Consider the following 72,089-nt stretch of genomic DNA (forward strand, 5'->3'; position numbering starts at 1 on the left):
TATGTGAAAGATTATTTTTATAATTTAAATTGCAATATATAACATAAAAATTGTATGAAATTTTCATTATGTTCCATTCCATGCCTCACAAACATGTTTTGGGAATGTAATTACTTATTCTATTATCTTGCTTTTACGATTACATATCCATTCAATTTCTTTGTTGTTCCATTCTTTGCAACCTCACATATCTCAAAAAAGTAATTCAGACTTCCATCATACAATAGAAAATGTTTTATAAACTCCTATAAGGGAAGAAGAAAGATAAGACTAAATGAGTGTATGGTGTTAATCTAATTATGATGTTCTTTCATCTGTATTTGCATGTTTCTAACTTGTTTGTAGTATTGTCTATAAAATATTGTTGTTATATTTGAAAGTTCATTTTATCATTTTCATCTTTTTATGTGTATATTTTAATCTTTCAGGTTTTTTAGAGTATTTGAAGGACCGTTTCTGCTTGGGAGTGGGGTAAAGTCAAGGGCCCTAAAACTGGAGGGTAGTTGTATTTAGAGCCACTTAAATATTGAAGCTTTTTGTTGGCATTATTTTCAATAATCATATGTACCTTAAAAGAGATATCATAAGTATAGTTTATTTTTTATAACATTTTTTTTTGTATTTTTGTTAAATGTTGTACAGATGATGTCTACAAGGTGTTGGTATTTTTTTGTTGGCAAGTTATTACGCTATCTAACACCCCAATAATCTATAATATTTGTATAAGATGGTGACAATTATTATTTTTTATTGCAGCCTCTCTTCATATTGATTATCTAATGTGGTCTGAGTTCTAGAATGTTGACACTGAGAGGATTCCACATTGTGGGGCGTTGGAATTCATTACAAAATGAGACATGATTTATATGTCTTATTGGGTATTTATGGAAATGCTTAATTCTTGCTCATGTAGATCGATAAGTATTTTACAATATGCTCTTTTAACCTTATATTAAGACATTTTCTGGAAAAAAATGCTTTTAGTATTGAACTTTGAAAGAAAAAAAAAGTTCATACATCATACTCTTAAAAAAATGACTTTTTTGGATTATTTTTAGTTGAAATGGAAAGTTACATTTTTTATATATTAAAGATCACTTATATGATTGTTTTCTGGAAAAAAAAATATTCATTAATAGCATTAAACTTTGCAAAAAATTTCATTAATAGCATCGTAGTTTCAAAAAAGGACTTTTTCGTATTCTTTTTGGCTAATCTATAAAAGATTTATTTTTATGCACATTAGAGTTCATAAATAGGATTTTTTTGAAAACATTTTATTAATGGAAAGTGTATTTTCATTTTCTTTTGCGTATAGATCATTTATGTAAAAAAAACATTTCAAATATGGACCATTTATGTACTTTTGTTCACAAGTGAACCAATTATGTAATATATAAATTTAAATGTTAATTAGTAGGTCATTAATATGACAACTTTCAAGGGAAAATTTGTTTTTAGTATCGAAATTTGCAAAAAAAAAAAAAGTTCATTAACGACATTGTACTTTAAAAAAAATATTATTTTGGATTATTTTTAGATGATATTGAAACATTTCAAATTTTCCTACATTGAAGCTCATTTGTAGGACAGTGTTCTGGAAGCGAATTTCATTAATAGCGTTGAACTTTGCAAAAAAATTCATTAATAGCATCGTACTTTTAAAAAATAACTTTTTTAGAATTCTTTAACTGTAGATAGATTCCTTGAATGCCTACCTTGATAAACATATGTGGAGAAATCTTTTTGGAAAATGATAAAATCCTGATATAACAACTCGAACAAGAAAAAGAAAAACTCAGTTTTGACTAACCTAATTTATTCAAAATCTTTATTCATTTTAGTAGCTTACACACCATTTAGATGCTCTCAAAATAGCATATGAAATAACTTATTTAATAATGCTAAAATGTTATTTGACATGTTTTGTACTTTCTAATGATCATTACCATGAAACCCTTGAAGGATTTTTTTACCAGAAAGAATGTGATCAATATACAAAACAATGTTGCATATTCAGAACCTAATGTTCTTAATATACTATAATAAGGTCTTCCTGTAATAGTTGATTGGCCCTACCTAACTATCTCGTGCAAGGTAAAGGATTTATGTTGTTCTAAATGTGTTAAAATGCTACACTTAGGTGTTACTCAACACATGGTTTGCGGACTATCCACATTGATTTCATGATTGAGACGAACACATCACATCGACCAAGATCAGACCATCAACCATATTAGTGACCCCTACTGAGATTAGCAATGTAATTTGAGTAATCATCCAAAAAAGGCAATGAACTTTGAATTGTAGTAAATCTAAAATCAATTCCTAAATTGTACATCAAACTTCTAATATTAAACCTTGAACATTTTCAATTAATGTTATCGAGTTGATATGCATTTGATTATTTAGGTATATCGTAAATCGTTTAGCTTCCCCTGTTGAATTATGGCGTGAATGTAAAGTTTTACGTTTAACCGTAAACATGAGGCTTTAGTTTGGTTGTCTAACGAATGATTTGGATGAGACAAAAGCATTTGATGAGTGGATTCTTAAAATTAGTGAAGGTAATATTGGTGGCCCTAATGATGGTGAAGGTGAAGTTGAATTTCCAGAAGACGTTGTTGTTCGCTCTATAGGTGACCATATTCATTTAATTGTATCCACCATTTATCCATCATTTTAAAACCATCTTAATGATCCATCATATTTTCAGGATAAAGCTATTTTGGTACCTACAAATGAAGAATTTGATGTTACCAATGACTACATTTTAGGATTGATGAAAGATGAAGGGAAAACATATATTAGTTCAAATTTTTTATCTGAGATAGAGTTACCAGATTTTTTTGAGGAATCAATCTACTCTTCAGTTGTGTTGAATGGTTTTAAGGCATCTAGAATTTCTAACCATAAACTTACACTAAAAATAGGTGTTCCAGTCATGCTACTTCGTAATATCGAGCAAACCAAAAGATTATGCAAGGGTACTAGATTACATATAGTTAGGATTGGAAGACACGTCATTGAAGCCTGAATCATATATGTTAGATTCTTTATATCCACGCATATGTGAGAATGTACTCTACAACTTTCATTTAGACTCCGTCGGCTAGTTTTGAATTTATTTTTAATTATATATTTTTAATACGCCAGGACACGAAAAGTCCGTTAAAAATCCATAACTTCTTCATCCGACGTCTGTTTTCGTCTGTCCTTTTACCGTTGGATCACTATTGTCGAGACCTTCGACTCTCGTTTAGATTGTGTTGTCCAAAAGTCGTTCGATCTCTATTTCGAGTTTTTAGCTGTCTACCGTTATATCCGAAACTTCGAAAAATCATAACTTCCTCATACGAAGTCAGATTTGGGCGTTCTTTTTATTTATGCTCACGGTTTAGGGATATCAACGACTTTCATTCAGATACTTAAGGCCAAATAGTATTTTATTGGGATTTCGCATTTTAGGCTTAACAACGCTTTACCGGTATTGTTACGGATCTTCGATTGGTCATAACTTCTTCGTTATAACTCAGATTTTATTGTTCTTTATATTTTTGGAAACCTTGATGCAATATCTAACACTTAGTATACTCAAACTGAGCTTTTTAAACATTTCATTTTTGACGCTATTTTATTAATTCACAAAGATATTACAATAGTTAACTTCCAGTCGTTACATTGACCTGAAATATCGAGTTGTTACATCACCCCCCCCCCCTCCCGGTTAGAGGGAATTTCATCCCGAAATTAATTACAAAGCAAAAGTTTATGAACTAGGGAAAAGATGCGGGTACTTTTGTTGCATCTAATCTTTTCGCTCCCAAGTGAATTCGGGTCCCCGCTTAGCATTCTAGCGAACCTTCACTATTGGTATGCGACTTTGCTTAGTTTGTTTGATTTCCATATCCATGATTTCGACGGGTTCTTCCACAAAGTTAAGATTTTCATTCAGCTCGATTTCCTCGAGTGGAATTACAAGAGTTTCCTCGGATAGACACCTCAAGTTAGACACGTGAAACACCAGATGTACTTTGTTAAGTTCGATTGGATGTTGAAGTCTATAAGCTACTGGACCAATCCTTGCAGTAATTTCGAAGGGTCCAATGTACCTTGGTTTTAGCTTTTCACGTTTCCCGAAGCATATCATGCCCTTCCAGGGTGAGACCTTCAGTAAAACGCGGTCACCAACCTGAAATTCCAAGGGTTTTTGTCTTTTTTCGGCATAGCTCTTTAGTCTATCTCGTGAGGCTTTCAGTTGCTCTCGAATTTGAACGATCTTTTCAGTCGTTTCCCTTATGTTTTCCGGTCAAGTGAGAGTACTATCAGGGACTAGACCTTTCGCCAACTGCGTGTCGCCCACCTCCGCCCAGCACAAAGGTGATATGCACTTGCGGTCGTAAAGGGCTTCGAATGGAGCAGTCTTGATGCTAGTGACTGTTGTTATAAGAGAACTCCACCAATGGCAAGTGGACGTCCCTTGCTTTACCGAAGTCGATTACACATGCTCGCAACATGTCTTCTAGGTTTTGGATCGTTTTCTCACTTTGCCTGTCAGTTTGTGGGTGATAGGCTGTACTCGTATCCAGCCTAGTACCTAAGGCTTTCTGTAGTGTTTACCAGAACCTTGAGGTGAATCTACTGTCTCAGTCCGAGATGATAGATATCGGCACTCCATAAAGTCGCAAGATCTCTCGGATGTAGGTTCTTGTTAGCTTCTCCATCTTATTAGTCTCTTTGATTGACAAGAAGTGGGCAAATTTGGTTAACCTGTCGATGATCACCCAAATGGTATCGTGACCGCTCGGTGTCTTGGGTAGTTTGGTTATGAAATCCATGGAAATCTGCTACCACTTCCACTCAGGTATTTCGGGCTGATGGAGTAACCTTGAGGGCTTCTGATGTTCTACCTTGACTTTGGCACAAGTCAAGCACTTGCCCACATAGGCAGCAATTTCTGCTTTCATGTTTGGCCACTAGTAGAGTTGCTTGAGATCCAGATACATCTTATCTGAACCTGGGTGCACGGAGTATGGGGTCTTGTGTGCTTCGGCCATAACCATTTCTCTGAACCCACCGAACGTCGGTGTCCAGATTCGGTTCAAGAGATAGTGAACTCCGATACTCTTGATCTCAAAATTCTAGTCCATTCCTCTAAGTGCTTCACCTGAAATTTTTTCGACTTTCAAGGCTTCCAATTGAGCTTCCTTGATTTGTGTTGACAGGTGTGAATGGATTGTCATGGTTAATGACTTCGCTCTTCGACCAGAGTACTGCTTACGACTAAGGGCATCTGCCACCACATTGGATTTTCCCAGATGATAACGAATCTCGTATTCGTAGTCATTGAGTAGCTCAACCCAACATATTTGCCTCATGTTGAGCTTCTTCTGATTGAATATGTGTTGAAGGCTCTTGTGGTCTGTGAAGATGCTGCACTTCATACCGTATAGGCAGTGTCTCCAGATCTTCAGAGCGAACACTACTGCTCCAAGTTCTAAGTCGTGAGTGGTGTAGTTGGCCTGATGTGTTTTCAATTGTCGTGAGGCGTACGCAATAACCTTTCCTTGATGCATTAGCACACAACCAACCCTTGATTGGAAGCATCACAATATACTATGAAGTCTTCTGTACCCTCTGGAAGGGACAAGATGGGTGCACTGCACAGGGCTTGCTTCAAGGTCTGAAATGCAGTATCTGTTTTTTCTCCCCATTTGTAGGCTACACCCTTCTGATTCAGGGAGGTAAGAGGTTTCACAATCTTGGAGAAGTTTTGTATGAACCTACGGTAATAGCCAGCGAGACCTAGGAATTGGCGATTCTCGGTTAGCGTTGTGGGCGCAGCCCAATTCTTGATAGCCTTGATCTTAGAAGGGTCCACGTGGATTCCCTCTTCGCTGACCACGTGCCCTAGGAACTCCACTTTCCTAATCCAGAATTCGCATTTTGAGAACTTTGCATAAAGTTTCTCAGCTCGTAATGTCTCGAAGACTTGTCTCAGGTGCTGACCATGTTCTTCTCTACTCTTTGAGTAAATGAGTATGTCATCTATGAACACACTCACAAATTTGTCCAGAAAGGAACGACATACTCGATTCATTAAGTCCATGAACATGACAGGGGTGTTGGTTAGTCCGAACGGCATCACTACAAATTCATAGTGATCGTATCTTGTTCGGAAAGTCGTCTTGGGAATATCACCTTATAGGACTTGTAGCTGGTGATATCCCAATCTCAGATCGATCTTGGAAAAATAGTTTGCTCCTTGGAGTTGGTCGAACATATAGTCTATTCGTGGCAGGGGATACCGGTTTTTGATGGTAAGTTTGTTGAGTTCTCAGTAGTTGATGCACATTCTAAACGATCCGTCTTTCTTTTTCACGAACAAAACTGGTGCTCCCCAAGGTGAGAAGCTTGGTCAGATGAATCTTTTGCTGAGAAGTTCGTTCAGTTGACAGGATAGGTCTTGCATCTCTGCTGGGGCTAATCGATACGACGCTTTGGCCACAGGGTGGCTCCAGGAATTAAGTCGATTCTGAATTCGACTAGCCTTGCAGGAGGTATTCCCGAAATATCCTCAGGAAAGACATCGGGAAAGTCACAGACGTCAGGCACGCTCTTGATGTCTTCTACTCCTCGTTTCACATCCACAATATGTGCCAAGAACGCGTGGCATTTCTTGCGCATATATTTTTGAGCCTTGATGCAAGAGACGATACAAAGAGGGGTGCTAGGTTTGTCGCCATAAATAACGAGGGCTTCGCCATTTGGCAGATTAAGGCAAACGGCCTTATCGTAACATAAAATGTCCGCATGATGAGAACTTAGCCAATCCATGCCTATGATGACGTCGAAACTTTTTATTGAGACTGGTATGAGGTTGATTGCTTAATGAGAGGGTACATTTTAAGTATATTTCCTTAGCGCTTTCTGTTTTCCTGTTAGCCATTTCTACTATAAACATTTCATTAATGATTGAGGGATTCGTTTGAGTAGGTTTTTAAAACTATGACTCACAAAACTCCTCTCCGCTCCATTATCTAATAACATATATGCATATGAGTTATCGAGGAGAAACATACCCGTAACAATAGTGGGGTCTGCAATGGCTTCCTCTTGGCCCATTACGAATACTCGGCCACTTCCACCAGTATTCCCATTGTTTGCTTTCGGGTAGTCCCTACGGAAGTGTCCCATTGCTCCACACTCATAACAAGTACGACCTACTCCCACAATTGCGGCTGGTGCTGCTGGTTGGGTTGGTTCCTTGCAGAAGTGGACTGTGTGTCCCTTCCGGTTGCACTTGGTGCAATGCATCTAATGGCAGGGTCCGTGGTGATGGAATTTGCACCTATTGCACTTCGGCAGATTGCCGACGTACAACTTTGTTGGTGCGGGGGTGGTAGGGATAGTAACAGCGTGAGTTGTCACTAACTGTTTCCTCTTGGGGTTCTCTTGCGGGGCTTGCCCCTTTCTCTTGTTCCAGGGTTTCCTTTGGTCCACTACCTCCAAATGTATCTTTCCACTTTCTTCGGCTCCGGGTTGACCATTCCCGGGCATAGGGCTGACAAATCACTGAACCTGGCCGTATAGGCGGCTAGGTCAGAACCAACCATTTTCAAGTTCCAAAGTTCCTGCTCCAGTTTTTTAATTTCTCCCCTCGGGCAGTATTCTTCTAACAATAGGACCTTTAAGTCCTCCCAGTTCATGGCGTTGGCGACTGGAAGATATATGGATTTTACATGTCCCTTCCACCATGTGAGGGCTCGGTCTGTGAAGGTACAAGCAGCAAACTTGACCTTGCTTATTTCTTGGCATGAACAGATTTCAAATACCGTCTCGGTCTTTTCAAACCATTTCATAAGTGCAATGACTCCCCCAGTGTCGTTGAACATTTTTGGCTTGGCGTTCGAGAATTCTCTGTGGGTGAATTCCCTAATATGACCATGACCAGTGCCATGGTTCTGATGATTGGTACTACTCCCCCCCCAACTCCGTTAGTGTTTATTTGGGTTAGCGCAACTGCTACTGCTACGGTGATGGCAGCCTGTACCATAGCGGGATCGTAAGTTAGGGGTGGTGGTGGCAGTGTTGGTGTCGCGATCCTGCGAGCTGACCTACGAGGACGCATCGTGTTGTCAAAGAAATAATGAAAGACAATAAGTCTCAAATGATTGAAATTCGTGTGTTAATGGGTTAGCTATTTTCAACATTTCATGAATTAGTTTCCACCTAAACAAGGTTTTCGTGTGTGATTCATAATAAGAGTTTATAGATAAACTTATGATTTTGAGTAGTATGCAAGGAATTAACATATAAAAGAAGTACTTCATTATATTAAACATATATCAGGTTACATTCTGGAGTCAAAATTTTTTTGACCTTTCTAAAGGTCTCCGATTAAAAAAGTTACAGAAAAGTAAGACTTTTAGCCGACATCCTATTCTATAACAAAATTTTGGGAGTCGGGCGGGGACTACTTGCGAGGCGGGTTGTGCTTGGAGCTTGACTCCGCGTCTAATTTCTTGGTTCCCATTAAGCACCTTTCAAAGGTGGCTTGTTACTCCCTCGTTTCTTTTACCTCGGCGAGAGTTGTATTCATTTGATACTGGAGTGCGTCGGTGTGGAGTTGGGCATTTTCCTGTAACTTGTTAAGGCGACGAATGTCGGCAGCACTACCTTGTACCTTTATGTTGACGTCACGAATCCTGTTCGCCAAGACTCCTGATTGGTAGGATTGGTTAGCTAGCTTGCCTACAATGATTGGGAGTGCTCGGTCAGCTGAACTTTCATTACTGACGTTATAGAAGTCTCGACACATGTCGTAGGGAGGACGCACTCCTTGTTGCTGACTCCAGTGGTGAATGTGGCTTCCCCAGACGGGAGTTGGTCCCTGAAAACCCAGTTTAACAGTAGTAGGTCGGACGGCTGGTGGGTTGATTACCTCTGGCTCTGAGTCTGTCCCATCCGAGCCTTCCTCTTCTTCCTCTTCCATGGGTTCCTCATCCTCTTCTGGGTCATCCTTTACCCACCCTCCGTTACCTTGATTTGGGTAGTAGGGGTCCCCTGGTAGATGGAATCCAACCATTGTGTACGCGCGAGAATAGAGATATGAGAATTGTCTAAAAATTAAAACATGTAAATCTAAACATGTAAGTTAAACTATTGTATTTACAAAATACTCCTATAGTATTTAGATGTTAGGTTTGATTCTAAAGTTTATAGGTTTGGTAAGTTTTAGACTTGTTGTCCACTATAGCTATCCCCTGGCATATGCTGGTCGGCTCTCGGACAAATATAGTTGACCAGGCTATATCTATCCCAGTCCCGATTACATATTCCAAGGCATACCTGTAGTGCACAACTCATCTATAATACTTCTATATTGTTTTCATTATGATACTGACCCTGTTATATAATGTATGCATGTATACTTTATAAAAGTTTCATTTTAAAAGTATAAATCTAACTTAGAGTGTTTTTGCCCAGTTGTGTTTATAATTGTATATCAAAAATGGTTTTGATATACTTAGTTCACTATAAACAATGCTCTGATACTAATCTGTCACACCCCCAAACCTGAACGGCGGAAACGTTCGGGGGCAGAGGACGTCATGTATAATATCATAACAATTGAATAGTAAAGAAAGTACACACCACCATAATATAAATATATTTTAAAAGTTTACATGATTGTATGAGTTACATGTTTGAATATCAAATACAATATGGTGATCCAAAATACATTACTAACGCCAGCGCGTTAGTCTTCAAAAGTAGTTGCTACCTGATTTAGCGTTTTCCTGAGAATACAAGTTATTTAAAAGAAAAAGTGCCAACAATAAAGTTGGTGAGTTCATAAGTAGTGTTTTGAGAAAATGTATGCCATTCGAAAGTTCACTTTTGTTTTCCAGAAAATCTGATATTTTCTTATGAGTGTATGAAATGGGTATGAATGATTTTTGTATAAATTATATGTATTTGAACCAGGAAAATCCTATATTTTCCTAAAAGTGAAATGCAGTCTCAAATGTCCAAGACCGTAACCTATAAGCAACTATGACATTCTCAAAAGATGATGTATAGTCTTATTGTAAAACAAAACTATAAAAAGATTGTGTTTGAATGTGAAAAGAACAGTATCTGTTACTTTTCCAGTGAAAACATAATACCATAATAATTGTCTATCCAGTGAGTTTTTATAACCGTACTATCATAATTTTCCTGTAGTGATGTTCTTCAGGCGTCGAAACGAGATGACACTTGTCCCCTCGAGGGCTGTAGCTAGCAGCCAGGGCGCGCGATCATTAGTCCTGTATAGATCTATACACACTTGTCACGTTCTCCGGACGGGAGATTCTGGTTATAAACAAGACTTCTAGCGGTACCTTAAAAGGTATGTTGAAGATAAATGACTCAAGAATTCTCAATTAAGTCATGTATTAGAATGAATATGTTTGTCTCCGAAATAATTACCCTTTTCAACAGTTTTGACAAGGCATAATAATGATTTGTATTATTATGATTTGTATGTTCTTGCATGTTTGCGAATGTTATAGTAAAAATGGTTACCCTTGATATGACGCAAACATATAAATAAAACTTCAAATATTCATAATTATGTTTCATCCCGAGAGGGTATAGTGGTGTAAGATGTTTGCATGTTAACAAAATCCATGTAGTAGTTAAAAAGACAACATGAAATGTATAACAAAAGATTTATGTTTTAGGCTTAACAACGCTTTACCAGTATTGTTACGGATCTTCGATTGGTCATAACTTCTTTGTTATAACTCGGATTTTATTGTTCTTTATATTTTTGGAAACCTTGATACGATATCTACCGCTTAGTATACTCAAACTGAGCTTTTTGAACATTTCATTTTTGACGCTATTTTTATTAATTCACAAAGATATTACAATAGCTGACTTCCGGTCGTTACATTGACCAGAAATATCAGGTTGTTACACTATCAAGATTCAACCGTCGTCGATCTATCAAGATTTAATGTCGGTAACCCAAATGCAATATGAAAAAAAATTGAATCTAAAACTAATTTTATATTGAGTTATTTCACCTATCTTCTTCATTCATAATCTTTTTTCCCGTTTAATAATCCAATCAAGTGTCGATTGCCTCATAAAAAAACATAGGAAGAGGTAGAGAGAGACAATGGTTTGGGTGTGGGTCAATATCAATTTGTTTCAGATTTGTGAGTTACCATCGATTTTGTTCCAAATTTTCGAACACATACACGTTGAATAAATCGATGTAGGGTTCCAGATTGATAGGTAAGAATTGACTTTGTTCCTTATTCTTGAATAAGAAATCATCCGAAGCCTTATTCTCGTATTATTACTGACATGAAGTATCTATTCAGAACACAGAAGACGAAAGGGGAGGGAGACCTATAACTGATTCAGAAGAATACATTAGGTAGGTGTCGACCGATTGTTGAAAAAAATGTGGAGACTGTTGACCGATTGTTTTGAGAGAGAGAGAGAGAGAGATGGGAGGATGGGACCCTTTAGTATTAAATAATTATATTTTTTTAAAATAAGACAAATCTTCATAAATGGTCCCTATGGTAGTGAAATGACATAAATACCCTTCACTTAACGCCCAAAAGCTAATGAAGTTAACGAAAATGACAATTTGTTAAAAGTTTTGAAACCACAAGGACCATCTGTGAGGTTTTTAAAGATTAAGGACTAAACTTCAGATTTTCAGAAACCACAGGGACCATTTTTGAAGTTTTGTCTTATTATTATCTTTACTGCATGTTTTTAAAGAATTGTGTATGTTCTATAAATTTATAATAAACAAAAGACAAAATTGCAAAAATGGTCCCTATGGTATGCATTTTTTTGGGGTTTTGATCCAAACCACAAGTTTTTTGGCTTCTTGGTCCTTTTGGACTGGTTTGTTTATGAAAATGGTCCTTATAGTTAACTCCCGTTAAAAAACAATCCGTTAACCCTTCATGTGCCTTCCACGTGAGGGTATTTCCGTCTTTTTTACTTTTGGGGACCATTTTTCATAAAAATATCAATGCCTCATTTACATTCCCAAGCACCCCTCAACTCCCCACCTCCCTCCTCATTCCTTTTGCTCCATTAAACCTGCAAAAGAAACCTCATACCCGCTGCAGACATCAGAGCCAAGTTTGGGGATTGAAGCTCATCGGAATACTTGTCGGAGCTTGGCTAAGAAAGCCACCTTCCTCCCTCAATATTGAACCTCTATCACCACCAGTTAAAATCGCACCTCTATTTCTACACCTCCACCACCGGTGCTTCTGTTTCTTCCGGTGACGGCGATGCCATGATGAAATTTCAATCTATTTCTTTAGGGGTTCTGTTACAAATGATTTTATAAAACAAATTCAAGATTTTGTTTTGAACTTCAGAGAATCAAACATGCTCAAACCTAGAATATAAATCGCCTAAAGAAATAGATTGTGGACATGAGGGTTGCAGGGTGTCTCTCTTTAAGTTATTATCATGACCACAAATTCATCTCCTGATGCAATCATAAACTTTATTCTGTAGTTGAAAAAATATAAATTGCCATTAAAGAGTAAAGACAATGGTTGTCGATCACGATTCTTTATAGATTCTGTGAACAAAAAAGATTATTGGAAATTGGTGTTGATTAATTTTTCTTTGAATGAAGGTATATGAACTTCATAGATTGTATCAAACTCAAAAGATGCTGATGAAGAACATGCAAAGAACAAGACATAATCATCAAGAAAACATATCATTCAATTATCAACAACATAAGAACAAGTTTGATTTGGAACATCCTGCAATAACAGCTAAAGAGTACCAAATTTTAATCGGAGGAGGAACATGACAAATAAGCCCGAATCATCAAATTTTGTGCCTAGTTTTTCATCGTCTTCAACAGGGTCTAGTCATACAAAGAGAATAGAAAGAATCTCAAGAGAGAATTCATGCTTTATGAATAGCAACAGAAGAAACAACAACAGTTCTTCAGATAGACCACTCAAACAATCTCCATGGATATATCAAGTTTTAAGCTTAAACATGACTTGATATAAAAGAATGAATTTAAGAAAAAGTTTGGTATATTTCAAGATTATGCAAAAATGGTCCCTAAACGTAAAAAGACGGAAATATCCTCACGTGGAAAGCACATGAGGGGGTTAACAGATTGTTTTTAACAGGAGTTAACTATAGGGACCATTTTCACAAACAAATCAGTCCAAAAGGACCACGGAGTCAAAAAACTTGTGGTTTAGACCAAAACCCAAAAAAAATACATACAACAGGGACCATTTTTGCAATTTTGTCTAAACAAAACCAATACTTATGGATCAATTAAAATATTAATATAAAAAACAATCTTCATATTTTTCAATTAATACATTTTTTAAGTTTACTTTATTTTCTTGATACATTTCATTATAACATTTAATTCATGATTACTTACATTCAATAATATAATTCGATGCCCTTTTTATATTTTTTTATAGTTATTAATTTTGTTTCTCTATATAAAAATTTTAATTATTTGTAAATATGTACATAATATCTTTTTTAGGTCAGTGCGTGTTACACTTACAGTACAGATCACGACTCTCTCGTCGCCTCTTTCGTTTAATCTCATCTCAGTTCCCCAAAGACATCGCCGCCGGCCTCCTGCTCCTATAGTTTATCCGACTTCCGACGCGACATCGACGACCTCCGGCTCCGAGTTCCAGAATCCAGACTTCCGGTACAAAAGCACAAAACCCTATCCCTATGATTCCACTTTTTACTGATTGTTTTTGTTCCTAAATGTTTGTGATTGTTCTTGTTCTTTTTCGTTAATCCTTATTTTTAAATCAACATAAAATGGTCACTGTATCTCTTCTTTATTTGTCGATTTTACTTCTGTGTTTAACAATAATATGTCTGCATTTTATTTGTCAATGTGACTGTAATTCATCGATCCTCTCCTCCGTCGTCGTACTTGGTTCCTTTCAAACAAGTAAAGTCCCAATTTTTGCTGCATACATATCAATGTATATGAATGTCAGTAGTATGAATTTCTATTTTCTTCCCCAAATCAGTTTCATTCAACATCATCATGCTTTCTTTGTGTTCTCGGTTATACTCCCCAAATCGAATTTGTTGATCATTTCTCCATCCAAATCATTGGCTTCCGCGATCCAATTAATAGCTCAATCAATGGCTAATTTTGACGAACAAGTATAATCAGCCTTCATGTTAGTTTGATTTGTATTCTGTATTAGTGTAATATCAATCCAACATTATCCATAGGGATGCAAGAAATAGCAACATATTTTCGTTTCTTTTTGTTTTAAATCCTTCTACTTTTATTTCTTTCTGTTATAGTAGTCTAACTCTAACCAAATATCTTCTGAATTTAGCAAAAATGGCTGGAAATTCAATCAAATCAGTTGTAAAATCCATTGGAACTGAATTCCAATACCCTTGGAGGGAAAAATTGACAAAATACAAAGATGAACTCTCAAAGGGTGTATGGGGATATTGGCAATTAGGGGCATGGAAGCCTTTAGGGATTAGTGCAAGGCGTAGGGCCCGCCTTAGGAAAGAAGTTTTGTTAGCTGGACAAGATTGGCCCTTTGACCCTGAAAGGAAAGAAATGAGGACAAAAAGAAAAGGGCATAAATGTGATAGAATTTCAGCTGAAAAAAGAGCAAATACAGAGGAATTAATGAAGAAAATGCCACAAATGCTTGCGGATTATAGAAAGAAGAAATGGGAGAAGAAGATGAATGAAGAGGATGCTGCTGCTAAGAAAGTTTAAGGTTTCAATTACTTTTTTACTGTTTCTTTTTTATCTTTTTTTCTAATTTGAAACTTAAATGTTCTGTTTTAGGGCAGATTGAAAATAAGCACATTGTTTAATGGTGAAAAGTTAGTTGTGTTTGATTTTTGACATCAAAGGAAGATGTAGAATTATTGTTTTGGTGTTTTGAGTTGTTATTGTATTGTGGGTGTTTTGTTCTATCACAATTAGGAAGTTTGCTTCTATATTGTCATGTATATGAGGAATGTATATGAGGAGGGCATTCTCGTCTTTTCCACTTGGGATGCGTTTGTTATACAGGACATGACTCATGACTGTATTATGGCTATTTTTTTGAGGGTGAGGGCATTCTTGTCTTTTGTACTTAGGATATATTTGTTATGTTGGACATGACTTTGGGACACAACACAGGTTTATATATATATATATATATATATATATATATATATATATATATATATATATATATATATATATATATCACTTTTTAATTGATTCTTATATTTTATTTAGTTTTTTACTTTTGTAGGTTATAGTTTTAGGATAGACAAAGTTAGCTTTAACTTCTTATGTCTTATTTACACATTTTAAGTATTATCATATACAATCATGTATTTGTTATAATTAATTATTAATTAACAATAAGTTTATATATTTTATTTACACATTTTAAGTATTATCATATACAATCATAATCATGTATTTGTTATAATTATTTATTACCATTAAGTCTATATCATTTATGCAAAAATGGAATCCCAACTTGAAGAGCTTTGTGGTGCCAACATGACTGAGTACGGATGAACATTTGGACCTTTGGACCGGACATGAACATGGATCTGGTCTGATCCAAGGTCCATCAATATCTGCCAAACCAGTCTGGTCCAAGAGTTGGTCTGATCCGGTTTGGTCAAAATGTTTATCCATACAACCGTAATAAATAAACTAACTTTCGGTTTTGCTTTAACGAGTTGTACCATCCAACAGGTAAAAGAACCAAAAAACCCCGACCTGGATAAGCATCAATAGTCATTCCAAAGTCCATCAATTTCTTTCAAACCGGTCTGGTTTGATCTAAATGTTCACCCCTACCGAGGAGATGGACGATCGATAGGAAAATCATATCGCAAGTGGAAGTCAAGTTACGTGGAATTTAGGAATTCAACATTTATAATGTTTTTTGGTTGTAAATACTTTATTTGTGTTTGTATTATGAACATATAGACTTATGATTGTAACATAAACAATTATTAGAGTTTTTAAGTTTTATGTAATTTTATCTAAAAGATGATATGATTTTTAAGGGTTTTTTTTTCTTGGAAAATTAAATTAGTGAATCCTACCTATTGGGTTGAAAAAACAATAAACATATAATCCTAATTTTAACCCATTTACAAAATAGTTTGTGTTGAGTCGAGAATTCTCAACATGTTTATTTATTTAAACAGATTGAATTAGGTAAAGATGTTTAGCCTGTTTAATTAAAACTGTTTAATTAAACAGGTTAATACAATTACGACCCACCCAATCTATTGTCATCCATACTTTTGGTCCAACCTTATTCAATTTCATGACTATAATGCCCAAAAGTGTCCTTACCGATCCAATTGGTTTTGTGTTTTTTCCCGAACCAATTCTAGTTCGGTTTTTGAATTTTTGGCCAAAACCGGTTTATTTGCCCACCTTTATATTGGGTGTTGGAATAAGAATAAAAACTTTTTTTTCGGATTATTTTAGTTATCTAAAACCCCACAACTTGTTTTGGTTCAACAGAAATTATAATCCCACAACATTCATGCTGATCAAATCCAAAACAAAAGGTGACAAGAAATTAAACTAACTGTTTTGACAAATAATCTTATGTTGGCACGTCACTTCACTATATAAGCTTTGTAATTCACGTGGTTTTGAGATACACACGTCTTTGCTTTTACATTTTACATTCGATGTAAAGAACATCGATTAATTGCATCAAGTACAATGATTATTATAAAAAATACCAAAAATAGTGATTAATAAAGTTATCCAAAGATAATAAACTCTTTTCTTTGTACGATATCACTATTATATTGAGAAGAGATAAACAGATATTGCTTTGTCTATAATGTCTACACAAGACTCGTTTTTTATAACGTGAAGAAAACAAAATGACTGTTACAAATTCCCATCATATTTCTTTCGCCTAACCTTAACGTTAATGGAAGTGTATTGTGACCCATGTATAAACTGATTGTTACAAATCCTTCATTTTTACATTTGTATCTCGTGTTATCTTCGATGATTATATATTTAACCACAAAATTCTTTTTTCGTGAAACAACTTTTTAACGGCTTTACAAAGCTAAATTATTTTTCAAGACTTATATTATAACATATGCACATAGAATTTCTATTTCAACCATGCTCCTTATTTAAATAAATACTTTTTTAAAAAACGTTTATTTATGAAAACAAATTTCCTAAAATAGAAATTAACAAAAAAACGTTTTGTTTTAATGCACATAGTCACATACGTTCTTATATATCTTATCCAAACACTTTTTTAATACCAATAAAATAAGACATAATGGTTAATACATAGTGGTTTTTACAGTTCAACCCATTATACGTCCACTTCAAATTCTCCAACCTTAGTGCTTCACTTTCTTTCCCATCATTCTCTATAAGTCTCTAACCACATATTTTTTCTATATATATGTATATATGTGTGTGTTTGTCACATATAAACAATTCTTAAGGCAAAAGCATGAAAAGTCTTTATGTTTTGTGTAGCTTCATCTTTTTAATATATTTGTTTAGAGAAATTAAGGCAGATGAAGAAGGAAATAATGATGTTTATATCGTATATATGGGTGCTGCTGCTACATCAAGGGACAACCATGATATACTTCTCACTTCACTTGTAAAAAGGTAATACAGTCAACACACACACATACTTTTATTCTTTTTCTTCGGGTTTTATTTAGGTTAAATGCAAGAAACAACAATATAGTTTTATTGATTTGTTTATTGTAACATCCTGCTTTTATTTCTTCCTATTACAACGTTGTACCCTTGAAAAACTATTTAATTATAGCAATGTCATACGACATGATAATGTTCTAATCATAAAATTTTTAAAATTTAATGCTATAAGAGTAGATTTTTAAAGTATAATGTTTAATAAGAAAATAATTAGGAGTACAGTGTTATAATACTAAGAAATGAAGTTAGGTAGCGGATAATATTCAAATAATACTAGAACTTCATTTTGAATTGATGCAAGAAAAAGTATCCTACTTTTGATTGTTTATGTACCATAGCATCCTAATTTAATTTTTTTTTTCTTATAACAATTTTTTTTTCTACTTAAAATTGTATTTTAAAAAATCTACCAAAATATAGTCCTGTATTCTCAAAGTTTTTTTTTCATGACATTATTATACTTTGAAGAATCTACCTAAATATAGTAGTGAAAATTGTTTTATATCACCGTTATAATTTGGATATTGTAATAGGAAAAAACGGAAATAGAATGCCAACTCAATTTCTTGAATTTAACCTACATACAATTATAAATATTACACTACAAATATAAAAATATACGTTTTTTAAATAAACAATTTAGGGTTGTGATCAACTAAATACACTTTTTGCGACTTTTGACCGGTTTCGTTTATAACTAAGTTTGTAAGTTTTACCCATTCGACCCTTTGTAGAACATATATAACATGAAAATCTATCCATATTTACATAAAATGGGTTGAAATTATCATCTAAAAGGTTCCATAAAAATGAAAATATTAAATAGTTAAAACAGATAAATCATACATTTGTGTTTGTTTGTTTGAGAAATTAATGAAACCTACCATTCATTTGGGCCAGTAAAAAAGATGCAGTCGTGGAAAAATACCAAAACAGCTTCTTGGGATTTGCGGCTCGTTTAACCGATAAAGAGGCAAAAGATATGGCAGAAAAACCAGGGGTAGTTTCGGTATTTCCAGATCCAGTCCTCCAACTTCACACAACACGTTCATGGGATTTCCTTAAATACCAAATGGGAGTCGAGACTGATTTTAAACCAGCCAAAAGTTCAAACGCACCTTCAGATCTCATCATAGGTGTTTTAGACACAGGTAGTTAGTGACACATATATTAAAGACAAAGTACCCTTATTATTATTATTATTATTATTATTATTATTATTATTAATTTATTTATTTACTATTATTATCATTTATAATAATAATAATAAATAAATAAATAAATCAGGTATTTGGCCGGAGGTAGAGAGTTTCAATGATGAAGGTTTTGGACCAATTCCATCAAAATGGAAAGGAACTTGCATGAACGGGAGGGACTTCACAAGTTCAAATTGTAATAGGTACCTTACAACATCCATCTTAACATTTTACAAATTTGCCCTCGTTAATTTTAAATGCTGTTTATTTTTGACTTAATGCAGAAAGAACGACCGAATAAAAATAACGAAAATGTAAAATGAAACTTTGTTTTGTTGTCTTAGCATTTTACTGATTTGCCCACATTTATTTTTCCCTTCCATTCCTCAAATGTGTTGTCATTCTTCTCAAATATCTTTTAAACATCATTTATATGGAGACAACAACAATTAATCGGTAAAATGAAAGGTGAAAAATAATACAATTTTTTAAAACTAATTATTTTTAGTGTGTATACATGGATACCACTACCATAACACAAACTTTAAGGACATGCACTATAATAATAATATTTTATTTTTCTACACTACTAAATTTTTTGGGCTAAATGCAAGAAATAACAAAAGAATTTAATATATATATATATATATATATATATATATATATATATATATATATATATATATATATATATATGCTTTTTTTTTCCTATTAAGGCATTACTACCTGCCTACACAAATAATCTACACAACTTTAGGAGTGAATTTGTTTTGTATTTGAATGTAATTTGGTAGAAACCAAGTAATCAACAACTTACTTTCATTTACATGTATTTATTATAACATCCTACTTTAATTTTTTTGTATTACATAATTATACTTCAAGTTTTTTTTATTCATATCAAGGCATTGAACTCTCCAAAACTTACCCAATTAAATAACATTGTATTTCCAATTTCTTTTTCTTATTAATCTACTTTAAAAATATATCCTAATTGCATATTGCTATAATTATGAAGAATTTTCAAAGTACAATGTTGTAATAACGATATCTTGAGTTGAAAATATGTTATCAGGAAAGTAATCGGAGCAAGGTATTACAGAACAATCGGCGATTACAGCACGCCAAGGGACATGAACGGACATGGGACCCACGTGGCCTCAACAGCCGCCGGAAACACCGTCTCCAACGCTTCTTACTACGGGCTCGCGATGGGCTCCGCCAAAGGCGGTTTTCCCGGCGCAAGGGTGGCGGCGTATCGTGTATGTGGGGCTCGAGGGTGCCTTGGATCGGTTATATTGAAGGCATTTGATGATGCGATTGAAGATGGTGTGGATGTGTTGTCATTATCGTTAGGTTCTTCGGCGGGATTTGGGCCGAATTTTCATAGAGATCCGATTGCGATTGGATCGTTTCATGCGGTGGAGAAGGGGATTATGGTGGTTTGTTCGGCGGGGAATGATGGGCCGAATCGGGAATCGGTGGTTAATATTGCGCCGTGGATACTTACGGTGGCGGCGACTTCGATTGATCGGGATTTTCAGGCGGATATTATTTTAGGTGATAAAACGGTGGTAAAGGTAATCCCTGACACCCCGCTCCCGAGTTCAACTTAAAGAGAGAAAAGAAAGGAAATGGGAGGAAATGATAGGAAAACAAGAGAGAATGATGCTCCCGAGTTTCATTAAAGGAAGGAAGTGGAGGGAAATGGAAGGAAAACTTTCCCTCCTACCTTTCTTCCCGATTTGGGAGGATTTGAAAAGAAAGAACAAAATGTTTAACTTTTCTTCCATTTCTTTCCAACTCGGGAGCACAAATGACAATTTCTTTTTCCTTTCTTTTCTCTTTTTTCTCTCCTTACTTTCTTTTCTCTTCTCTTCTTTTCTTTGCTATTGCGAGTATTTTTTCCCTGTAACAAATTAAAAAAAATATTTTTTAGTTTTAAAGATGTTGAAAAAAAAATTCTAAATCATTGTCGTAAAAGAAATGACTGAAAGGAATTTTTTTGATTGTTTGGTTTTTAATTTTAAATAGTTATTGCGACTGTTTTGTTGTAGCAAATTTTAAAAATAAATAATTAGAAAATTATTTTTTCCGGTTTTAAATGTGTTTTGATTTGTTTTTTAAATTATTGTGATAAAGGTAAAGGTTTTCCTGTAATTATTGTGATTGTTTTCCAAATTTTGGGTTTTTCATTTGAAAATTTATTTATGATTGTTTTTTCGTAATAAATTAAACTATAACAAATAGAAAATTATTTTCTGGTTTTAAAGATGTTTTTTTTAAAAAAAAAAAACATATAAATTATTGTGGTAAAGGTAATCCTGAAAGATTTTTTTTAATTTGTTAGTCACTTAGTTATTTTCATTTTTTTGAAAAAATTATAATGACTGGTTTCCTATAACAAATTTAAATAATAAATAATTAGAACATTATTTTTTTTGTTTTAAAGATGGTTTATAAGAAAATCTAAATTATTGTGTAAAGGTAATCACTAAAAAAATTGTTCTTGGTTTTTCTTTTAATAAAGTTCGTAAGTTATTGTGAGTTTTTTTTTTCTTCCCGTAACAGATTAAAAAAACAATTAGAGAATTATTTTCTGGTTTTAAATATGGTTTTGGAAAATTTTCTAAACTTTAATGGTTTGATGATAGATCATAAAAAATATTACTGTCAAGGGTTAAACCTGAACTATGAACTTAATTCGAAGGACTAATACATAATTTTCTCTTAAATTCAAGGGTGGAGGCATAAACTTCGCACAAATCGATAAATCTCCGGTGCACCGGTTACTTTATGGAAGATCGGCCAAAAGAAATTTTAGCATGTATGACGAAGTCGATGCGAGGTAATTCTATTAACAAAATTTTAAAGTGAATTTTCATCTTTTACACTTTAAGTTTGATTAATTCATTTATAACACCTGAGCTTTTCAGAAACTGTATACCACGTGCATTAGATGTGAACAAAGTAAAAGGAAACATTGTTCTTTGTGAGCATAGAGACGGAATATATACAGTGAAACAAAAACTACGTCGTATTAAACGACTTGGTGCACTTGGGATGATTCTTGTTAGTAATAATGCAAGAGGAGTGGCTACCTCTTCAGGATCATTTCCAATGGCTACGGTTGATCGAAATGCTGGGAGTAAAATTATATCGTATGCTAAAACCAAAAGGTAAATATTAAACCGAATTATTGCAACTATATTGTTTATCATGACTATTAATGTATGTTTGATACTATGAAATTGAATCTTAAAGGATGATAATAAATAACATTTTGAGATGAATAAAATAATGGAATTGATCATTATGTAAATTAGTAAAGAACCCGCGACTACGTCGTTATTGCGGTAATATGAGAAAAATTGACAAACTTTAAAAGATATGTGCTGAAAATGTAAATCGCCAAAAATAGAGGAGAAACTCGACAGCCCTTAAAATTAGATGCCAAAAGTGTACAACAACCAAAAGAAGGGACACTAGTGGAGAAAATCCAAAAATGTTGTGGCAATAGTGTGAAAGTTGCCAAAGTTGAGAAAATATGATGACAAAAGTCTAAATGATGTTTTTTGTGTTTTTTATGTTAAAAAGTAAAAGTTTTGATTGCAATGACGAAAAGTGTCGGTCACAAAAAATTTGTGGCAAAAACATCAAAATGTAAAAGTTTTTACTATAAGGAGGAAAAGTGTCTAACATCGTTAAAGATTTTTAGCAAAATCCTAAAAGCATAAAACTTAATCAATACATAAAAATATAAAAGTTTTCACTTCAAGAATAAAAAATGTAAATTCACCAAAAATTATATATATATTAAACCTAAAGGTCTAAAGCCACAAAAGTTACTATTCCTAAGATCCTTTGGATTTAAGATATATATGAAATTGCTCCTTCTTTTTTTGCCAAATGTCACATTCTTATTTAGTTTGCCACATGTAATTTTGTGGTTATTTTAAATTAATTTTTATTCTACATGTCATTTTATGATTTTTTTTTTTCATTTTATTCAATTGTAGATAGTATTTAAATATAATAATAAATAAATATCAATTTTATTAATGAACTTTCATTTTAATTTCAAAATTACTAAATTAAAAATTCATTAATTTTCTTTATTTATTTATCTAAATATATTTTTTTTATATATAAATATGAAAGTTCAATACATATCGATTGAAGGCAAACGGACAACAAGCTGCGCCGCTAAATTATTTGTTTAAATTTAAAAGAAAAAAAACACTTTAATTTTTATAATTCAATATTTTCTCACTTTTGTTATAAATTCAAATTTCTCAAATGTTTAAAATTTTGTATTTAGTTTTTCATTTAAATAAACTCATGTAATACATAAATATCATGCCTAGTTAAAATAACAAAATAGGAGCGGCTTCCTCCGTTTCATTTGTATACGATTGGTGGGTAGTAAAAACTACCATAATTGGATTAAAAAAACCAAACAAAATTAAAAGGGACTATATTATTGATTTTACTTTTTCTTACTAAAATTCATCACTGACTAATTTGAGGTGCCCTTCTAAAAAAAAAGACTAATTTGAGGGAATATGTGAAGGAAACCTATGGCAACTATTCTACCGAGTGTATCAATGACAGGATATAAACCAGCTCCAGTAGTCGCTTACTTCTCAGCTAGAGGTCCTTCATTTGCTACAAAAGCTATACTCAAGGCAAGGTCACTTTATCTTATGAAAATTTAGTGTTATTGTTATATATAAGAATAGTTATTATTATTATTAGGATTGATATAATAAACGGGTAACAAACTATTTGTAGTGTCTAATAACAATATTTTTCTAGAAAAAAAAAAATACTACAGCAGTTGAAGAAGTTAATTTGTGAACAAACATTGAAGATTTGAAGGTGCTTACCTTCTAATAAAACTATTTTTAAAAACAATAATGTTTTTTTAAAAAACTAATATTTCGTTACTTAGGCTATATTTGGCGCACCACAGCTAGCTGAAAAACTAACTTATTTTTTTGAGTATTTTTTAAGTTGTTATGTTTGACAAGCCAAAAAATAGCTTAATAAACTAGTTTTTTAAAAAGCTATTTAGACTAACTTTTTAGGAGATTTTTTAAAATATTCCAAAAATACTTATTAATTAATTATAAAAAACACATTCTTTTAAATGTCATTTCATGTCATTTCATATTTTTCTGCTAATTTTATCTAAAGTCAGCTAGCTTTTCAGCTAGTATGCCAAACATAGTCTTATTTATAACATTAACATCTACTTTATCAAATATTTCGTTACTTATTTATAACATTAACATATACTGCAGAAATTTAAAGGAAAATTGCATAAAAATCCTTATTTATTGACCTCATAATCGATTTAGTCATTATATTTATTTTTTATTCAATTAAATCTCAGATTATAACATTAACATATGTTTAATCAAATATTTTGTCACTTATTTATAACATTAACATATAATGCAAAAATTTAAAGGAAAATTGTATAAAAGTCCTTATTTATTGACCTCATAATCATAATCGATTTAGTCATTATATTTATTTTTTATTCAATTAAGTCTCAAAAATCGGGAGTTTTATTCAATTTGACTATTTTATCCGGTCAACAGGTCATCTACTTTAAAAAAATATACTTTTGGTCTAGATTTTAAATTTTACTATAAATTGGTCTAATAGTTACAATTTTGGTCCAAATTTCAATTTTTTTTTTCAAATTCATCCTAATTTTTGTTTTTAACATTTTTTTTTTCAAATGTGTTATTTTGTTGTATAAAATCATACTTATATAGAAAAAAACACATTTCCACATATAAAACGTTCTTTTTTCTATATAAAAACGTTTTCTTTAAAAACATTTTTGTATGCAAAATATGTATATAAAAACCATTTAAAAAAACACATTTTTGCATGAAAAACACCTATTTATAAAAATATTTTTTATTCTAAATACTTATTTATAAAACTGTAGTTATGTAAAATTAAGTAAAATATACTTATGTAGAACACGTTATTATACCCATATACGAAAACATGTTTTTATATAAATTTGTTTTCATATTAAACGTATTTGTATCTATTTATGTACATAAACACATTTTTATAAAAAAAATTATATAAATATGCTATTATAAAAAATATATATACGTACACCTACTTATAGAAACACGTTTTTATACAAACATATTTAATATATATATATATATATATATATATATATATATATATATATATATATATATATATATATATATATGCAAACACCTATTTCATAGTAAAATATTTATATAATTTATGTATACAAACATATTTTTACGCATAAAAATATACATACACATTTATTATGAAATAGGTGTTTGTATAAAAACATATTTCCATACATTTTTTTATTATAAAAACATGTTTTATAAAAACTTTTGTATAAATACATGTGTGTATACATTTTTTATATAATAAAAAGTGATTGTATAAAAACATGTTTGCATAAAAATGTGTTTGTATAAAGACATGTATGTATATAGACATGTTTGTATACATAAATATATAAAATACGTTTGCTATGAAATATGTATTTGTATACATTTTTTTTATAAAAATGAATTTGTATATATTTATGTATTTATATGCACACCAAAAAAGTTTTATTTACTTAATAAATACCTATTTTATAATTTTTTTTAAAGTATATATAGGTATAATAACATATTTTACATAAGTGTTTTTTTAAAAGGTTTTTAAATAGGTATTTTGCATACAAAAAAAAAAAAGGTTTTATATAGGTATTATGCATACCAAAATGTTAAAAAAACGTTTTTATATAGAAAAAGAACATTTTGAACGTGAAAATGTGTTTTTTAGATAAATATGACTTTATACAACAAAAAAACATATTTGAAACATAGTTTTGAAAAGAAAAAAGATTTAAACCATAAAATTTGGGATAAGTTTGTAAAAAAATGAAATTTGGGCAAAAAAATGTAAATTTTGGACCAAATTCATAATAAAATTTAAAATCTGGGCAAAAAGTGTAATTTTGAAAGTTGGATCAATTGTTCACCGGATAGAAGGTTCAAATTGAATACAATTTTCCGGTTTTAAGATTTAAATGAATAAAAAAGTTATAATGACTAAATCGATTATGAGGCCATAACATAAAGATTTTTATGCAGTTTTCCCTAAATTTATTACTCCCTCCATGTCAAATTTATAGTTCATCTTTCCTTTTTTGTTTGTCTCAAAATAATAGTCTACTTCTAAAAATAAATAACATCTTTACCAAAATACTCTCTCATTATTATTTAACTAACTAAGCATTTAACGGAACATTAATTGCAAAGTAAGGACAAAACTGTCATTTTATTGAATAAAGTTAGTAGTAATTAATGTTTCTTTGATCTGTGTGTTTTTCGTCAATAGACAATAATTTTGGGACGGAGGGAGTATAAAAAGTCCGATTTTTTTTTTTATTTTTTTTTAAGTTTATGAATTTGGCAAATGAGACCCCTGAATTATAGATTAGTTTTCATATTCCAACATTATGTTCAAATTTAGTATTTCAATCTTGATTGCATAATGCATGCTTCCTTAATATATTTACATACTAATTAAAAGAGTTTCATGATTGTATTACCTTGCAGCCTGATGTTGCAGCACCAGGTGTCGCGATTCTTGCTTCATGGCCTGTCAAAGATTCAGTAGCAACACTCAATGGAAAGAATCCTCCACAATTTTATATAATTTCAGGAACTTCAATGGCTTGCCCACATATTTCTGGCCTCACAGCAATGATCAAATCTCAAAATCCCAATTGGAGCCCATCTGCAATCAGATCAGCAATCATGACAACAGGTTAGTGTAAAGAATTTAATAACAATGGTTTACACATGGAAATATATTTCAATGTACATGATAAATGAAGAGATAATCACAAAAATGACCGGTATAAGATGTGTGGTTTAAAAAATTGACCATCTTTTTTAACATTACCACAAAATCGACACCAATTCACAATTGGCAAGTTGGGAATTGTGAAATTGTTTTCTGAATGGTTCTATTTTTTTAAAAATCATATTGTTGAATTATGTTTGCGAACTTGTTAAAATTGTGAAATATAAACAACTTCGTGAAAAACTAAATAAATTAAGGGGTCTTTTCCCCAATTAAGTCATGCATGGGTATTGTAGTTGAATAGTTAAAGTTTTATAATACGTGTTTAGGTCTATTTCTTTTCTAGACTGAATGAACTATGTGCACAACAAGGATAAGTGATTTTTTTATCGTTACATTTCAACGAAAAATGTTCACAATATTTATCATTTAGAAAATGATGTTTGATTACATTAAGATAAGCATGTGGCTTAGCCGAGTAAGTTATTTGTCTGGATTAAGTTGAAATTACAAGCTTAACCCATTAAGCTCGTTCAATAAAATGAAATAGCCCCTAAACATTCTTGTAGCTTTTTGCAGTAAAAAGTAATTTCACAACTTTTTGAAAAATCGAAAACTAACCAATTGGAAAATTATTGGTCATTAGATGGTTATTTTTTTGATTTTCCCATAAATGACACACTGCTATTTCTTACATCTAACCATGTTCCATACAATTCAAATAAACAATGTGAAGAAGTTAAAGTATATGAACATTTTCATAGAAACTTTTTTTTTCTAGCTTTTTGTGCCTTTTGTTAGGATAAAGTAATTTCGCAATTTAACAAGAAACTTGCGAAATTAGTGGTTATTTTGTGTTATGGGTAAAAAATATGACCATTTTTGTGATTATCCCATAAATGAATGCACATTGCCATTTCTCACATGTAACCCTTTTCAATTGCAGCAACTCAAACAAACAACATAAAGAAGCCAATAACAACAAACTTCGGTTCAATTGCTACACCATATGATTTCGGTGCAGGGGAAGTTGCATCAAGCCCATTACAACCAGGCCTTATTTACGAAACCGAAATAATTGATTATCTACATTTCTTATGCAACATCGGCTATTCTATCAGTAGAATTAAACGCATTTCCTCTACACTTCCTCCAAATTTTTCATGTCCCTCTGACTCAAATTATAACTCAGTGTCTAATATGAACTACCCATCAATAGCAATTGCTAATTTTAATGGGAAAGTAAGAAGAGTGACTAGAACGGTTACAAATGTTGACGGTGATGACACGAGTTATACTGTTACAGTGGAAGCCCCAAAAGGGTTAAAGATAAAAGTTTCACCAAGTACATTGGAATTTACAGAAAGGAATAAAAAACAAACTTATGAAGTGATATTTAAATCCAATGGTAAATTGGGTGAAGATAGTTTTGGGGCAATTACATGGTCAAATGGAAAGTATAGAGTGAGAAGTCCATTTGTTGTGAGCAAGTAAAAATAAAACACAATTCTGCAGAAGTTATAGTCTACATGTAGTAGTATAGATAACACAATGACCTAAGGGCTTTTCCTATAATAAATGTGAGTTCCTTGTATTGGTTATTGCAAATCATAATACACTTTATCTTGTTAAGGAAATGTCATACACCACTTTATTATTGAGATAACTTGTCTAGCCTTTTCGACTTTTATTCATTGTTAAGATAAGTTATAATGAAAGAAGAGTATTGAAGAAATATTTCAACTATTTTATTCATTGTTAAGATAATTTATAATGAAAGAATAATCGGTTCTTTGAAAACGGAACGTTTCACAAAAATAAACTTTGAAATGATGCCTAATCTATTTAACAATTGAAAATTTAAATAAGCTAAATGCCAATAAATAACGATATACTTTCATTTATTTATTTATTATAACATCTTAATATCATTTCTTTTTGTTACACCATTTTACTTTCAACTTTTCTTATTAATAACATTTTACTTTGAACACTAACCAACAATAAAGTCGGACTTTCAATTTTTTTGTTAGTAGGATAGCATACATTGAGAAAACTATTGAAATATAGCAGTAAAAACAATTGTACTTTCACTTTTCTTATTAATACATTGTACTTTGAAAAACCAACCAATTACAAAGTTGGACTTTCAAATTTTTTTCTTAGTAGGATATCATACATTGAAAAAACTACTCAAATATAGTAGTAAAAAACCTAATCACTTTGTGTTTGGATGATATTATTATAATAAGATAATTGTTTTAATGTACAATATAGGAGGAAATAGAAGTAGCGAAGTTTAGATGAATGAATGCACTAGAAAAAAGAGAAATGTTAATGTCAATTCTTAAAGGGTGATAAAACATAAACAACTTCCTTTAAGATATGATTTAACTAGCCATGGTAGTTACCACTTAGAAGTCTATTTATTAACTATGCAATATTATAATACCCACAAACGAATGCCACAATAGTTTTTTTTTTTTTTTTTTTTTTTTTTTTTTTTTTTTTTAAATTGACAAATTTAATGTACTCCTAAACCATTCCTAAATTTCACCTATGTCCACTGTGAGATTTGAACATTCGACCTCAATGAGGGAGAGAAAAAACTTTATGCCACTAGGTGTCCAAATAGATAGAAGATGGACATGATAAAACTTTCACTCCATTCTAGATGTCCAAATTCGAGAAGGGCGTCCACATCCACAAGGGTTTGCATCATCAAATATCTTCTTTGTAGATCTTGAGTTGGAATCAACGATTGAGATGAAGAAGAAGAAGAAGTAGCCATTACAAGAGATCGAACATAGACGTTGTTCATTTTTGTATTCTCCAAGCCCTAAATCAATATATAAAGGGAAATTCTAATATGTTTATTCCATGTCATTAAATATAATGTCATGTAATTTGCCAACTAATTGTATACCTAATGGATTAGGTTGCCTCTAATGAGAATTAAACAAAAACATAAGTTCGTTAGGTTTTTTAGACAAAATGTTAAATTCATTGGGTTTTTCTGAACAAACAAAACATGATTAGAGTTTTTTGAACGGTTTCCAAACTTCATTGATCTTACAAGTCATTGTATCGATATTTAATTACACATCATAAGCCAAGTCATTCGTGTAAATATTGTCATATGATTATGATAAAGAGGGATTACAAGAGTTCTCAAAGAAAAGCATAAAGACTAAAAAGAATAAAGCGGATATAAATACTAGCTAGACAGAAACCCTAATGGGCTAAAGACTAAAGGGCCCATAAACAAGCGGGCTAATAATATGTAGACTAACATCCCCCCTCAAACTCACAATGCCGCAACAATTAGCTTTGAGAGTTTGTCACATAAGAACCGAAATCGAGAAGCTGATAAAGCCTTTGTAAAAATATATGCAAGTTGCAATGTTGATGAAACAAATGGAAGCAAAATGGTCCCGAGCTGTAGGTGATGACGGGTAAAGTGACAATCAATCTCAATGTGCTTCGTCCACTCATGAAAAACAGAATTCTTTGCAATTTGTATCGCACTTTTGTTATCACAATGCAAGGGAGTAGATGAAGAAATGTAAACTCCCATATCTGCAAGCAGCCACCGTAACCAGATAATCTCACATGTAGTTACAGCCATAGCACGATATTCAGCCTCTGTAGAAGATCTAGAGACAACATCCTGTTTGTTACTCTTCCATGAAATGAGAGACTCTCCAAGAAATACACAAAATCTAGTGGTGGACTTACGATCATGACAATCACCATCCCAATCAACATCACTATAGGCACGTAACTCAAGAGAAGACGTCGAGGGAAACAAGAGAGTCTGAAACTGAGTGCCACGAAGATATCTCAGAATATGAAGAACAGCTCCCCAATGAACAGTGGTAGGAGCAGTAACAAACTGACTGACAACATGAACAACATGAGCAATATCTGGACGAGTAACTGTGAGATAAACCAAACTTCCCACAATAGTGCGATAAAGATTCGGATCGGACAAAGGAATACCATTAGTAGGAGAATATTGTGCATTGGTTTCAAGAGGAGTATCAACATTCCGATTGTCAGAGAGGCCCGCCCGTGTAAACAAGTCAGATATATATTTAGTCTGAGAAAGAAGGTACCCTTTCTTATACTGAGCAACCTCAATACCCAAGAAATAACGCAGCAAACCCAAATCCTTCATAGCAAATCGATGAGCGAGATCATGCTTCAAAGACTCAATACCACCATGGTCATCACCTGTAATAATCATGTCATCCACATATAAGGACAGAAGAATCCGTCCCGCACTTGAGCATCTAACAAATAGAGCAAAATCGTGATTACTCTGGACAAATCCAAGAGAGGTAATCACAGTAGAGAATTTCTCAAACCAAGCACGAGGGGCTTGCTTGAGCCCATACAAAGCTTTGCGAAGCCGACAAACCTCACCCGGCCGGTGTTGAATACCTGGGGGAGGAGTCATATAAACCTCTTCATGGAGGTCACCATTCAAAAAGGCATTCTTGACATCCATTTGAAAGATCTTCCACTGTCGGACGGATGCAACTGCAATCATTGTACGAACTGTCGTCATCTTTGCAACAGGGGCAAATGTCTCTTCGTAGTCAAAACCATACTGTTGGGAATACCCTTTTGCTACAAGTCTAGCCTTGTACCGCTCAACAGAACCATCATCTTTAGTCTTTATCTTGTACACCCAACAACAACCTATCGTATGTTTCCCAGGAGGAAGAGAAACCAAATCCCATGTATGAGTCTAATGGAGAGCAGTGAGTTCTTCAGCCATAGCATTCTGCCAAAGAGGATCTAAAACAACTTCTTTATATGATTCAGGTTCAGACAGATTATGAATGCTTGCTATAAATGAAGCAAACAGTCCTGAATATGTAGAGTAAGAAAAATCTGGTAGCTTGGTGGATTTGACGGGACGAGAAGATCTCCTGAGGGGTGGTGGTGGAGGTGGATCCTCAATTTCAATAATCGGAGGACCAGGCTCAGAAACAGGTGGAGACGAGGCACCCTCCGAAAAGGTGGGTGTGTCATGAGCTGAGGGATCATGTGACATAGATGAATCTCGAGCCTCTATATCTTCATCAAAAGGATCAATATGCAGAAGATCGGACTGTATTACATTGTGGGCTGTAGCAGGGATTCGAGAGCCCTTCATAGAGAACGAAACAAAAGACAAAGAAGGACATGGAACAATCCTTTGCCAGGCACAAAAAGCTGGAGTAGAACTCTATCCAACCACCGACGAGTCTCTATCTACCACCATCAGGGTTAGAGACCAAAAGGGCAAAAAAATACCAAAACATAAAGAAAGAATTGGCACAATCAAGCGGGGATCCCAAATGTGAGCAGAACCTTCAAAAGAAAGTCGCAGACATCGATACCCCGAATAGGCTGCCCTTAGCACCTTTCGATCACCAAATCAAGAAGGTACTAACTGAAGCTCTCTGCAGAAGAGACATCGACGTAGAGTAGATCACCAACACCAACGAGATCCCTAATTGACTTAAACATTCGCCAAATTACTTTTCGTATGGCCTCTTTCCAAGAGACCCCCTATAGGACAAGAGGGCCAATGCTAAAATTGAGCGACTCGCAATAGAGAAGGTATAGCCAAGAAAAGAAAGGTATTCACCTGCTGAAAATATTGAAACCATGGGAATCCCCGCTAAGGAATGCCCAGAATACCAGGTGCATATTCCTCCTCAAAGCATACACGCCATGACAATGATCAACAACCATCGCCCACCCAATAAACAAGGTATCGACACCATGGGGCCACCCCACGTCACCCCAGGAGGATCCAGTTTACCCCCAGTCACCCATGACCATTTCATTAGGCCGATACACGCTAAGCATCCATTAGGATCCAAAAAAGAATGGGTTAGAAAATCACTAACAATGTATCTGTTCCATTGCTAGGCCCTAAGGCCAAACGTCGAAGGAATACCCTGTAATCCAATATGTGGAGAAAAAAACAATATCACCACTTGGGATTGTGAATAGGCCGTCTCGAGTGGAAAACTTTGTTGCATCAAAAAAGCGAAGCAACATCCAAACATTAACATGATCAACGGGAAACACAAGCCTGTTAGACTCAGCTAGGCCACCTATAGGGAAAATGCAAAAAAATCACCACACTTGGTGTATACGAGTGGAAAGCTCCTAGGCAGGAGACTATGAGCTAGAAAATAATGGGTCCAGCCGTGCATGCCCCCAGGGCTAACTAAGAGCCACCAAGGAACATGCAAGTAGGACCACCAAAACACACCAATATGGAGTAGGCATCCCAAAAGTTTAGAATGGGGGATTCATCCCCTGGACTAGGAAAGCGTACAGTTCGCACCACCACCCCTAAAGAAAAGAAAAAGGCCTAGATAAGGCACATCTGAGGCAAGGGCAATGCGATCAAACTCCGAATGGATAATCATAACCCAACAAGTCAACCTAATAGTTAGGACTTGGCTTATGCCATGGTATAGTCACCAAACCAATGGCGAACATGAACCATACATGACTAAAGCAACCAAGCTTATGACGACAAATTGTCGACGAACTCTGCAAGACAAAGATCAGCCTCGCTCAAGCGCTCACGTGGTACGTCCCCGCTAAAGTGGATACGCTTTCAGAATAAGAGTCGCATCTCGGTCCACTCGGTGTCTGAAGAATAAAGGGGAGGGGAAAAGAGAAATATGCTACTATTGCTATTCCGCAAAGCATTTTGAAGCGACCGCGAGAAAAAAAATGAAATCGACATATTATTTGATTCGGTTGTCCTTTCATGAGAAACGCTCCAGCACCGCGATACTCAAAGTGTGCTGATGGCAAGCTCGCAAAGCGACTGTCGGTTTGTAAATTATTTACAGGGGACTCGCGAAGTGTGCACCACTGACTAGTGACCCAAAGTTTCACCTTAGTTATAGAAATCTAATTTGATATGCAATGTTGGATGCATGTCTCATCCCCCCTTGCCGGAGCATGCATATTTTCATCAATGGTGTTGCTATGGACAACGTTCGGCTATGAATTGGAGGCAAGAATTATAGAGCGAGTACATTGTATTTTCTTTACGAACATCGAAGCATGGGACAAAAACTGTGCAGAGTAACAATTTCAGAGATTGTATGGAGATGTCACAATTCTTAGCTACCTTGGTCTTGCATCTTATCGACACCATTGTAATATAGCCTCCCGTCTCTACATAACATTAATACCAGCCTTGCTCTTCATAACATCATTAACAACCCTGACCTGTATCACGTTGCCAATAACAACTATGCTGTATCACATCGACCAGATCATACTCTCGTGAAAAAGGAGTATTAGGCCAGCCAGTGCTGCATAGGTTCATGTTTACCTTATCACGCAATACCACGTCTCACGTGGTCGAGGTTCGATCGTTCTTTTTTATCTCTTAGACGCATTATTTCTTTGAATGTATACAACCCAATGCCATTGGCCGCTCACCAATGACATCGGACTAGGGGGACATGTTAACGTATGGTCCATTAGCATCGACAAGATGTCAATACTTGGTGCGCCTTCCTTGCTTGGTGCTCTCCTTACATCCTTGTATGGCGCCTGTACTTGGCACTCGCCTGGCACCCCAGTGCTCTTTTCCAGCTCCTTGCTAGCTGGGCCTGAGTTGGAATGGCCCAAGGCCTGACTCTCCCGTGACATAATAGTCCCATATAAATAGAATGCTTCCTCCTCCATGAGGAGGCAACTTCCAAAGACCTAAAACCCAAAATCTTCTAACAAGCTTCTAGTCACCTTCTCTAACCTAGAGCCTCCATGGCTAAACTTGCACCCTATACACCAAGATGGTTCTCTCTAGCTAGAGAGAACTGTCACATCTCTACCAACAGATATAACTTGATCATCAGAGCTTGCTCCTGGGGCACAGTCCCTTGGGAAACTCTAAAGAATTTGATGTGATTGCAACTTAGGTATCTCATCGGAAACTCGCTGACGACAACATCTCTAGATCTTCGATCCAGATCCAACACAGAAGACCTGGCAGCCTGAGAACATGTCATAACATATATATATATATATATATATATATATATATATATATATATATATATATATATATATATAGGGTTAGGTTCATGTGAGACGACCTAATTTTGTGAGACCGCGATTCACATTTTTTTTATTTTTTTTATTTTTTTTATTTTTTTTAGTTAATTCAAGTTCCGAAAATAATATTTAAAAAAAGAATTTTTGGATTTTTCCATTTATTTTGCATTTTAAAATTATTTTTTATAATATGTACAGTATAATATTCTATTACAATATTTCACATATTTTTCAAAAAAAAAACGAGATTTTTTTTTATTTTTTTAGTTAATTCAAGTTCCGAAAATAATATTTAAAAAAATAATTTTTAGATTTTTCCATTTATTTTGCATTTTAAAATTATTTTTAGATTTGGTCTCACGATCTCACAAAATTAGAATAGTCTCAAATGAACCTGAACACATATATATATATATATATATATATATATATATATATATGTGTGTGTGTGTGTGTGTGATCGATTGCCACTTCGTATATCAATATGTTGTTAGCAAAAGTATACACCTTCTTGTGATCTCAATACTAGATTAACCCACATATACCTTTACGGATGCACACTTTTTGAGTAATTTTCGTTTCTTGTCCCCAAAACTCAAATTAAACAATACACTCCTTGATTAAGGTAGTGTTTGTTTTTTGTCTGCATATCTGCGTGATCTCTTTTGTCTGCGCCGCGCAGACCATGCGTAGACATTAGCTTTCGCAGACTGTTTGTTTTTCTGAAGGCTGCAGACCTAAAAATGTCTGCGCGCCCTCTTTTTGGCGCAGATGTGGACCAGAGCCTTCTAACATCTTCAAACATCTTCTAGCCTAAAATTAAAAACATATATATCTTTATTTTTTTTATGTTTTTTTTTAATTTATATTTTTTCCAACTTTATTAATGATAAACAATTTGAAAAAAAAATTACAAAACTTAAAAAAAAACGTTCGACGATACAAACATGATATTTTTGACAAATTTATAAATAAATATTTATTACAATAATAGTCGTTGAAGTTGTTTATATAAATATTAAAAAAAATCATAATATATTCTTATATTTTTTTTGCCAAATTTTGTAAAACATAATTTAATACAGTATCGTCAATTTCTCGAGAAAATATTTATGATACGTTTTTAATGGATTTAATTGAAAAAATCGAAGTTTATTTCTATCAATTTATATATCAAATTCTTTGATCACTAATTATAATTATAACTTTGCAACAAAAGTTGTTGGTTTTTATCAAATATATACGTTAATTCATACTATTTTTATTTTTATTTTGTATACAATAATACATAAAAGTTGATCTAGATTCGTTAATTATTTATAACAAAGTCATAAAAATATTAAAAAAAATCACTTTAAAGTTTTAAAAAATCAGTTTATTTAGATTTCAGTTTATTTTAGTAGCCCGCAGATCTTACAAAAACAAACAGTCTTCTTTTTTCAGACTGCAGACGTTTGGTCCACCTCTTCTACTGCAGAGGTCTACATAAATTGTCCGCAGACTGCAGACATTTTGCCTCAGAAAAAACAAACAACACCTAAGTTTTTTTTCCCTTTTTTTGTCGGTGCGGGGAGAGGGGGCGGTGGTGTTAGAGTGGATTTTGATAATTCTGGATTTCTCAGGTTTCTATTATATATTCCCATAATTAGTAATTATTTATGTATTTCTCTATGTATCTACTATATTTTTTATATTATTTTTGTGCCTTTTGTAATTTACAATTTCTCAAGAGCAATAAAAAATCAGAAGCTTCAGCTTCCATCAACTTTCAATTAATAAGTTTTTTTAAATTGGATTCCAAAGATGAATCATTACATTATTCAATCTAAAATATAAAAATAGTTGAATTTTCAGCTCTCATGGTTGTTTCTTTCATATTATATTCTATAATCACATATCTGACACAACATGATGCTAGTAATTTTTTTCATGAATTAGTGTTTCCTAATGTTTATTATAGACGCTTTCATCATGTGTTGCCGTGACTACTAAAATAGGATGCATAAAATCAAAATTATACCCAAATTACCAATATAAACAAACCATTCATATAGCCACTCCCAAAAATTAAGTATGTTTGAAAATAGAGTACTATCTCAACAAACAAAAAATAGTAAAATCGTATGACCCAGTATTCCATGGTCAAATGATAACGTGGTAAGATGATCGTCAAAGGCTAAGTACATCATTAACATATATTTGGAGTAGGTTATCAACAATGATCTTGTATGCTTTTTCAGTGGGGTGAAAACTATCCCAGAAGAAATAATTAGATATGTTGGAGCATGTCCGACTAAGTGCATTACACATCCAACTAACCTCCACTTCTCCCGTGCCACAACAACCTCTGTCGACAATCTCAAACCCTAAAATAAGTCACATAAACAAACATACATATTTAGACTATGTTATTTATAAATAATATTGTTGTGAAATTAAAGTTAAAATAAGAACAAACTACATAAAAGAAGTCAACCACATCAGAAGGTAGATTACCATAGGATTGAGGATTCTTAATGATCTCAAGCATTGGGGTGTAAATATCTGCAAAGACAACTTTCACCGGAGGATTTCTAAATCTAAGAGAATAAAGCTCAGAAGATAGCTTTTTGTTGAAGAATTTAGCAGCTTTGTTGTAAATTGATGCACATGATCTATATTTCCCTCCACTTAATGTCCTGGAAGTTGGCATACACCCAATTGCAGGCAAACTAAAAACAACAACCCTTCGTGCTCCGAGTTTATGCAACTCCTTTAAACCAATAAGTATACAGAAAAAATATTACCATAAATCATAAATATACTGGTTCCATGGTTGCATGGTAAATACAAATAGTTTCCTTTCTTTGAAGTGTCCAAAATATACTTTTTTGTAATGTTATTAATAGTCTGTGTAGTTTCACCCTTAGTAAATAATAAGTATTTAAAAATAGAATGTGGATTACCTCGTGTTTTCATCTAGTTAGGTTGTATCCCCAATTTGATACCCATTACCTCTCCTTTCGTTAAAGATATGGGTTAAAATGTGGTTGGATAGCTTTTGATCCTTTGGTACCAATATATTAGCTGTATTTAGTGTGTTTAAGTAGTTTATTTTGATAAAATTAACATGGGAAGAAAAGATTTTTTATTTTATTTTTACTCAATATTCGAAATACAAAAGGCTATATATATAGCAAACATCAGATAAGATGGAAACTCTTAAACAATAGGAAGATAACAACTAATCAAAGAAGCAACTAGAAGATAAATTCCAATACTCACCCCAAGTTGGAACGTGTAGGTTCTTAACGCGCAACTTGCCAAGAAGGAATTGTAGCCGTTAAGTTCCAAACCCTTTGGTGAGAAGATCTGCAATCTGCATCTCAGAATAAATGTGACGGGGTTGTATCTCATGAGAGTCTACCCGTTCTCAAACAATATAACAGTCCATTTCTACATGTTTTGTTCGTCCATGAAAAATCAGAATAGTGACAATATGGAGTTCAACTTGATTATCACAAAATAATAAACTTGGACCAGTCACATTCACATCTAACTATTTTTAGAAGCCAACGTTCCCATAGAACTCCACTAACAGTAGAGACGATGGATCTATACTTCGCCTCCGCTGAAGACCGAGATATAGCTGAGATGATTGGTTCTTCGTTTTCCAAGATATTGGAGCATTTCCCAGCAATAGCAAGTAACCGTTTCTAGATTTCCTGGTGAAAAGGCATCCTAACCAATCCGAATCATAATAAGCTATAAGAACGCATCCACCTTCTCAAGGAAAAATGATCCCTTGCCCCAAAGTATTTATTAGATAACACAAAACACTATATGCAACATTTAGATGAGATTATCTGGGTCAACAAAAAATTGGCTCAAGTTGTTTACGGTGTAAGCAATGTCAGGCCTGGTGGCTTCCTAATAAAGTAATCGACCAACCATTCGGCAATTTTGGCTAGCATCCACCTGAGGTTCAGCTTCAACTTTGGTTAACTTCAAGTTTTGTTTAATAGGAAAAGAACTTAGACTGTATACTTGCAATCCAGAATTAGCTGGAAGGTCTAAAATATATTTTCTTTGACTCAAAACCAGGCCTTCAGAAGTACAAGCAACCTCAATTCTAAGAAAGTATTTTAGCTCATCGAGATCTTTGATGCTAAAACGTGTATCAAGTTCTTTTTTTGTGTCTTACATTTTTTGTGTGTTGTCGCCTAAAATGATGACATCATCAACGTAAATAAGTGCAACAACAAAGCCTTCACGTTTACAGTGAATAAAGAGCGAATGGTCAGCCTTAGATTGATTAAAACCAAGTTCAAGGATAGCATTGGTGAACTCTTGATACCAATTGTTTGAAGCCTACTTCAAACCGTACAATGAATTCCTCAATCTGCAAACTTTAGTTTCTCCTTCCTTTGCAAAAAGTTGTCGAAGTTTCATATATAATTCTTCATTAAGATCTCGGTACAAGAATGTATTGTTAATATCCAATTGTTGAATGCTCCAATCTCTCTTGACTGCTTCAGCAAGAAGAGTTTGAATTGTAACTAACTTGGAAACTAGAGTAAAAGTGTCATGATGGTCGACTCCTTTTATCTGAGTGAAACCCTTTGCTACAAGGCAAGTTGTATACCATTCTACATCACCGTTATGTTTGTACTTCACCTTATAAACCCGTTTTGAGTCAATGGCACACTTGCCTTCTGGTAGGTTTTCGAGCGTCCAGACGCCATTTTCTTCAAGAGCACAAATTTCTCTTTTCATAGCTTCCTTCCATCGTTTATCCTTTATGGCCTAATGAAATTTTTTTTGGCTCGTCTTTGGAGTTGATAGCCTCTAAGAAAGCCTTGTGAGAGTTTTATTTTTATAAGAAGTTTGTTAAGGAGTGTACCGTTGAGGAGGATTGATTTGGTGTGGTATCCAAAGAGTCTACCGTGGGAGGGAGAATGACAATGAAGTCTTGAAAATGAGCTAGTTGAGTTCTATTTCATTTTGGTTGAGGTTAATCAAAGGCAAATTCACCTATATTTTGTTGAGTTGGGCAATTTTTGACATCTTGTCCATGATTTTTTCCCTTTAGATTATCCAGACTAGTAAGATCTAGCCCATCATTTTGATCGTGTTGGATCTTAGTAGAATCAATGTTGATTCTATCTTCTTTTGAGCCATTGTAATGGGTTGCAGTATTAAGAAAATCAAGAGGATTCTCTCAATTAGGATCATCGTTCATCCTTTTAAAAGGAATGATATCCTCGAAAAAGCAAACATATCTAGAAACAACCATTATTTTGTTCTCAATGTCATAAATCTTGTAGCCTTTTGTTCCCGTTAGGTAACCCAAAAAAATTCTAGTCCTTCCTCTCATCTCAAATTTGTCTCCCTTTGTCTGCGTATTCTGGTAATAGACATGACATCAAAAAAATCTTCATCATGTCGTAATCTAGGTTCTGCTCAAAAAGAATTTCATATGGGGATTTGTTGTCAACCACTTTGGAAGATAAGCAGTTGATGGTGTAAGCAAATGTCATCAAACATTCACCCCAAAATCTTTTTGGAAGATTTTCTCAAACCTTAAGGCACGAGCTGTTTCAAGGAGGTGCCTATGTTTTCGTTCCACCAACCCATTTTGGTGTGGGGTGTGAGGATATGAGGTCTCAAGGAGGATTCCTTGTTCATTAGTGAACTTTAACATGTCATTCGAAGTGATCTCACCACCATTGTCACACCTAATTTGTTTAACACACTTACCATATGGATTCTTGATTATTTTATGGAAGTTCACCAAATATTTACTGGCTTCATGTTTGAATTTTAGCATAAACCCAAACAGTTGTACTAAAGTCATCAATAATGGTAAGAAAGTAGCTAACTCCAAAAATGGATGGAAAATGATATTTTCCCCATATATCGTGATGTAACAAATTCTAAGCAATTTCAAACTTAAATTTTACTACTTGGAAAAGGAAGCCTAGTATGTTTGGCCTTGGAAGCATGACCAAGTTTTTTATGCCAAGTATCAGCTATAGTCATCATGGCTTTTATTTCTCTCCGAATCACTCCTATCTGGTATAGACCCTTTCTGCATTCACCTACACCAATCCATCTCCTTGTATAGAGCTTCTGCTTGACACAAAAAATAGGAAAAAAGGTTATAACAGTTTGATGGTCTTTGCTTAATCGACTTACAAACAAGAGATTGCAAGTAAATTTCAGTATATGTAAAACTCCTATTAGTTTGGTTCCACTTAAGGTGGTGTAGTATCCTTTTCCTTCAATGTGTATAGTCTCTCTGTTAGGAATAAGGATGTGGATTTTAAAGTCATATTTGGCTTTATTTTCGAGGATATTGATGTCATGGGTGATGTGTTGAGTGGAGCCGCAATCCACCACCTAATCATCATCGCTATCTATTTTACCTATCATATTAGTCGTGTGTTTTGTATCATCCTTGATCGTACTTACTTTCTCTTCAATGTGTCGTAGAAAAGTCTCATACTAACTAGTCGTTAAACCTGTAATGGAGCTTGCATTTGAGTTGATGCATGCATCCTTCGCACTGGTCTCTTGTCACTTTTTATTCCCTAGCCATCATTCCGAGTAACCTATCGTTTTGAATCAACCTTCTCGTGAATGCCCATCTCTTACATAGAAACTCCAATGCTCGATAATAATATTGGGCTTGGTATCCTTTTGGCTTGATTTTTCATGTCTCTTACTGTTGTTGCCTTTTTGTCTAAATGATGTATTGGTGTTGAAGGCATCTACCTCCATTGATGGCTTGTTTTTGGAGAAGATAAAGGTTTGTCTTTCCTCTTCAACAACTAGGTGGTAAGCATTTCCAAAGCTAGGCATTAGATTAGTTTCAAGGATTTAGATTCTGATAATAGTGAAATCGCTATCAAGGCCCATGAGAAACTCATACAACCTTTCATTAATTTTCAGTTGGCTTAGATTCTTCCCAACGTTGCATATGCAACCATTGCATGAACATCTAGGGTACGTTGGGCCAATTGCATGTCATCCCAGATTCCCTTGAGCTTGGTGTAATACCTACAGATGGAAGATCAATTTTGATGTGTTGTAGTGAGGGTTTGCTTTAACTCATAGGCTCGAGGTGCGCTCTCCTTTCCAAATCTCTCAAGGAGATCCGAGCATATCTCAGAGACAATGCTAGCATAGTTTACACTAAATATCTTTCTACATTGTTGTCGTGAGTCGGCCTTTAACCTTGGCATTACACCACATCCACGACTTGTAGTCGTTCGAGGTCTTTTGAGGTTTCTGAATGGATCTGTCAACAAATCGGCGAATAGAAAATCCATCATCTCTTGAGAACATTCGGCGTAGTTGTTGTTGGTGAGGGTAACATTGATTTGAATTTGTTTGGGATAGTCGGAGGCATGGATATAGAATGGTGAGTTTAGATCCGGTGCTCATCTGTTTTGTTTGAAGGTTTAAGAGTGTTGTCGACCATGGTTGTGGCTATGGTAGGAGTCGATTAGGGTATGGATCACAACTACTCTAATACCATGAAAAAATTAACGTGGGATGAAAATATTATTTTTATTCTTACTCAATATTCGAAATATATATATATATATATATATATATATATATATATATATATATATATATATATATATATATATATATATATATATATATAGGAGAAATCAGATAAAAAGGAAACTCCTAAACAATAGGAAGATAACAGGTAAGCAAAGAAGCAACTAGAAGATAAATTCCAATATATTTCCCATATTTAGAGGAAAGATATGTCTAACCTTTTCTTTTCAATTTTAGAGTAAAACTGATGCTTTTGTTACAAACCTTATTTCCTCCACTAACCATATCAAAAGTAAGTTTTGCATATTACTTTCAGGATTAAATCATGAATAACATATACTTATTTATTTTGATCGATTCCTATCAAATTTTATTAGGGAGAGGTTAGTGGTTGCCAAAATATAAGCGTATATGGTCACATATAATGGTGAAGGTGATCAAAGAAACAAGAAGAACAATAGTGTTATGTTACACTATCCAATATTCATGAAGTTAAACTAATCAACATGGGTTAGTAAAATGTAGTTGATCTTCCAAACACAAGGAGAGTGGGATACTGTTAAAACTAAAAGAATAGCATAATAGAAATATCAGATTGCTCTCATGTCCATTACCAAGCGATTGAGGAGCACATACTTTTAATGTTAGTTGAGAAGGACATGGATGAAGAAGCATGGGAAACACTTAAGATGATACATATGGGAGTTGATTAGGTAAGCGATGCTAAAGTACAAAACTTTAAGGTGATACCAATGAAGGATAGTGAATTAGTAGAATATTTTGACATACTTTTGAATACTATTATGACAATATTTGATCTGAAGGTGAAACTATTTAGGGGATTAAAACATTGAAGAATTTTCTTCAAGATGTCCACATAGGATTTATGTAAGTTGTAACATCAATCGAGAAAATTTGAGACTTGGAAAACATGAAAATAAAGAAGTTATGCGTCGTCACAAAGCCCATGAAGAGAGATTTTGGGGCTATGGAGAAAAAGAAGAAGGTCTTTCTCTATTGGTTATAAATGTCAGCTGGGCATCTCGAACCATGAAAACCGATAAGGACAACTCGTTAAACACTTCACTAACCAAATGGTGCATTCAACTTCTCGATGACATATCTACCTCCTAGAAGGATGGCGTACCCTCTCTAAAATGGCGCATACTTGCATCATGGGACATCAATGATTCTCAATTCCCTTCTTATATGGTCGATTCCATTTTTCGGTACTGCACTACCTTTTTAGATGCTCTATTCTTTTCTTAGATGCTCCATTCCTTTCTCACATGCTCTATTCTTTTATCAGATGCTCCACGTTCGACTTAGTGGGTCACTGAACTCCACGTGGTCCAATGAAACTAGATGCTCACATGTGATCGTTTTTGCTCACGTATGACTCCTAATGCTCACTTATGATCCTTGATACTCACACATGATCCCTGATGCCTGCACATGCTTCCAAGTTCTCCATTGATCCCAAATGTTCATATATAATGATCTAAATGCTTAATTCACATTTAACAATCTCCACCTTGACTTGATTATTGTTTAAAATCCACCTAGAACTAAGAACTTCCTTTCCCTTCCTACCTTCCTACCTCGAAGGGACTTAACTACATTGAAAATCAGCCAAGTCCAAGCAAGGCTTGAATGTCTTTCTGAGAAACAACATTGTCAAAATGTCTTCTAGATTCTCCTTGGTACCAAACTTTGGAATGTAAAATTTCTCATAAAACATGATAGGTTTCTCCACCTTCAAAATAAGACTCTAAACGAGCTCAAAATCCAGTGATCTACTTATCACTAGATCACCTTCATGGTCTGATTCTATTGATCCAACCAAGTCCGTATGTCTTGGATTAGCACTATACACCCTAAAAACATCATGCATTCCCTTAAAGTGTCGCAAGATCTAGTTGATAACTTCCCAATATATTTCCACTATTTTCATCGAATATCCAAAGAAGTATCAATAAGTTTGGACTGGTCACAATAGAACGACCAAAGATTTTCTCAATGTGGTGATAAGTGTATAACCATCCTACTCTTCTGTTCCTCCAAATCTCCATCCATACTATCTTTTTTTTTCGGCTCCTAAATCGTTAATCACAAACTCATTTTTTAGATGCTTCTTTAAGTTATCTATTCTAGCATCAACATCCCTAGCCACTTCTTCCCTGGGTTGTACAAGGAATTCCTCACATATTTACTATGCTATGCCACCTTGTTGTTTCCCTTTAATAACACTTGTACTATGTCATCATTGGTTACATATAGTAGATTCAATGGTCACATATCTAATAATAATGCATTTTGGAGTCTTTCCTTTTTCTGTAAACCACAGATGATGACCTTTCCTTGCAGACACGTATCCTAGAAATATACACTTCATTGCGCTCACCTCCATTTTACTATCATTCTCACGAGAATAAGTAGGGCATCTAAACATTCATAAACTAGAATAATCATAGGGTTATCCTAGACCACACCTATTGAGGTGTCTTACAATCAGTTATAGTTGATGGAGATCTATTAACCATATAACAACAATGTTAATTACGTCCACCTAGAATTGCTATGATAAATCAATAGATAATTGCATGCATTGAGCATGTTGTATCAATGTTTGGTTCATCCGATCTGCCACTCCATTTTTTGTGTTGTTTGTCATACAGTGTGATGCCTTATATATCCTCTGTTTTGTAGAAGTTATTAAATGAATACTTGTAGAAATCTATCCCATTTTCTGTTTTGAGTGACCTGACTTTGTTCCTAGTATGTTTTTCGTCCATAGTCTTCCATTCCTTGAAATGCCCAAACACTTCATCTACATCTTTTATCTTCAGAATGTACACCCAAACCTTTGCTGAGTAGTTATCGATAATGTTCACAGAGTATTAACATCCACCATTAAACTTTATTGGAGAGGGACCCCATAAATCCGAGTGAACATACTTGAGGATCTTCATGCTTGGATAATGAACCACATTGAACTTCACCCTTTGTCACATCTCTTAAACACATGCTTTACTGGGCTTAACCTGTCTAGTTACATCTCCACCAAACAACCCATGTTTACTCGTTATAATACCATCCCCACTCTTGTGTCCCATCCTATGATGTGAAAACTTGGTTTTATCATCACACTAATCTGAGGATTGTGATACAATCATCGTTCCTCTCACTGTGAAACCTTCCAGGAAATAAATTCTACGATTCATTTTCCCTTTATAATTACAAGATAACCCTTGGATACTTTTACCTAGTCACACTTTCCAAAATATTCCAGTCTATCCTTCACCAAAGTGCCAAGAGAGGCCAGGTTCTTTTGAAGATTCAGGAAAAACCAACAATCCCATTTCCTGACCATACCATCGTGTATCTTGATCTACACTATGCCATTTCTCTTGGTAATATGCATTCCGTCATCACCCATTTTGACTATTCTATTCCACTCTTTAAAGGAGTCGAACTAGTCGCAATTATAAGTCATATAATATCACATTACTGGGTACAAGATCCAAGAATCAAAAAAATAGTTGTATATACAATCAAAACTTTACCATCATCCCCATTATCATAATTTCCTTAAAACACAACAACGTTGTTGTTGCTAATTCAACTCCATGATTCCTTTTCTTTAGAAATAGACAATATCTTCTAAAGTTCCCCTTTTCCTTGAAATTATAACATATATTGTTTGCTTTTGATTCATAACTTCACTTCCTTTTGTTACCTCCAGCTCTATCTGATGTTCTTCACGTGCTTACAAACAAACCAGAACTGGAAACTTCTTCACCACTCGAAACTTTTCTTTTTAGTTCCTTCGTCATCAAAAAATTCTTTACATCATTCATAGTGAACATGATATCAAATAAATTCTCATAAGAATCTGATAATGAACATAAGAGGATAAGTTCTTGATCTTTATCTTCAATATAAACACTCACGTCTTGTAAACCGTAGATGATCCTATTGAAGTCATCCATATGATCCTTCACTTCGGTACATTTAGACAACCTAAGACTATATAAACGTTGATTCTATTACATCCTTTTCATTAGAGAATTGTTCTGATATTTGTCTAACAATTTCTCTCAAATCCCACATGTGCTCGTTTGATCCACAACCTCTCTTAGTAGTTCATCTGTTAAACTGAATAGAATAGCGCTATGCACTTTTTACAGAATATCCACCTTTTTGTTAGCCGCCATGCCTTTTAGCATTTTGCTTCTCCTATTAATGTTGTCGTACATCCGTGTTGAACTAGAAGAGGCTTCATCTTTGACTTCTACAAAGTGAAATCATTCGAACCATTGAAATTATCCAAATAGAATTTGTGAGCTGTCATCTTCAATCAAAAAAACTACACCACAACTTTGATACTACTAGTTATGGAAATTAGACAGCACTTTTCAAGAATCAGAAAAGATCTGATGCCGCTTGCCAATGACTGATGACCCTTGTTAGGAAGTAATGCGGATAACACACAAGACCATGAGCACACAAGACACATTATTTACATGGTTCAGTCCATGTGACCTACGTTGATGGACATGAGGGGAGTATTCTTTATTTATGAGTTCTCAATCAGACGTTACATGTACAATTCAATAGAGATTTGCCTAAAACAAATGTTACTAGCATGCATCCCTATTTATAGACTAGGGATCAGACCTAAAACTGTAATGGGCCAAGCCCGTAACCATAGGCCTATGAGAGGTGTCAACTAATCATAATAGGTCATGAAACCGCTTTTAGAAGCTTCATCATTGAGATATAATGAGTGAGCATTATCCATGAGCATATTCCATGAGCATCATCCTTGAGCATGTTACATTAGAATCATCTATGAGCATCGTCAAGGAAAATGATCCACGAGGTAAGTGTAATATTAATTGGGATATGATATTTTCATTACTAATTTTTGTGATTTATATTAACATATTTAATGCATGACTAATCTAGTTATTCTAAAAGTTCTATACTCAGCTATAGTTATGGGACCATCGAGGTAAGTGTAATATGAATTGGATTGATTGACTTTCAAAGATGAAATTAGGGAAAGTGTTGCACCCAAGTGAATAGGTACTTGTTAGAGATCAAGTATTGGACATGATCCATTTTCAACATCACTTCATGGATCGATATGAGGAGCAGTTCTTGATAAAGGTATTATCTTTGTATCCTTAGACTTGAGATACATATTTGCGACATGATTATAGGCAATGTTATACTTTGATATACTTAAACATTGTTCTTTGACTAGACAGTTATAAAGGCCATTATTAGGTATAATATAAACTACACAAGAGGAAAATGTAGTGACGAAGAGAATTGTTCCTATTATTTCGAGAGTTAGACATATAGCATGCCTTACAAAAAGTTAAACACTAAATGTGATTAATTGTGATGCATATATCATATTTAACACTATGTCTATGACAAAGTGATAACTTATAACTTGCCATCTACATCAATTGGCGCTTTGATAATTTTGAATGGAACCTCTTCATGTGTTATTGGGGGGAAGTGAAATGTTGCTAAATGTTCACTAATGTTTTTTTATCAATCTATAAAGATTCTTGTGCATTTAGGAGAGTGATGTATCTATATGCTCAAGCATCATTTTAGAACGAAACTTTCTAATAACATATGATCGTTAAGGGTCACACCAATAATAATTAGACACAAATTGAATATTTTATGAATTTGATTCTTGATAAATATTTATAACACATGAAATTAATTGGAAATTATTCATTAGATGAGAAAAAATAATTTTCAATGTTATGTATCAAAATATATAATAATATATGTTATATAATGTCAAGTATATCTTTATGGAGTAAAAGGATTTTGTCGTTTATATAAATATACATGAGTTTTCTAAGATATAAAAGTTGCAAGAATTTTATACATCTTCTATTCTTTCGTTGATGACTAGTATAATGATTGAGTCATACTTTAGAAGCATGTCAAATTACCATCATTAAGGATAAAGGTATGGTATGTCTAAATATTTTAAGAAACATGTGTAAATGATGAAATGATAAAGGCTTTCATTTCCTCTTAATTTTCCAATACTAGAATCATCCATATCATCCCATTATATTCTTTCTCTTTTAATGTGTTAAGAACATTTTGAAATCATCTGATACTAACTTCTCCATTAATACAACATATTGACTTTCATTCTTAAAGGCTAAAGAGCTTACTATGCAAGAAGACTAGTATTCAAGTCAACTTGGTAATTGTTTGTGGATACTTCTCGAGGATATCTCTTTGGCTTTTTTCCATCTCCATTAAATTCCAACCTCCCAAGAGGAATTAAAAGTCTTTAAAGGTTTTATTTTCTTTAATCCTAATATAGCTATATTTTATTCTTTCACGTTCATGCAACATGATCATTTGTGGGAACAACTTTTTTATTCAAACTTTATAATGATTTTTTTGCCCATTTTATAGTTTTGGAAACCGAATTATGTGAGGCCCCGGTGTTGACCCTTTCAGAGGGTGTCAAGTATTTCGTTGTATTTTGTGATGTAATTATCACTAATTTGGGGGCAGTTCTTATAGAAAGAGGTCAAGTGGTTGCATATGCTTTTTAGCAGCTGAGCTACATGAGGCACAATATCCTAACCATGATATGGAGTTGGGAGCAGTATTGTTTGCCCTCAATATTTTGTGGTACTGCTTGTATGGGTCCAATGTACTATCTACATAGATCAAAAGAGTTTTCGATATCTTATGGACCAGCCAAATCTGAACATGACACTGCGCAGGTGGCTTGACATGTGGCTTGACATGGTCAAGGATTATGATTGCGAGATCCTTTACCATTCGGGTAAAGTGAACGTGGTCGCAAATGCTTTGAGCCATAAGTCGGATGGATCTTTGACTGGGGGTATGTGTATTTGGATATCTATTGATTCTCCCCTTTTGAATTTGATCAGAGGGGCACAGGCAGAAGGAGTCAAGAAGTAGAACTAGAAATAGGAGAGGATCAAGGGAGATATCGACAGATTTGTCACCGATAGTCGGGATTTTTGACTCAGTGTGGTCGGGTTTGGGTTCCGGTTTCTAAAATGGCAGATGGTTTAGGAGGAGGCACATAAGTCTCGCTTTTTGATACACCCGGGCACCACCAAGATGTATTGGGATTTGAGAATAAGTTACTGGTGGTCGTGTATGAAGCGGGAGATAGCTTGGTACGTTGAGAGGAGCTTGACCTGTAGGATGGTCAAGACTAAACACCTGAGGCTGCATGGCAAGCTACAATATTTGGAAGTTCCCATGTAGAAATGGGAATATATCACCATGGATTTTATCACAATGATATCAAGGATTGCAAAGGGTTTTGATGCTATATGGATCATCATGGATCGATTGACCAAGAGTGCCCACTTTTTGTCTATCTGAGAGAGCTCCTTGACCGAGAAATTGACCAATGTGTATGTTTGGGAGATTGTTGCTCGTCGCGGGGTTCCAGTCTCCATTATATCAGATCAAGATGTTAAGTTCATTTCCTGATTTTGGCAAAAGTTCCATGAGGAACAGGGTACGAGGCTACATTTCAACACTGCTTATCATCCACTGACTGACGGCTAGAGTGAGCAAACCATCCATACACTTGAGGATATATTGCGGGATTGTGTGATTGATTTTGGTGGGAGTTCTACCTCTTCCAAAGTTTTCCTACAACAACAATTATCACTCCAACATTGGTGCATCACCCTTCAAGCTTCTATATAGTCGGAGATGTCGTACCCTAGTTTGTTGGCAGAGGATGGTCATAGAGTCATGGGGAGGAATGAGGAATTCCTCGAGATTACAGAGCTCATCCAACAGATCAGACAAAGATGCAAACAACTCATAGTCGGTAGAAGAGGTATGCCGACAGGCGTCGATTAGAGTTGGAGTTCCAGGTCGGCAATATAGTGCTACTAAGGGTCTCACACTTGAAGGGATTGATACGCTTGAAGAAATGGACAAGTTGGGTCCCCGGTATATTGGACCGTTCCGTGTGATCGTTAGGATAAGCCAAGTGACCTACCGTTTGGATTTTTTAAGTGAGCTCAGCCAGATCAACAACACTTTCCATGTTTCGTAGTTGCAAAAATGCATGTTGGGAGACGAGGTGGTGGTCCCTTTGGATAATATTCAGTTCTACGAGCGCCCGAATTATATTGAGAGGCTAGTAGCGGAGGTGGAGAGAAAGATGAAGGTCTTATGTAACAAGAAGATACCTTTATTAAAGGTTCATTGGCGACATCAGAAAGGCTCTAAGTGGGCTTGAGAGCAAGAGACGGAGATGCGGGAGCCTTATCCTGAGTTATTTACAACGTCAGACTTAGAAGACGAAGTCTAGTTCAAGTGGGGGAGAATTATAACATCTTGATGATGAGATATTTTCAATTTTAAACCTATATATGAAGGATTATTGCCTTTTGACCCTTGTGCAGGAGAAAGATTGCTTAAATGGCCCATAGTGGGATTTTGGTGATTTTGGCCAGAGAGTTAGTATGTCGGGCGTATGTTGTGTATGTTGGGCCTACTGGGCGAACCCTAGTACGATGGGCATACGTGATAGATCCTGAAACCTAATTTTTTTAGGTTTTGGTCCATATATAATCATCATTTACTTCTTATTTCTCATTCCCTCAATAGCTTCCACCTGAGAAAACATCCCTCTAGCTAACCTTAAGTGAGAAGAGTGCATCTTGAACTCATGTTTGTGTTTTAGTGGTATTCTTGAAGAAAAAAAGGTAGTATGAAGACTTTGGAGCTTGGAAGCAACTTGGATATGAGATTCTCTCCTTCCAAGCAACCTCCAGGCGGTAAAAAGCTCAAATAGCTTGATCATCTTAGCTTATAAATCTACCCATTTCTTCATCCAGGGCATTTTTGGTCCCAACTATGATCATTCTTGAGCATGACATGCTCTTAATCGAATAAGTCATCCTTTCAGTCCTAATGAGGGGTGTTAACTCATAAAAATGTGGTCTTGATGCTTAGTTTTCCACATGCATTCTCTAGAAGATCTTAAGATGTTATGAAGTTGGGATTTTGTGTATTAAGAACTTAATGGGCATGCAAATCATAAAGTTAGAAACTTTATGACTCTTAGTGTTATTTTGGCCTTAGATCTAAAATTGGGATGTGAGAGCTTAATGCATTAAGCTCTTATTAAAGAAAAAGTAATTTGATGCGTACCTCGTACGTAACCCAACATACGCCATACGTACGGGGTGAATCTCCCGACTCTGATGAAAGCTTGATTATGCCCAGTGTAGAAGCTGATTACACCTGCATACTTAGCTAAGTGTACACAGTTGACCAGTTGACCTTGGCCTTCGACCAAATAGACCTAGGGGTAGGTATTTTGAGCTGATTAATTGAGATGAGGTCCTTGGTATTGGTTACGTAATCGTTGAGCCGATTTTTGGGACTAGGATTGCATACAGACTGTGAGTTGAGTTTTCCTCATTGTACCATGGAGCGAAGGCACCAAAGCTGACCCATTAGTTTATGTATCCTGGTTATAGGATAGTGATATATTGGTATTTGTCTGAGTGGTAGATCTGCAATATTATCTACATTTTTTGGTTATGTGTTTAAGTTTATCTGTTTCATATGTTGACATATTGTGTTGCGTTGAGTTTATACTACTTTGTGCTATAGCCAACAAACTCGAGAGCATTCCAGATATGAGTTGAGGGCCCAATTGGCATGCCAGAATCATAATGAGGGCTCGGGAGCATTCTAGATACGAGCTGAAGGCCCGATAGGCATTCCAGATTTATACTGTGGGCTCTGGGGTAATCCAGACCAACGCTGAGGACCTTGCATGGGGTTTTCCTGACATAGGCTGAGGACCTAGTATATGTTGTGTTTGATACTTTGTGGGAACTCACTAAGATTAGACTTATAGTTTTAGTTTATGGTTTCAGGTATTCCGAGGATTGTGGGAAGGCGAAGGTGTGATCGTACACAACTCCCTATTTTATGTCACTGGGTCTTGGGAAAACTCTGATTTAAAATAATGCTTTTGAAACAATGACTATGTTGTAAACAATGTTGATTAATGGTTCATTTTAAAATTTTTAAATTTATTGTGATTTTTAGGATGTTACAATATATATATATATATATATATATATATATATGTGTGTGTGTGTGTGTGTGTGTGTGTATGTATGTGTGTAACGTCTTACTTGGTGAAATTACTATAATTCATGTGTAATAAAATTGTATAAAACATAGAACGAAAAAGAAATTGTTTAAATGTTGACAAACAAAAGAGAGTTCTTTTTCTTAGAAATCCCTATGTAATATGTAGGTATTTCCGAGTGATTTCCTACCCAAACAGATATGTCACTAATCCATAGAAAATCTGTAGGAACTTTCGAGGGATTTCTAAATTTTTTTTTTCATTTTTTGAGGTTTTCAGTGTTGGTTATTTAGTTCCATATATATATATATATATATATATATATATATATATATATATATATATATGTGTGTGTGTGTGTGTGTGTGTGTGTGTGTGTGTGTGTGTGTGACGTCTTACTTGGTGAAATTACTATAATTCATGTGTAATAAAATTGTATAAAACATAGAACGAAAAAGAAATTGTTTGAATGTTGACAAACAAAAGAGAGTTCTTTTTGTTAGAAATCCCTATGTAATATGTAGGTATTTCCGAGGGATTTCCTACCCAAACAGATATGTCACTAATCCATAGAAAATCTATAGGAACTTTCGAGGGATTTCTATTTTTTTTTTTTTTTTTTCGTTTTTTGAGGTTTTCAATGTTGGTTATTTAGTTCCATATTTTTTTTTCAAACTTCGTTATATACTAGTTATATACTAAGTACTTTTATCTCACTAACCTATAAATATTATAAAAATACGTACATGTAATACCATAGAAGCTCGTTAATCAAAACCATATCTTACTAATCTATATGTATAAAAACATATTATTTTAAACGTCATTTTGTGTCATTTTATTTCAATTAGCATATAAGCTACTATTTTTTTTTTGCAAACATCATTTTTTTTATCGGCTAGCTTACAAGCTAACAACTAGCGTTTAAGTTAGTAGTTTGTTTTTTATTTATGAACTACCTTTTCATCTAGCAGCTATATGTAATGAGATAAAACACAATCAAAAGACTTTTAAAGTATTTAGTTTATAAGATATTTTTTGATTTGTCAAACATTAAAATTTGAAAAAGTTCAAAAAACAAATTAACTTATCAGCTACTTGTGGCGCATCAAACACAACATTTATAAGAACTGAGGCTAAACATTTTATACGTATGAAAGTTCAGGGTTTTAAAAGAAATAATATTATTGTATAACTTTAGTTTCGTTTTATCAATTCATGTAATGAATACTTATTATTTTTTTAGATGAAAATTAATAAATTATAAAATCTATTGATATGGTGGTTTTAAATAAAAAAATCATAATTTTCAAACTATATTTATATTTAATCATATAAGATATATTTTGTTTCAAATAATATTAAAATTGTTAAAATTTATTTATATTTAATCGTATAAGATGATTACTAAAAGTATGGATATTGCTTATTTATTTTTAAAAGATATTTATGTCAATTTGTTAAAATATAGAATACTTTTTTGTTAATGCTAGTTAAAATTGTTTTTGGATTCAAGATTTTTTTAACCCAAACGCTAAAAGCTTCGGCTACCAAACATTTTTTTGAGGTTTTTCTTAAAAGTTTGAAGCTAGAAGCTCTCAAAAGTTGTCTATCGAATACACCTAGTTGACTTAGACATCCACAACACACTAAATTTCATGGAATTTAATGGACTGACACATCTTTATCTTATTTTCTATATAACTTTATTTTAATTTTTCTATTGTTCAATGAAATATATTTTTAATAATTAAACGATTTTCTTTTAGTTTAATGACCATTGTATTTTATATCCATTGAATGCCTATATGACACCTATAATGATAGAGTTTAATCTATTGAATGCCAATTAGGTATTCCACTTCATTCAACTCTTCCACTGAAAGTATTGCATTTATGTGGACCTCGACCTCGGAAGGAAGGAAGAAATGGTCTTAGAAAGTATGAAGGAAGGAATAAGTGTATGGATTTCAAATTATAAGCAAGATCCAAAGAAACTAAAAGATTGTAACTTTTACCTTCACAAAAGTGGAAGCCTTTGAAATGAGATAGTTACAGTAAGAGGGTATGTCATACTGAACTTTCCTTATCGGGTAGGTGAAGTAATTATCTACGAAATCATCGCTTCCAGTTGCCACCAAAAACAAGCTGTTATTTAAAATGTTACCCGTTTCCACTTTGCCCACCAATACATGAAGTTTCCTAATATAATTTGAAAACATTTGAAGCTGATCCATCATAGGTATGGCCGACTGGTTTTTATGAGTAACAAGTTAAACACTTATAATACATGTTAGTATGAAAAGCAACCAAATTAAAATCCATAAAAAACTACCATTCATACATTAATTCTCGATGTTAGCGGATCAAGTCCTGTGGCTCCTGAAGCAAAGCTTACCCCCGTGATCATATCTTGGTCTTGTATGAATGGGTTTAAGTATGCTGGCACGTACTCCTTGACCTTTATTTTTTCAGCTGAAAAATGAATAACATACAAATTAAACTTGAAATGGATATACAGCATTTTATAGTGCATTGATATAATCAAAATATGATACTAATTAAAGCATCCGTATTCTTTCAATTTACGGCTTTTAAAGATTGATGATTTATAAGCGAATACAAATGACATATTGTTCCACGCACATGCACAAGTTTATAAATGTTACCAAAAAAATGTGACTAAGCTTTGTGAGAAGATGATATGATATTTATAGATATAGTTTTGTGATACCAATTTGTTCCAAACATAACCAACTACTTAAGAAATAGTATAGAGAAATACCGATCAAGTCAGTAGGGGTCTTTGCATTGGTGAACCTTCCGGTTGCTCTTGCACCCAAGAAATTCATCCCATATGGAGGGAAGTTGGCCCTTATGAATGTTGGAAAATAATTGTTATTTCCTTGATCCAAGATTGAGTCTCCAAATGCTATCAACGCTGGAACTGTCACATTATCGGGCATAATGAAGGTTGCCACACCACAATTCACTAGTAAAATAATGTAGTAGGAAAAGAGAATGGCAGCTCTAGGTATTCTTAAAGAAATGAAAATGAATTCCATGACGATAGTTAGTTTATGAGAATGGTCCTTGGTAATGTTAAAGTTGCATATATATAGTTTAGGAAGAAGCACTTAAGGTTAGTTTGTTTGAGAAACAAGTGTTTTCTACTGGCAAAATACCCATCATGGAATTAAGATGATAGTCGGTTATAAAAACTATATTCCTTAAGTTATGACAACGTAAAAAATTTCCATGTGAACTATAGTAAGTTCAATACTCAAATACCACTTATAATATTAAAAAGATTTACATGATCCAAAAATATTAACTTATTGTGACTTATGACTACCTGTTACATACTAGTTATGAATATGAATTTGCTGAGTTTCATAAAATAAGCAACTATTCTAGTAATTTTCACACTGTTATGATATAGTAAGATAAAAGATTATTATTTTCATCTCCTACTTTATGATTTATAATTGATATTTTCAGCTGAATTGGTGTTATTAGTACCCAAGCATTTGCTAGAAATAATAATTTTCAAATTCTTCTTAACTTGGATATCTGATCACACATTTTGTTGTGTGTTTTCGGTAAGGCTACCATGAACGGCAACCTTAGGAAGGGGTATGGTTGGAGATGGTTTCCCCATTTGGTGCTCTCTGGGCTGGAAAGCATAGCGGTTAACAATCCACACCTTAATTTTTTTTCTATGAAACCAGTCCTTGAGGTAATTTCTAATCCTAACCACCGTAAAATCAGGCTTCTGTAAACCCACTGCATGTTGTTAAAATTGCTGTGAAACTAGCATTTCTATCATTTTAAGAAGTTCAAAATAGTATGATATATACAAATGTAAGTTGCAACATTCGATAAGAAATTAAAGCTTTTACATTCATGTTTGAAGGGACCTTGATACTAAAGAATTGACGTGTACATGTTAAAATGTTGTAAAGTAATTATGTAAGTATGAGTTGTGAAATGCTGTTAATTAGAGGGTGGTTGTACATAGGGCTGAGCAATCGCCCCGAACCCACTTTGGAACCAGACCGGATTAGACCAACAATGAGAAATGATAACCCGACCATTCCTGGTGTTGTTGCTGGTCTTTTTTTTTTTTTTTTGTCAAATATCAGTTCGAACTGATACATGTTCTTATTATTAATGCTCTGAGACAAAACCACTAAAATAATATAAAATCAACCAACAAAATTGACACAATACATAAAAAACTAAGGTGTTTATAAAGCACGCACATCCTCCATGAAAGTCTTAAATGTATCATTCAATGTTGTATAACCTTTTTAAAATCATCTTCTAGCTTTGTCTCCAGTGCTATGTAGTCAATACCGGCACTATAGCGGTTAGCGGGGATAAAGAAACGCTAATTCAAAATAGTAGCTTAGAATAGCATTGACGCTATTAGCGCCCCTATTTACCCCTATTTACTACGATTATGGTCACCATTAAAGCGGCGCTATGACCGTTATTTGAATAAATTCCATTTTGGGCTATTTTACAAAATAAAATCGTTTTTGTTTTGTCGTTCCATTGAATAATATTGTTTTTTCTTAGCACAAACCAACAGTTTTGTGTCATTCCATTGAATAAAATAATAATTTTGTGACTGTCATGACTTCCATTCAAACCATGTATGTGTTGTCTTGTTAACTGTGTTGAAAACTTGAAGTACTACATTATGATTAACTATCAAATAACTTAATCATTTTATTTGGTAACTGTAATTGTGTTAAACTATGATAAAATAGTAAGTATTGCATATGTTTTCTTGTTGATTGTGTTAAAGTATGATTAACTGTGACATTAGTAACTGGTCTGCGAAGTATGATTAACTAAATATGATATGCGAATTATGATTTACGGATTAACTAATTAATTGGATTGGGTTGAACTTTGAAGTATGATTTTATGATTAATACTCTAATATATATATATATATATATATATATATATATATATATATATATATATATATAGTAGCCGTTTACCTGCGCCAAGCGACGGGTACGAATAGTGTTGTTAGAAATTAGTTTTTACAGGCTATTAGTTCTTTTGTGCTGATAGTTTACTACATCTAAACAATTATCAATAAGTGTCAGGCTGGCAGAAAAAAAAATTAAAATGAAAGGTTATGATTTTTTACAAATGTACATGAAAACATGATTGATCGTGCAAAACTTATTTATACACCATATTTTATGTATAACTTAATTGCCATTTAATTGTTCGTCATGGTTAATTAATACTTTTGTATTGACGCGTGATATCCCAGTGACATCTTTCCTTGTATGGTCAACCGCCTCTAATACATGTCTTTTGGACACTGGATGAGGAGTTGTTCCTCATATCTGGAGTGAATGTCTGGAAGAGACTAGTACTTCTGGTATCTAGTAGATAGAACTCTTACTTTTTATATAACACTCAAGTACTTGGTACTTAGTTAAACAAATATTTTTAAATGGCTTGCAGATATTTAGAGAAAAGTAACTAGCTAAGCACAATCAAATTGGAACCACACTAGTTTATTAATTATGCTAGGAACATAATCTAGTTGTACTTTAAAACAATGTTTGTTTTGGAACAATGTATGTTTTAATTTATCTTGTCTAAATATATATCTCAGTTAATTTATTAATGATCGATTGTTTACTAAAATGGTTTTTCATAACAATTACCTTCAATTCTGAAAGGATTAAAATTATCATTCTGACACTGCAGATCTTAATATGAACTATAAAGTAAATATCAATGTTGTATAAATAACATGTTCTATATGCAACTACTTTTGAAAGCAAATAATGTAGTTTATTTGATATATGTGAAACATATTTATATATAAAAGATTCCTAATGATATTTTCAGTAAGTAGTAGAGAATATAAATTAAGGAACTATACACTATGATGTATGACTTTCTTTCTAATGAATGTCTAAGATTAAACATAAGGTACCAAATCAACTATTTAACAACTATAGTAGTTATAATTATATTTTACATGTAAAGGATAACTATGAAATCTTTGTTGAAGCTTGAAAATATAAATTTGAGATACAAACTGGTAAGAACTATCTAAAGCCTTAATGGAAAAAAAGTAAGAATTAAATCTTATTTTGTATGAGTTACTTTCTAATCGGTAGAAATGTCATCCTTTTATTTCCTTGGGAAACACCAAGAACACTATGAATTGTATGGAAATGATCCATCCATATCTTATTCAAATGTTATGTGGATTTGAAACATATGTTGGACTGAACCTTCTAAACCCAAAATCTATTAAATACATATTCTAAATGTAACTTAGATTATTATATGAAAACCCACCAAGAATAAACTATCTAATTCTTCTAAAAGCTAAGTTAGAAGAAAGCAAGCTTCTAATGACAAATAAAGTGGGAGGCACAGGGAATTTGAAGCAGTTCCAGAACTTAGGGGTGTCATAAAAAACCAAAACAGAATAACCAAACCGAACCAAATGAAGTTTGGTTCATCTGGTTCAGGTTAAAACATTTAAAACAAGACTTGTTATAAAAGGATTTTCTCATACTTATGACATTAACTATGATGAAACCTTTTTAACAAGTAGCTACGATTAGATCAACAAGGATAGTATTTACTATAAATTCATAATCTTAGTATGAGATATAACAAATAAATTTCAAGAAATACTAGTTTTCTTAATAGACATGTATTTGAAGATATCCATTTAGCGTGGAGGTTTTCTTAATCCATGATTATTTTAGCAAAACGTGTGAAGCTTGAGATCCATTTGTTCATATAAAGCAAACATCTCAAGGTTGCAATCATCATTTTAATATAAAACCACAATGTATGCTTTTATATAAAAATGAATAGAACATGTGTGTTTACTAAGAACTTTTGGAAGCATAGTGACATTCATAATCATTTATGAATGATACATACTTAATCATGAGAAATTACATTATGATAATTAAGGCCTTTTCGGCTTAACTCAAAATGTGTTTCTAAAATGAAAGACTTAGAAAGAATAAGATATATTCTTGTAATGTAAAATCTACAGAGATAGATAAAATTAATGTTAAAAGTTTTACATATTTATGATATATATATATATATATATATATATATATATATATATATCTTGAAAGGGATCAAGATATAAAATTCCTTTGGAGGAATCTTTGCATTGTCACATTGTACTAATTTTGAGCCAACCTCAAAAGAACCTAGGTCATAGGTTTGAACTAGATGAAATGATTTATTTTGATTTTGTTGACAAATGAGTCCATCATTTATTCCATATTATGCATAAGATCTGGTATATGATCAAGTTGTGAGCATATCATAAGATACCTATTAAATACATGGTTGAGTCAGCAGATGAATATAGGAACATTCTAAGAGTACTTTATTTGAACTAAGAGAATATACATGAGATAATTAGTTTAGAATAAAATCTTCATGTAAAGAGCTGCATAGGATTATGATTTCTAGACAAATATAGATAATTATGAGTTATAATTGGATTATGAATTCCTTGTGAGATGAAGAGTAAGTTTAGTTGGAATGAGGTCCAAGAAAAAAAAATGGCACAATCTATTACAAGACAAGAATACATTACTTTATAAGTTGAGATCAAATATGATTGCATGAATGGATTCATTGAAAAACTATGTTAATTTCTACCATTCAAGGATCACATAGAAATCTTGATGACTTCGAGAGTATAGTTAATCAAGCTAAGAGACTATGTCACGAAAGAACACCAATAATATACTCCACGATATTTAACTATACTTGGAGTAAATTCAAATAGGAATGATATTATTCACATAATTGACACAAATTAAGTTTGGTCGAACCCACTAATAAATTTGCAACATCCCAAAATTGAAAACCAAAAATTTCATTTTTTGATTTAAAGATTCATCAAAACAAATTATAGAAAACATCATCAAATTATCTCATTTCATAAAAACCATAGATCATATGTCTCAAAAGCATGCCATAAGATAGTAACAATGTCAGAGTACAATCCCAAGAATCTCATATACAGAAAATCGTGTGTGTGTGTGTGTGATCTGCTGCTATCGTGTCGGGTCCTTTCCCTTCGAAGAAGAAGGACCTGAAACAAAAACTAAAAACCATAAGCACAAAGCTTAGTGAATTCCCACATCGTACCACATACCATATAATCACATAATGCCTAGCATATCTGGGTGCTGGCCTCCCCTTCGGCCTCTTTCAACCGGTAACTGCATAGCATATCTGTGTGCTGCCCTCACCTTCTGTCTCTTTTAATCGGTAGTCGGGGACTATTTCACCCCTACCACTACCATATAATACCCTACCATAAACATATAAATCATATACAACCTAACATATCTAGGTGTCGGCCTCTCCTTCAATCCCATTCAACCGGTAATCGGGGACTATTTCACCCGTACCACTACCACATAATAACATAGCATACTAGCACATAAAGCATAATAGATAGTGACATACCATACAATTATCACAAAGATAATCATCTCAACTATAATCAATACTAATGGACTAGGATTGGTGTATTCGACCCACTCCTATTGGAAGGTAACTCACCTTGAGTGTCGTGTAGTCGTTGAACTGTCCTTGGCTCCTTGATCAACTCTTCTGAAACTCCTACACACAATTATCTCCTTTAATTCCCCTTTCATACCCATAACCACTTTAAGGGTCAACTTTGGTCAAAGTCAAAGTCAACATCCTGGTTAACTCAACTCGTCGAGTTTGTCCATCAACTCATCGAGTTCCAATGATCCATAAAGCCCTGGATTCTCGATCCTACTCATCGAGTTCTTTCATGAACTCATCGAGTTCCTCCTCAGACAGAGTCAGGACATTTCGCTCACAACTCGCCGAGTCCCTCCTTGAACTCGTCGAGTTCCTCAATCTTCATAACCAAAAACCATGGCCAACTAACCGAGTCATCTCCTAGACTCAACAAGTTTGCTCAGTAATAGAAAAGTTTGGGGGACCATGACCCAACTCGCCGAGTTAAATGAACAACTCGTAAAGTCCCCCATAGTCTAAACCCATTCAGCCATTTCTAGTCAGGTTCAATGCTTCTAAACCATAGATCTGGTCCCCTAGGACTAAGTTACCATGTAAATTTGCTAACTTTACCTTCATGCATGGTGTCATGAAGCTAATAACACCAAAACTAAACTCCTAAAGACGTCTAAGGCATAGAGAAGGGCCAAGACTTAAAAATTTTGGCAACTTTAAGTCTCATAAGGCCATGGACATCTAGATCTGATGTCATAACTCTAAAACATGATTACATCCATGAATGGTTCCAAAATAGGCTTCTTAATGCACTAAACTACTCCATGAAGAGATCTAGTAAATGAATAGTCAAGGTATAGAATTTATACCTCAATAAGGTTGCTTTGACAAAGAAATCTCTGGATCCAAAGCTTCTTCCTTCAACCAAGCCCTTCTGACTTCCACTACTTCAAGGAAATACCAAAGAATCACTCTCTTTTCACTCACACACACTTAAAAGGCTCAAGATCACGAATTTGGGTTTTGTTGGACTGAGGGAGGCGATAAGGGAGGTCATCATAAAGTGTTAAGTTCCTTAAAGAGGGTGTAACACCCTAAAAGTTAGGCTTTCACTCTAGTAGCCTTACTCGTCGAGTTGAGGCTCTCAACTCATCGAGTAGAATTTAAGTCCCGCATCTAAATTCCATTCGTACTCGACGAGTTTGGGCCTCCTACTCATTGAGTCCCCTTGGAAAAATGAATAATTTAATCTAAATTATATACCAGGATCCGGGCGTTACAAATCTCCCTCACTTATTTTAGACTTCGTCCTCGAAGTCTGGTGCATTTGGGAATAGCTCGAGGTAGTGCTCCTTCATCTCGTCCTCTGGCTCCCAAGTCCATTCTGAGCCCTTGTGGTGCTGCCATTGCACCATCACTAACTCGACCCTTTTGTTCCTCAGATCCTTCGTCTTCCTGTCAAGGATTGATACCGGTCGCTCAATGTAGTTTAGGATGTCATCCACCTGAATATCCTCTAGAGGTACTACTACAGAGTCATCGACCAAGCACTTCCGCAGTTAGGAGACATGAAAGGTGATCTGACTACGCTCGGCTGGCAGATCCAGCCTATACGCCGCCTTGCCCACCGGGGCTATAACCCTAAAAGGACCAATGTACTTGGGGCCCAACTTTCCCCGCTTCCTTAACCGTCTGACACCTTTCCAAGGTGACACCTTCAGGAGGACCATATCTCCTACCTGAAACTCCAGGTCTGAACAGAGCTTGTCGGAATAACTTTTATGCCGACTATGAGCAGTCTAAAGCCTGCTCCAGACCTACTGGATCCTCTCTGTCGTCTTGAGTACCACTTCGGTACTCCCCACGGAAACTGGCACTCCTCTCCGTCATCACAATCATAGACCGATCTAGCATCGGTCTACATATGCGGTTCGTGAGGTCCATGAATGCAGCAGGGGCATTGGTGAGCCCAAAGGGAATCACCACGAACACGTAGTGGCAATAACGATTCCGAAAAGCTGTATTCTGTACATCCTTATCTCTGACTCGCATATGGTGGTTTCCTAAACGCAAATCTATCTTGGAAAACCAAGATGTCCCCTATAGCTGGTCGAATAGATCATCAATCCTCGGGAGTGGGTAACGGTTCTTCACAGTTACGTTGTTCAGCTCCTGGTAGTCTATACATATCCGATGTGACCCGTCCTTCTTCTTCACAAATAGGATTGGGGCTCCCCAAGGCGAACTGCTTGGCCTGATAAATCCTTTGTCTAACAGCTCATGCATCTGTGAAGACAACTCTTGCATCTCAGGAGAAGCTAACCGATATGGTGCCTTGGCTATCGGAGTCGCACCAGGGACTAGGTCGATCCTGAACTCCACATGTCTCTCAGGAGGTATCCCAAGCGACTCCTCTGTAAATACGTCCGGGTAGTCTCGCACCACTAGCACATCGCTCATGGTCTCCTCACCCGCCTCCTGGGTATCCATAACGTAGGCAACATACCTTGCGCAACCCTGCTGAAGGTAACGCCTAGCCCTCGCTACTGAGCACAAAGCTGGTCCTCGTTGTAGCCTCTCGCTCTGAATCACCAATTGTCCCCCACTTGGGGTCCTGACATGCACCAGCTGCTGCGCACAGTCGATCACCGCCCCATTAGGGCTCAACCAATCCATGTCGATGATGACCTTGTTCCCATGCAAAGGAATAGGAACCAAATCCACAAGGTACCGCTTGTCATATAATGAACGCAATCTCTGAAAACATCTGATGCCCAGACATATCGATTGTCAGCAATCTTGACCTATAAATGACAATCCAACATCCCTAAGGACTCAGAAAACCTCTTTCTAAGTGCAAGAGAGAAATTTGATCGGGTAGCCCCCGAGTCGAATAACACCTGTATTGGGATGTTGTTCACATGGAACGATCCTAAACAAAACACATAACATAAAACATAAATATCATAAGCAACATGTAATAAGAGTTAGGGAGAAGAAAACATGTTCGTCACTAGATCTGGTGCGGCGCGCGCCTCCTCGGCAGTCATATGGAAGGCTCGGCTCCTCACCACTGGAGCCTTTTTCTTGCCCTATCGGCCATCTGTGATCCGCAGGGTCGCTGGAGCTGGCACCACCACTAGCGTTGCTGGTACCAATCTCTGGCAGTTGGCCTTTTTATAGACCTTTTGATTGCAATGGAAGCAAATAAGGTCTGATGTCTAAAAGGTGGGGGTAGAGGTAGTACAATCCCTTCCAAAGTGCCCAGTTTTGCCACACTTATAGCAGCCCGATCCCCCAGCTTGGCAAACTCCCTTATGTGCCTTGATGCATTTCTCCCAGTGATCCTGACCTTGCTAGCCCTTCGACCTAGAGTCAAATCCCTTGGGTTTCTTCCCTGAAACCCCAGTAACCTGCTCAGTCTTCGTCTTCCTCTTTCGGATGTGCTCTATATCAATCTCCCTCTCCCCCGCCATCACAATCATGCCATCCAAATTCAAGCATGCCAAGTAGCTGACATGTTTCCGGATGTCAACCCTCAAGATGTCGTGGTATCGACTCTTCCTCATCCCCTACATATTAACGCACCAGTAAGGCCTTATCCCTAAACTTTCCGGTAATCTCCACCACAGACTCTGTCATCTGCCTCATATCCAGAAACTCCCTGGCCAGCTACTGAAGCTCCACAGCTGGCACAAACTCAGCCCTAAACCTGGTCACAAAGTCCAACCAGGTCATAGCGTCAATGGCTGGGGCTCCCAATAAATCATTGACCGCCTCCCACCAATCTCTAGCTCTGTCTCTCAAACATCCCGCACCATACTGGACCTTCGAACCCTTAGGGTAGAAGCTCGTAAACTGTGCAAACTCGATGTATGCAATCCACCTCCTGGCCATAATGGGTTCCTTCACCCCATGAAATTCTGTCGCACCATATCCCCTGAAATCCTTGAAGGAGAGTGTGTGCGTCCCTGACTGGCCAGATGCCATGTCGCTCCTAAACGCCCTGAGACGCTCCTCCATCAGCTCGATGATCCCTTCTTGGATCGACCAGAAAAGCACCTAGGTCACCTCAAGGAAGCCTCTCGTAATCTCAGACGCGATGAACTCGCGTAGCTCGTCACCAACCGGCTCGGAACCTGCACCTGAACCTGAACCAGATCATGAACATGATCCTGACCCTGACCTCCTACTCTATGACATGTTATCACCATTCTGAAACAAAACAAATAATCGCCCGGGTCCTACATATCTCGATAGGTCTCACACACTCAACAAGTTCCTTGGTTCTATCTCATCCCTCCTTGAATCGAGTACGAATCCTCTGCTTTTAATAGTATGGGCCCATACTACCTTCCACATCTATCCATAGTTTTCTTAAGGATTGCCTTGACTTCACGAAGTCCCTTTCACTACTATTGCTCGCTGTACTAATCTCATCCTAGGCTTACCCTACGGTAACTCTCCGACCTACTCTCTACCATCAGCTGCATAAGAAATCCCTGCTACCTTTACCTAACTAGCTCACGAATACCATTACATATCACTAAGACTAGATAATTCTTCGAATGAGATGTCCTACCCTACAATGGTTGAACTAAAACAAGAGTTGCGAAATAAGGATAGACCTAGCCTTCTGGAATTATTTAGTCCTCACAATATGTAACTTAACATATTTGTTTACTAATTTGTTAAAGATAACTAGAACTCCTAAAAGCACAAAGCAAGCAGCATTTGGGCATCGAGTAACCAAACAAAGCATATCCTATTCATTCCATCATATCACTGACTAATCAGTTCAAGCATGTAATTCAATAAGCACATATAGAAGGTACATAAGGCATCTTCCTAGATCCTTAGCCCTAATCTATCATGCAGTTCTTATACACATACAGTAGGCATATAAGGCATCCTTCCTAGATCCTCAACACAAATCTAGCATGTTGTTCTTATAATCATATCGTATATCATAACAAACATGTATGGGTATCTTGGGTAAAACATACTTGAGCTAGGCCGATTACATGCACCACACACCTTTTTCTTTCTCAAAACTTTTTTCTCTTTTCAAAACTCATTTTATATAAAAGCATGATTTTCTTTTGAAAATTTTTATACCAAGTCCTCAGTTTGAGTTCAGACACACCCATGAGTGTGCCCGAATCCCTTAAACCAAGGCTCTGATACCAACTTGTAACATCCCAAAATATAAGACCAAAAAATTCATTTTTTCATTTTAAAGATTCATAAAACAAATAATAGAAATCATCATCAAGTTATCTAATTTTATAAAATCCATAGATCATATGTCTCAAAAGCATGTCATAAGATAGTAACAATGTCAGAGTATAATCCCAAGAATCTCATATACGGAAAATCGCGTGTGTGTGATGCGCTGCTATCGTGCCGGCTCCTTTCCCTTCGAAGAAGAAGGACCTGAAACAAAAATAGAAAACCGTAAGAAAAAACCTTGGTGAGTTCCCCCATCATACCACATACCATATAATCACATAAGGCCTAGCATATATGGGTGCTAGCCTCCCCTTCGGTCTCTTTCAACCGGTAACTGCCTAGAAAATCTGGGTACTGGCCTCCCCTTCGGTCTCTTTCAACCGGTAACTGCCTAGCAAATCTGGGTACTGGCCTCCTCTCCGGTCTCTTTCAACCGGTAACTGCCATGCATATATGGGTGTTGGCCTCCCCTTCAGCCTCTTTCAACCGGTAACTGCCTAGCATATCTGGGTGCTGCCCTCCCCTTCGGTCTCTTTCAACTGGTAAGAGAGGACTATATCACCCCTACCTCTACCATATAATACCCTACCATAAACATATAAATCATATACAGCATAGCATATTTGGGTGCCAGCCACCCCTTCGGTCTCATTCAACCGGTAATCTGGGAATATTTCACCCATACAATTACCACATAATAACATAGCTACTAGCACATAAAGCATAACATATAGTGGCATACCAGACAATTATCACAAAGACAATCATCTCAACTATAATCAATACTAGTGGGCCGGCATTGCTGCCTTCGACCCACTCCTACTGGAAGGTAACTCACCTCTAGTGTCGTATAGTAGCTGAACTGTCCTTGGCTCCTAGATCAACTCCTCTCAAACTCGTACACATAATTATCTCCTTTAACTCCCCTTTCATACCCATAACAACTTTAAGGATCAACTTTGGTCAATGGTCAAAGTCAATGTCGAAATCCTGGTTGACTCAACTCGCTGAGTTGGTCCGTCAACTCATCGAGTTCCATGATCCATAAAACTCTGGAATCTCGATCCTACTCGTCGATTTCTTTCATGAACCTGTCGAGTTCCTACTCATATATAGTCGGGACATTTCGCTCACAACTCGCCGATCCCTCCTTGAACTCGTCGAGTTCCTCAATCTTCATAACCCAAAACCATGGCGAACTCGCTGAGTCATCTCCTAGACTCAACGAGTTTGCTTAGTAACATAAAAGGTTGGGGGACCCCGACCCAACTCGCCGAGTTGTATAGACATCTCTTTGAGTCCCCCTATAGTCTAAACCCATTCAGTCGTTTCGAGTCGGGTTCAATGCTTCTAAACCATAGATCTGATCCCCTAGGACTAAGTTACCACGTAAAGTTCCTACTTTACGTTCATGCATGGTGTCATGAAGCTAATAACACCAAAACTAAACTCCTAAAGATGTCTAAGGCATAGAAAAGGTCCAAGACTTAACATATTTGGCAACTTTAAGTCTCATGGACATCTAGATCTGAAGTCACAACTCTAAAACATGCTTACATCCATGAATGGTTCCAAAATAGGCTTCTTAATGCCCTAAACTACTCCATGAAGAGATCTAGTAAATGAATAGTCAAGTTATCGACCTTATACCTCAATAAGGCTGCTTTGACAAAGAAATCTTTGGATCCATAGCTTCTTCCTTCAACCAAGCATTTCTAACTTCCACTCCTCCATGGTAATACCAAAGAATCACTCTCTTTTCACTCACACACACACACACACACTCAAAAGGCTCAAGATCACGAATTAGGGTTTTACTGGACTGAGGGTGGCCAGAATAAAGTGTTAAGGTCCTTAAATAAAGTGTAAAACCCCAAAAATTAGGCTTTCACTCTGGCAGCCCTGCTCATCGAGTTCAGACTCTCAACTCGTCAAGTAGACTTCAAGTCCCGTGTCCAAATTCCATTCCTACTCAATGAGTTTGGGCCTCCTACTCATCGAGTCCCCATGAAAAAATGAATAATTTAATTTAAATTACACACCAGGATCCGGGCGTTACAAAATTCCTTCTTCTATGCTAGGTAAAAATGGTCACACTTCAACTATAAGACTTTATTATTCTCGAAATGGGATTTAGATTTAGATTTAGTATTTTCATATTGGAACATTGTGACAACAACTATTATATAATGTTTTGATATACAAGAATATGATCATAACATCAATCTGGTTGTGTTCTATATTCACATGTTTAATCCATGAATGATCTTATTGTTCTAAAAGTTCATAGTTGGTTATAATTGTGGGAGCAATTATAAAGTAGGATTAATATGAAATTGATTGGTTGACTTTCACCAGATGAAAATATGCAATGGGTTGTAACCAAGTTTCATAGGTACTTTTCATAGAATTTGTATTGAACGGACCCACATCAAGATCACCTCATGGATCGCTATTATGAATGATAACTGATTTATAAAAGGTACTAACTTTTCATGTATTGTGTGAACTATACAAGAGGCTTATGTAGTCAAGATGATATTTGTTCTTCTTATGTGTTGAGAGTTGGACATCTAAGGCACCTTACCTAAAGTTTAACATATGTTCTTGGGTCAGTGAAATTCTGCTAGATGTTTACAACTATCTATATCAGTCTAATATGAGTCTTGCACTAGTGGGGGATTGAAAGATCTTGTATACACAAGAGTCATATTAAAATGATAATGCTAATTAACATATGATACTAATGGGTTACACTAACAACAACTTGATACAATTGATTATCTATTCGAAATTGTTTTTAATAAATATTCAATAAACTTTTATAATTAATTGAAAATTATTTATTTTTTTGAAATAATAATTTTTCATTAGCAAGTAACGTAATATATTACATCTATGATTTATTAACTCATGTACATTATTTTAGACGAGAAACACTTTTGTCTTTTAGCCAAAAGCCAAAGTTTATATTTTATAAAATAAGATTACAAAATTTATAAACTTTTTTCTTCTTTTATATATTTATAAGAAAGAATAAAAGAAGCATGACATTTTGATTTATTTAATCAAAAGCATGACTAGTTTTTAAAGTCATGGGGGACAAAATCCTTTTATGACATGAGTGCCTAATTTGTTTAGGACTCATGTGTATTGTTTTAGGTTTAAGAGAGTGCATGAAAGATTTTCATTTTTAATCTTTTTACCTGCCAAAATCGTGATATTTTTGGCATACTCATTCTCTCTTCTTTTCGCTTTTACACTTGAAAGAACACTTGCGTTTTTCTGTCTTTAAGTTCATACTTTAGTTATGAACTTAAAGCTTAAGAATTTGATGAGTTTTACAAGACTAGCATCTTAAATCAAGTTGAGTTCGTGTTGGTATCACAAAGGTTCCACATTCTCTATCAACTTCCAAGCCTCCCAAGAGGACCCAAAGAACTACAAAGGATGTTACATATTCATTTTATTCTTTTGTTGTGCTTTTATCTTCCAATTACTTGCAAGATTATCCTTGGTGGGTGTAATTTTTTATATTATATTCAAAAAACACAAGCCTTCCATTTGCCATTTTACTAGTTTATAAAACTAATTTTGAAATAAAAAACAATTCAATCGAAAAAAGATGAACACACCAATCAATCAACTCCAACATATCGATTTACAAAACCCTATAGATCTAATACCATCTAAAGAAACATAGACTTCTACAACATCAACAGTTCTTTTACTGATAAGAAGAAAAAGTTTATTTTTTATGTACTTACAATATTAAATCTGATACCATCTATTAAATCAACACCAACATATCGATGTACAAAACCCTATAACTCTGATACCATCTAAAGAAACTGTAACACCGTGAATTTCAAAATAAATTTTCGCATAATATAAAAACATTTTCATTTCATTTTCATAAAAACATCAATGTTTTTAGACTCCAATCCATATCATACAAAAATCCCAAGATCACATATCATAAAAATCTTGGCTACCATGAATTTCAAAACCAAAGCTCTGATACCAACTTGTAACACCGTGAATTTCAAAATAATTTTTCGCATAATATAAAAACATTTTCATTTAATTTTCATAAAAACATCAATGTTTTAAGACTCCAATCCATATCATACAAAAATCCCAAGATCACATATCATAAAAATCCCATGCATGTGTACAGATCAAGCCGGCGCCTTCCCACGGTCATCACTAGTACCTGAAACAAACAACACTAACACTATAAGCACAAAGCTTAGTGAGTTCCCCAAAATACCACACATAACACATATTAGCCACTCGAGGCTATAACTCTGTGGGTCCGTAAACCCTACTCTGTGAACCCACTGGTTCTAACTCTGAGAACCTTCCAGTTCCAACTCTATAAACATGTACAACATAAATCACATAGAAATAATGCAGTACAACACATAACATATATATAGCATACAAATACTCTGTCACATAACTTTGATTACCTACTCAAGGTAAAGTATAGTGAGAAGACTCACCTCGCGTATCTCGATAACTCGCAAATCCCGGAAATCACTCGCGCTCGATCCTCCGAGCTATAATCCTCCTATAACACAATATATCTCTAATTAACATTTTCTCAACTAAGGTTGACTACCCTTATCAAGTCAACACTGGTCAACTCTGGTCAATGGTCAACTTTGACCGGACTCGGCGAGTGCACTAGAGCGACTCGGCGAGTCTATACATGTTCACAGACTCCCTAGGATCCTCTTTTGACACGTCGAGTACTTCCCTGACTCGACGAGTTCCACCTGGCATGAATCGCGGGGCCACCACGACTCAACTCCCCAAGTCTCAAGAACAACCCTGCGAGTTCCAGCTCGACTTAGTCCGTCTGTCAACCCTCTCTAACTCTCCCTGACTCACTGAGTCAACCTCTTAACTCGGCAAGACCACTCGCTGAGTGGTTAAGGACAATCTTCATGCTACTCGCCGAGTCTGTTCTTCAGACTCGGCGAGTCCATGCCATGCATCAAGTCAATCTCGCTTCTGAGTTCAGATCCGCTCCAACAACTCATAGATCTGGCCCTCCCAAGCACATTCATCACGTAAAGTCACAATCTTGGCTACCATGCAATGCCTACAAGGCTTCTTTTGATGAAATGACCTCTAAAATTGTAACCTAAGTCTCCAACTCAAAAGGAAAGGCATAAAGCATGGCATTTGGGACTCTCTGGACCTACTAAGGTCCAGATCTAGGTACCATATCCCCATGGGACCTCTCACACTCCAAATACAAGACAAACAAGGCATGAAGAAACCCTAGATTTGACCATATTAAGAAAAACACGAGAATAAGCTCTGAATGTTACCTCAAATAGCTTCTTCTGCCGAAATGGGAGTAGATCCAAGCTCCCCAACTCTCCTAGTTTGGCCTTCCTCTTCCTTTCTTGCAAATTCACACAAAAATCATGAATAATGGCCTCTTATCTCACTCACAAGAACTCTTAGCTGCTCTGGTGCTCTCAAGGTCGAAGGTAGCTGCGATGAAGGGCCATAAGGTCCTTTAAATAGGGCTCAGGATCGGGAAATTAGGGTTTCATTAAACAGCGCGGACTCGCCGAGTCCAGGCGCGAACCCGCGTCCAAAA

At 34.8% G+C, this 72,089-nt stretch overlaps 3 protein-coding genes across 3 annotated transcripts; 2 read left to right on the plus strand and 1 right to left on the minus strand.

Moving 5' to 3' along the window:
• The first annotated feature begins 13,566 nt into the window (after nt 1-13,566).
• LOC145086060 (tyrosine sulfotransferase-like protein) lies at nt 13,567-15,006 on the plus strand. Its single transcript, XM_079023788.1, has 2 exons — nt 13,567-13,744; nt 14,403-15,006. Exon 2 carries the CDS (start codon nt 14,408-14,410, stop codon nt 14,801-14,803), a length of 396 nt encoding a protein of 131 aa, XP_078879914.1. The 5' UTR covers nt 13,567-13,744; nt 14,403-14,407; the 3' UTR covers nt 14,804-15,006.
• A 2,508-nt stretch (nt 15,007-17,514) lies between these two features.
• ATSBT5.2 (Subtilisin-like serine endopeptidase family protein) lies at nt 17,515-28,487 on the plus strand. Its single transcript, XM_079023789.1, has 9 exons — nt 17,515-17,716; nt 18,671-18,921; nt 19,058-19,169; nt 20,042-20,546; nt 21,708-21,814; nt 21,903-22,145; nt 23,540-23,654; nt 26,601-26,811; nt 27,797-28,487. The coding sequence occupies exons 1-9, from the start codon at nt 17,553-17,555 to the stop codon at nt 28,342-28,344; spliced, it is 2,256 nt and encodes a 751-aa protein (XP_078879915.1). The 5' UTR covers nt 17,515-17,552; the 3' UTR covers nt 28,345-28,487.
• Nucleotides 28,488-37,113: 8,626 nt separating this feature from the next.
• On the minus strand, nt 37,114-55,743 carry LOC145090245 (GDSL esterase/lipase EXL3-like). The gene is made up of 5 exons (XM_079028549.1): nt 55,464-55,743; nt 55,023-55,153; nt 54,697-54,930; nt 37,441-37,696; nt 37,114-37,310 (listed from the first exon to the last, which is right to left on the minus strand). The coding sequence occupies exons 1-5, from the start codon at nt 55,741-55,743 to the stop codon at nt 37,114-37,116; spliced, it is 1,098 nt and encodes a 365-aa protein (XP_078884675.1).
• Between the last annotated feature and the right edge of the window lie 16,346 nt (nt 55,744-72,089).

The sequence above is a fragment of the Lactuca serriola genome, chromosome 2, assembly GCF_051521515.1.
Source record: "Lactuca serriola cultivar US96UC23 chromosome 2, Lser_US96UC23_V15, whole genome shotgun sequence".
Taxonomy (NCBI): Eukaryota; Viridiplantae; Streptophyta; class Magnoliopsida; order Asterales; family Asteraceae; genus Lactuca; species Lactuca serriola.

Bases quoted from the DNA above. Each gene is read 5' to 3' on its own strand.
- LOC145086060 (XM_079023788.1), top strand. From the start codon at position 14,408: ATGGCTGGAAATTCAATCAAATCAGTTGTAAAATCCATTGGAACTGAA.
- ATSBT5.2 (XM_079023789.1), top strand. From the start codon at position 17,553: ATGAAAAGTCTTTATGTTTTGTGTAGCTTCATCTTTTTAATATATTTG. The intron at 17,717-18,670 runs GTAATACAGTCA...CATTTGGGCCAG, and splicing joins CTCACTTCACTTGTAAAAAG to TAAAAAAGATGCAGTCGTGG. The intron at 21,815-21,902 runs GTAATTCTATTA...TGAGCTTTTCAG, and splicing joins TATGACGAAGTCGATGCGAG to AAACTGTATACCACGTGCAT.
- LOC145090245 (XM_079028549.1), bottom strand. From the start codon at position 55,743: ATGGAATTCATTTTCATTTCTTTAAGAATACCTAGAGCTGCCATTCTC. The intron at 55,154-55,463 runs GTATTTCTCTAT...TTCATTTTTCAG, and splicing joins GACCCCTACTGACTTGATCG to CTGAAAAAATAAAGGTCAAG. The intron at 54,931-55,022 runs GTATGAATGGTA...CATAAAAACCAG, and splicing joins CGCTAACATCGAGAATTAAT to TCGGCCATACCTATGATGGA.